Source organism: Lupinus angustifolius, chromosome LG05 (assembly GCF_001865875.1).
Source record: "Lupinus angustifolius cultivar Tanjil chromosome LG05, LupAngTanjil_v1.0, whole genome shotgun sequence".
Lineage (NCBI taxonomy): Eukaryota > Viridiplantae > Streptophyta > Magnoliopsida > Fabales > Fabaceae > Lupinus > Lupinus angustifolius.
In genome coordinates, this window is record NC_032013.1 from 19,377,089 (window position 1) to 19,449,177 (window position 72,089).

At 32.2% G+C, this 72,089-nt stretch overlaps 5 protein-coding genes across 7 annotated transcripts in view; all 5 read right to left on the minus strand.

Moving 5' to 3' along the window:
• On the minus strand, positions 9,426-11,555 carry LOC109347988 (extensin-like). Of its 3 annotated transcripts, none has more exons than XM_019588154.1 (3): positions 11,205-11,555; positions 10,150-11,013; positions 9,426-9,661 (listed from the first exon to the last, which is right to left on the minus strand). In XM_019588154.1, the coding sequence occupies exons 1-3, from the start codon at positions 11,284-11,286 to the stop codon at positions 9,618-9,620; spliced, it is 990 nt and encodes a 329-aa protein (XP_019443699.1). In that variant the 5' UTR covers positions 11,287-11,555; the 3' UTR covers positions 9,426-9,617. The 3 variants fall into 3 exon arrangements, with proteins under 3 accessions (XP_019443699.1, XP_019443696.1, XP_019443697.1); XM_019588151.1 differs by having other exon boundaries at positions 10,150-11,043; positions 11,205-11,551; XM_019588152.1 differs by having other exon boundaries at positions 9,426-9,649; positions 10,150-11,043; positions 11,205-11,546.
• On the minus strand, positions 22,614-25,159 carry LOC109347990 (zinc transporter 1-like). The gene is made up of 3 exons (XM_019588156.1): positions 24,446-25,159; positions 23,868-24,017; positions 22,614-22,984 (listed from the first exon to the last, which is right to left on the minus strand). Exons 1-3 carry the CDS (start codon positions 25,067-25,069, stop codon positions 22,679-22,681), a joined length of 1,080 nt encoding a protein of 359 aa, XP_019443701.1. The 5' UTR covers positions 25,070-25,159; the 3' UTR covers positions 22,614-22,678.
• LOC109347991 lies at positions 34,288-36,088 on the minus strand. The gene is made up of 2 exons (XM_019588157.1): positions 35,683-36,088; positions 34,288-35,046 (listed from the first exon to the last, which is right to left on the minus strand). The coding sequence occupies exons 1-2, from the start codon at positions 35,967-35,969 to the stop codon at positions 34,560-34,562; spliced, it is 774 nt and encodes a 257-aa protein (XP_019443702.1). The 5' UTR covers positions 35,970-36,088; the 3' UTR covers positions 34,288-34,559.
• LOC109347989 (metal tolerance protein 10-like) lies at positions 46,728-52,250 on the minus strand. Its single transcript, XM_019588155.1, has 6 exons — positions 51,963-52,250; positions 49,118-49,230; positions 48,765-49,010; positions 48,108-48,188; positions 47,779-48,009; positions 46,728-47,109 (listed from the first exon to the last, which is right to left on the minus strand). Exons 1-6 carry the CDS (start codon positions 52,117-52,119, stop codon positions 46,765-46,767), a joined length of 1,173 nt encoding a protein of 390 aa, XP_019443700.1. The 5' UTR covers positions 52,120-52,250; the 3' UTR covers positions 46,728-46,764.
• The window catches only part of LOC109347992 (nucleolar protein 14), an 11,051-nt gene continuing 2,788 nt past the window's right edge, over positions 63,827-72,089 (minus strand). Inside the window, exons 8-14 of the mRNA XM_019588158.1 lie at positions 71,108-71,794; positions 69,048-69,240; positions 68,734-68,927; positions 68,443-68,550; positions 65,137-65,276; positions 64,532-64,810; positions 63,827-64,426 (exon numbers count right to left, since the gene is read on the minus strand). Of these exons, the coding sequence (XP_019443703.1) occupies positions 64,162-64,426; positions 64,532-64,810; positions 65,137-65,276; positions 68,443-68,550; positions 68,734-68,927; positions 69,048-69,240; positions 71,108-71,794 (1,866 nt within the window). The 3' untranslated portion in view covers positions 63,827-64,161. The remainder of the gene's footprint in view (positions 64,427-64,531; positions 64,811-65,136; positions 65,277-68,442; positions 68,551-68,733; positions 68,928-69,047; positions 69,241-71,107; positions 71,795-72,089) is intronic.

The following is a 72,089-nucleotide window of genomic DNA, read 5'->3' on the forward strand; positions in this document are numbered from 1 at the left end:
TATCCTTCCTAGTTTATGGATTATGGTGATCCTTGCTTTCCTCCTGAGAACTTCATTTTCTATTTTGCTTTTGCATTTGGATTGTAATAGCTAAACTACTTCTCTTTTACTAAACTTGTGTTGGTATTATGCTTAAATTATACCTTGCTGTTTGCATTTGGAAGTAATGCGTTAATGTTTTCAAATTGTCTATTTCGTGCTTAATGGTTAATTATGTCGTATATAGTATGGATTTATATTTAATGGATATTGGTCATGTTTGGTGTATGTACCCATGTTGATTGATTAAGCCTACTATTTACTATTCATTTATATCACTACTTAATCATTACATGCCTAATTTGAATTAACATAGCCTTTCATGTCATTAAATCAGTTATGTTATTGTTTACTGTCAATTTAATCGATTATGCTATGGTTTTAATCGATTAAATCATGTAAAAATGAGCATTTGTGCAAATTTCTTACAGCTGGTTGATTAATTAAACGCCCAAAATTAATTGATTATTTACAGTCTGTCATAACCATAATAACTCTTCTGACTTTTGACTATAATTGAATATTTGTATCTTTTTTATAATGTGAAAATGGGGAGAAAGGTTGCTTGTTGTGTTTAATGTATTGCAGGTTGTATAATAGCTTCCGTAGTAATTATTGCTTACCTAAGGGGGAGAGCAAGCGCTTCAACTTTGAATTCACAACCGCTATGCAAATGTACAACATCGTCAAGCTAATTCATCAAATTTAATGTAGTATTTGACGTGGTGTTTGTCATCATCAAAAAGGGGGAGATTGAAAGTGCAAAGTGTCAAGGATTGCACTAGCAATGTTTTGCCTATGTTTTGATGAAGACAAAGAGTTAGTAAAAGCTTGAAGATGTCTCAACAATCAACATGCCTAGAACTCATTGGTCATATCTAGACTAGGTTATATCAATAGAGTAATATTTCTAAGTAGTATAGAATGTGTGCCTCAGTTAGTGAGTCTAGGTTAGGTAAACCAAGATGCAAGTCTCAAAGCCATTAATATTGACATATCATATTCATGAGGCATATCATCTAGTTTATTATATGGTCATGCATTAATCATACATGTTGTATGTGCATATTAGGCATAACATAATTGCTAAAACATGTATAGGAGTCAAGTATAACATATACGTAGTTTACCATTTAATCACGTATTGTAATATGTTGGTTAATCGATTAATGTGTTTGTTTTCTATTATAACTGTTTTCTGTTTTAACTGCATAACTGAAAATAACAGTTTGAAGGGTCAAATTTGTTTGTATAAGTTCTGGAAAATTGCAGAAACGTGTAGCATTGCATCTTATTGTTTAGGAATTATTAGAGAGCATAATCTTCGTGATTTACTGCATTATAGGCAGAAGAGAGATGCATGTGTGAGAAAGAGAAATTAATATGCTTAGTTCATATTGTTCATGATAAATTGCATGTTGTTTTCATGTTCTAAAACTCATTCATTCTTTCTTGCATGTTCGTGCATTCTGATTAGAGATCTTAGAGAAAGATTATGTATTATATGTTTTGTATTAACTCACATACTTTCATGATGACTCATGTTACTTGAGTGTGGGTTAATCTTTGAGTTTTTCATTGTTGCAATTTGAGCATTTTAGTGCTTAGTAAAACTCTGTTTTTGTTTAATGTTTTGTACTTTGGGTTTAGTCTCTTGGTGTCTTACCACCATTGAGATTGAGTGAATCTTCACCAACGCTTGTAGGTCTTGAATTTAGAGCGAGAATCTTGGTTGGGGCTGGATCGCGAGAAATGTTTTCTCAAGTGATAGGGATAGTCAAACCAAGGTTAGAGGTTCTTGAAATTCTAGAAAGAAGCGTCTAGAGTCTTGTAATTGAATTGGTGTATGTGACAATACAAAGTTTTTAACATAGTGAAGAGAAATCTCCCAAGATCAGAAGGGGAGACCTGGATGTAGTTTGCAAGTGGACCCGCAAATGAACCAGGATAAAAATCCATTTGTGCAAGTTGTTCTCTCTCAATCTCTTTTTTAATTCAAACTGTTTTTAATTCGTGTTTGAATATGATATTTTGCATAGTGATACTTTGTTATATCCTTGTTAATTGTGCATAAAAATATATGTTGTATCTCTACTTGTTTGTTGGTAAATAACTGTGCAAGAAGGTGATCTTGTAATTCTGTTTCTGTTTCGTGTTAATCGATTCAGCCCACTGGTTAATCGATTACCTGAGCTATTTTCCAGAACTGGGTTTTGGTGCGAGAAGTGGTAATTGATAACCGCTACACCTATTCAATCCCCCTTCTAAGTGTGTCTAGACCACTGATACCTAACATTCTCTTAGTTAGGATTTGGTTCCTTAAAGAGAGAAATCAGATTTTGGGGGAATCAGTCAATGGTTTTTCAAAAAGTAGTTTGTGTAAGAGATGTGTGAGTGATTTTAGGGATTTTGAGTGAGAGGATATGTTTTTTGCTAGTTTAATAAGCAATCCTCTTACATGAAAGTGATGTGAACTTTTCGGTGAAACATTCTCGATTAAACCATGTCCGAGTATTTTCGGCTAATACTCGATCGGATATTAAAAATCTTCAGATTTTGGTTTACGGTTAGAACTTCGAAACACGAAATTCGGAGTGGAAAATATTTTGAATTGTGTTATGGACGAACTTCATGTCTATCTTGACTCAAAATAATATTTAGAAGTCAATGGTGCAATCGGAATTCGATTCTGAGTTACGGAACTCAAAAACACGTTCTTGGGCCGAATTCGGACAAATTTAGGCCCGACAGCAGCTCAAAAATCTTTCGTCGCAGAAAATTACGAAAGTTTACCACATAATAGAAAATAACCAAACAAGACTAACACTCAACTATGTTTTAGCCTAAATCAATACTGATTAATTTCTAAAATTAATCGTTGATAAAATAAATAATTAATAAAACATACACAAAAAATTCACGATGTTACAACCACTCCCCTCCGTTGACTTCGTAACCATCCAATCACGTCATGAAACAAGTCCATACTACGTTGCACCATGCCACACCTGAACGCTGCACCACGCCAGACCTGAACGCTGCACCCACAGGAACACAGGTTCAACTACAGCCACGTGCACAGGTCCATCCATGCAGCCTCGCCTCTGCCCAACCGAAGCATCATGCCAGCGAGTGCGCTATGTGTCCCTGCACTCGCCCTCACCCAATTTGCGTCACTGACCATGGTTTGGATCCCCAACACATGGGATCATTTTAGGCACTCTACTTCCACCACCCACATCCTGACACGTGACCAAGAACGTTTAGCAATAGCGCCTCCCCAATCCATTGCTGCCACGAGTCCTCAAGCAGTATCAACGTCTCTCTTGGCTCTGCATAGTGTTTGTAGGCTTCTTTAAAGGTATATTTTTTACTAAAGTGTATGATTTGCCATAAATGTATTTTTATATCAATCCTACATAAATTATATCTCCAATTATAAATTTAAACCATAATTATATTGTTAATACTCACATATTATGACATTGATAATAGTTAGTAAACATTTTATGCATATAGTAATTAAATAATTTCCCTACAACTATTCTTACTGTTTATAAAAAGGGATTTAAAATCTTATTAAATACTGTGACCAACTAAAATTTATTTTCATTCCATAATTAATCAAAATGATTATTAAGGAACTTGTGAAATTTTTTAGTAAAATAAGAGACATCATACATAACTAAAAATGTTTTTTTGAAATGAAAGTAATTTTGAGAATCGATCAAAGATGGAGAGAAGGTCGCTCTAGATGCCTCTTTATTCTCAAATCATCTTCGAAAGGTCACGTTACGCCGCTTCTTTTCAACCGATTCAATCTCAAAATCGATTAAATTCTATTTTCTTAATTAAAAAATAAATAAAAAAGTAACCAAATAAAAAACTTTTTTCACCAATAAATAACATGCAAAATAAACATTTTTTATTAAAAAATATATTTTATTTAATTAAAATAAACTCAACCAACAAAAGTTTTTCTAATAAAGAACTATGTAAGCCTTAATTCCCTTAATAAGGATATGTAGGACCAATGTCAATTTTGTCAGACATAATAATAAAAATAAATAAATTGGTTCCTTTTAATAATTAATGAATTAACCAGATAATTCAATAATAAAATAATAATAATAAATTCGTATATTTTAGTGAAAGGTATCGCTTACGGCGGGCAAATATGGTGCTAATATTTTCTCTACCTTGTAACCGACTCTTGAGTCTAGATATCAAAATTTCGAAAACCCAAGGTAATTGGGCTTAAAATATTTTTCTACATTTTTAACTATAAAATGTAGTGACGACTCTAAATAAATTCGTGCAGCCGAAAATCGGTGCGCGACCTTACCCCAATTAAAAATCTGGAGTAACAACTCAGACAATTTCCCGAAAATTGTCAATGACCGTGTTGCCAGCCTTGGCTACGACTATCTATATTCGTCTCTATATCACCTTGAGTGTAATCAAACCTCATAGAAAGTTTTCTAAGAGTATAAGTTAATATTTTCCCAATACTATAATCATATTTACAATCATTTAATCTTACTCAAGCTATTTAGAGTGCAAACTCGTGTTCTAGTATTAGCAAAAATTCTCATTCCTTAGAAAGTCTATAACATTTTCGTTATGATAGTTTTTTGAGTGATTCTTAAGCCTAAACCCTATTCTCTTATAACCAATGCAATCCAATGGTGAAATTATTTTTACAGATTAAAATTTCTATCCAGAGATTTAATCCATCTCAAATCAGCAATACCAAGATTAGTCTAATTAGATAGGTTTTATCTAGTCTTGTTTCTTAGAGCTCAAGCTATCAATCTATGATGCATGGATTATCATTTATACTCATCTAGATAATATTTAGACTTGTCTTAGGGTGCCTTAGAATGCAAGAAACACATCCATGCAAAACACAAAAATTCAAAACAACATAACACATGTTAAATCACAAGGATTTAGGATGGCATGCATGGTTAGGCTTAGCACTTGACAAGTGTGCCTTAGGTGACACCATTAAGGATTAATCCAGCCTTAATGACCCACCTCACCACATCCTCCTTTCCTATATAAATCCTTAGGGGTTGGAACGTCTTCCAAACTTCCACCAACACCCACACAAAGTTCTTCTTCTTCTTCTTTCCTCCATTTCTAGCATATATGACCAACACAAATAGTGTTGGGGGCTTTTTTCCTTCATTCTTCTTGCGTGCAAGAGGTGTTCTAACATAATTAAGTTATGGAAAATCCAATTTTATTGTTAAATTATGTAAATATCTCATTAGAACCCTTAAAATTATATTCTATAAGTTCAGTCATAGTGGCATGTTGATCAAGCTAGTTTCTTTGTTGTTTGAGTTTCTCTTCATCCATTTGAGTGATTGTTGAACCATTGAACTTGATTTTCGCTTTTGAATGTCAAGTCCCTTCTATTTTAGGTGTTGAGATTCTGAAATTTGGGGTTAGAAGGTTGTCAAACCCTAACCCACATTCTTACCATGACAATAAGCTTAATATGGTGGGTTAGATGTTGTAGTGTGTGTGCGAGTCTTTGAAACTAAAAATATACTACGTGCATGTCATGTGATCATCCTTTAGAATCTGTTTTCATTGTGTTTTTTATCTCTATTATGAGTTTTGATTCATTTCTTGGTGATTGAAGTTCACGAACTCAACCACACATCTTGCTTGATATCCAAACACTCTATGTTCTATCATGTTTGTGCACAACTATTCTAGATCACTGAGGGTATGATTTAGAAATTTCAAGCCCATAGTGTGGTTACCCTTTCCATTAGCTTCATTTTGATATAAAATTTGTCATGTTTGGGTAAGTTGGGAGTAAGTTATTCCTAATTTACCCAAACTAGTTTCTATTGTCTCCAAAACTGTGATCAATCACAAAGATCACTTCTACATTGTGCTTTCCAATCTTAATATTAGAGCTTATAACTACTTTTAATTTTCCTTATCGCACCAGCTTTCCAAATTGATAAAGTTTTCTCCAATCCATTTAGCCATTTGAGAGTTATGTCTATTTTACCAAAATATATTTTGTCCTAGACTAGCCTAGAAGGAGGTTATGGTAATCTGTAAAGATGCCTTCCAAACCATCTTCTACCAGCCTAAAATTCGAGGCCTTAAAATACCAAAGTTTTTCCTTGTTTTCAATCAGCCACTTCCAAACCATGATAAAATGTGCTTGTTTTCAATCAGCCACTCAAGAATTATGCTCTCTACACTGATGTAGTGTATGGTTGCCTTATGGCTAAATATTATGGGTGTGCATTACATGATTTTTAGTCCATAAACCCTAGCCTGAATGCCCAATTCCATTTAAATTAATTTCATATGAAAACTATTGGACAAATCTTTAATTTTGAGATTCTTATGACAATTAGATGTCATTTTCCTCACCAAAAGCTCTAAACTGAAGTCAGCAAGTTCATAGAACCCTAAAGGTTCTTAAACTTCCTAGGATGAACTAAAATATGTCAAATATTATGTTCCACCCTAGTATTACTCATTTATATTTCAAGTTATCAAATTCTGGTACTCATTCAAGAGTGAATCGAAACATTTCAGATTAATTCTGAGCCCTTGAACCCAAACTGTCTGCGAGATTCTTATCGTGCCCAGTCAAGATTCTAATATATGACAAGAAGTTAGTAGGATCGGTAGAGCTAATGTATGGAGAGAAGTGCTTTCATATATGAGCTTAGAAATCATGTCAAAGATAGTCATGCATCTCTAAGCTAGGCCTAAGGCAGAGATAGTCGAATACTGTTTTTGTAGTCGCGAGTAACTGGGTATTGAGGCCCTTTAATTCGTAAATTGCTAATTTAAGATTGAATAGAGTTTATTTGATATATGATTTTATGTTGAATCTGTGATCTTGGTTGGATTGACATGATTATTTTTTTTATCTTAGTATTTAAAATGATTGGTATGATTAAGGTTGTTTTGTTAATTCCAAGTAATGTGAAATTGTTATATACTTGATATGACTATTTAATCATGATAATTGAATCTTAATTGATATGACTAATTGAGAAAACTATATTGATGTTGAATGAGTATTTCCTGATTGGATTGATTTTTTTATAATGTTGAATTAACTGTTACATCATGATAAAATTGTCATTATGCATTCTCATGGCATGACATACGAGTATCCCAGATGAAATCAATTTTTAAAAGACTGTGGTTCGAGAAGAATGGAAATGAAATTGTTTTACTAAGCTTTCACCATTTAAAGTCTTTTGAAAATTTAGATAGTGTTTTACGAGAAAGTTGGCGTAACATTGTTTTGGTAAAGCATATTAGCATGCGATTTTAAACAAATGTTTGGTTTTCAAGCGATTTAAGAAACTATAAGTCTAAGGTTGTTTTTTTTCAAAGTGCCAAATTAGCATACATTATCGTAACTTACATACAGTGATTCTTTTGGTCAAAATCCAATTTTTATAAAGTTCCCGTCCTTAACCCGAAAAGTTTCCCCTTCGTTCATCTTAAAGGAATCGTTGCCATGTCATGTGCGAATCATAAGATCCATATTACTGTGTCTACTATTAGTAGCATAGTCTACAGGAAGATACGACACTGCTATTGTTGTATCGAGAACCCAAAGGGGTACCTTGTCTGTGTGACTTGGTTGAGGGGACACTGTGAGTGAGGATTGATCTGTCAGGAATAGGGCAGCTCCCTTGTATCGACGGAACTCCTCGCATTAACTACGGTAACATCTGACACCCCCTTGAAGGTATCATGTTTAGGATGATATAGCAGCTACCCTTGCCGACCGGATGGTTTCCAATGCTACCGAGTGCACGATATTTTGCCAATGTATTACCAATGGTGGGCACGGCGCAGTATTTGTCATGTTCGCTTCCTAAGAACAGCATAGGACTGGTCGTGCTCGACCAGTGTCGGTACCATTGCTGTTAATGTTGAGTTTAGGGGCCCTACAGAAATCATTTCTCCATGCACTCATTAAGAGGCTAACAATTGTGTCAATATATACATAATAAATATTCACACATCATGGTATTGACACTCCACATTTTATTACATCCATGTGAAGTTGATTATATGATAAATGCTATCTGAATTTGATATTTTATGTGCCGTTTATATACTATATGTGGAAGTACTTACTCTCCTAACTTTTTAGGGAGTACGTGACTTCATGGAGATTGATCGTGCCATCGTCTGAAGGAAAGGAAAGACAATTCTTACGACTAGATAGTGTGTCCTTCTGTTGTAGGATGTAACACCTGAGTCAGTGTCTTAAATTTTATCCTTGACAAGTTGTGAAATTTTACATTGTTTTGAAGGATATGTCAAGGAAATTCCACCTATTTTTATATGAAAGATATTTGAAAAAAAATTATTTCACATTTTCAAAATGGTTTTGCTTCTGCAATATATAATTTCTTCAATTGTCTACTTATTTTAAATTCCACTGAGTCGGGGTGTTACACTGACTATCATTGCATCATCTATCATTCATGCTTAATCGTCATTAATTCTTTAAAAAATTAATGTAAATAAATAATGATAAATAATACAATGATTATGTATAAATCTTTACGATGATAACACATAAATATTACACTTATAATTATATTTATTATAATAAATAATTTATGACAATTATAAGACACATAAACATTAATAAACTTTAGTTTTTATAAAAAAAATTGGAAAATTGATATTATATCCTATTATAGGTTCATTTACAATCTTTGCTAAGAAAAGTTCAAACCCTCTCTATTTTTATATATTGCCAAGTGCCAACTAATGTTGGTTATCAACAAGAATACGGAGTCGTAAATTTTATCATAAACTATATGTTGTACAAATAAAAACATGCTATAATAATTAAAAATATTAAATATTCATTATTTTTTTATTTTCGCTTTAATATTATTGGTTCATGACATAATTTGGGACATCAAATCCTTAATAGTTGGTTATAATGTGGTAAGGACTCATGTAATTATAATGTGTCTAACTGATCTTATTGTATCTAATCTAATTAAAAAGTGTGACTTAGTTAAAAATAAAAGTCATAAAAATATAATCTGAAATTTTTATATTATGTAGTAGAATTTACTTAGTTAAAGACGGAAACATAATTTTTTTGGGACAAATTATTTGTGTGAGGCGTTTGTGATATCTATCTTATCCTCCTCATGGTGAGTCCAAAAAAAGTATATATAAAATGATCATGGATATGATGATCTCTCTATCATTTTCACTCTCTTAAAAATGCATGCTATCCTACTATTAGGCAAAGAAAAAGGTTTGATTAATATTTGCCAATGATGTTAATTTTGTCTCTTTTTTTTGGGATAGTACAATAACGAGAATTTAATTAAACCATGCAATAATCTACTAGTCACTTGTATTACTACATTACTTACAAAATCTTTGTGAGTAATTTAAGATGCTTAACTTATTTCAACAATGAAGAGAAATGTGAGAATATATGAAAGAAACAGTGTCTTCACTCTTCAAGACATGGTTGGTTCCAAAAGTGTATTTTCTCTAAAAATGGAGAAAAAAAGACCTTCTTTTAATCAGTTGTAGATGAAGCGGCATCCATCAAAACCTGTGGAAGAAGCTAAAAGTAATATTAGTATTATTAAAACTAAAAGTGACCAAAATAAAACATAGGTCACTAAGAAAGTTCTTTTGCATGAAGTATATATTTAATGAATTAAAGAACAAACATAGATGTTATTCTTTTGTAATGTTGTTCTTCAATATAAATGGTCTACATGCCACCAAACAAACATGTTGAGCAGAATAAAGTAATGAAAATTTGTTATTATCAAGAATTTGAACTTGACGCAAACCGTTTAAATTCTGGAAACAATCTCTTCATTTGTGTGCATAAGATTGCATACATTTACTCTTCCCAAACTTTACTAATTGGAAGCCTCATGTATTAGACATTTTTTTTATTTCCTCGCTTATGCAACAAAAGTCATATTTAGATAGTGTTCTTATTAAAAAATGCATACCAACCACATAAAGAAGCCCCTAAGGTTTTATCATTAAGTAAAATGGAGAATAGAAATCTATCTTTGTTTATATTGAAGCACTCACTAGGATCAATTGAAACCAATATGGCTGTTCCTCCAAACTCACAAGTGCCACCAGCAGCCTTAGTCTTTTGCCAATAACTATTGAAAGCATATGAAGCATGTGCATATACAGAATTGGGTTCAAAGCATTGCCCATTGGGCGATATGGAATCACATTCCGCTCCCGAATCACAAGCATAGTTCATGGCCTCTTGAATGATTGGGTCTGGGACCGACGGCTTAGCCACACACCACAAGGTGGTGCTAGGAGCGGCATTGCGTGGTGGCGGGACACTTGGTGGTGGGTAGACAATAGGTGGTTGAAATACTGTTGGACTTGGGACAATGCCACCTCCTGTGGGGGATGGAAAAGTAATGGGTGGGCCTGGAATGATGCCACCAGCAGGGGAAGGAATGTAGAATGGTGGGCTGGGCTCAAAATATGGCGGGCTTGTTGATGTATCGGGTGGGCCAGGCTCAATAATTGGAGGATTCGGTATCGGGTTGGGCGAGCCAGGTGTGATAGTACTTGGTGGGCTTACATCAACATCCGGTGTTGGTGTCGATAATCCGGGCGGGCCTGGTATTATGGTTATTGGGCTTGAAGGTGGGCTTTGGGTTGGAAAATTTGGTGATAGTGTAGATGGTTGAGAGCTTGTGGGTGTTGGGATTGTGGTAGGAGTATTTGGTGGTGGATTTTCACAATATGGAGGGTTGTTTTCTGGCAATGAATTTGGAGGTAGTGATTCATAAGGAGTCATACTTAATGGGGAGCTAATACTATAGGGTAGTTCATTTGATGAAAATAAAGATGGAAGATTAAAATGCTTGATAATTTTCAACTTCTTTGGGTTTTTGCTCATTATATTTCTTCCAAGTTTAGGGCCTCCCAATAGTTTCATTGATCTATCAGCATCTGCAAAGAGGAAAAGAGAAGATTCTTTTGAGCTATGAACTTATTGCTGTCCAAAATGTGCCTTGTATCAATAAAATGTAATATAAATACTAGAACTCTTCTCTAGGTTTAAAAAATGCAAACATAAAGAAATAATGAAACCTATGATAGAGTAGGCTTACCACAATGATTGAGAGAAATAACAGCTAAAGTGAAGTAGAGGAAAAATATCCCAACTCTCATTCTCACTCTGCTTGTTTCCATGTCACTCCAATGCTAAGAGATATGCCAAATTTCTTACTATGTGTTTTTCTTTTCTGTTGCACTCCAATTCCAAACTACAGAAAGACCCAAAGGTAGAACAGTGTGAGATTTTATAAATGCAAAACTAATTGCCCAGTGTAAAGAAGAGTGGACAAGTGGTTCTGTTTGGGATAAAGATTGATTCTTTTGGTGGCACAATTTTGTTGTACACTCATCTTTTCTTGTTGATGTGTGCATTAAGGAATGCTAAAAGTGCTTAAAAGTTGTCACAAATGTGTACATTTTGTAGGATTAGATTAATTCACCGACCCATTAATATCTTTTTTTGGGTGTTTTAATATAAGTTAATTAGATGAATAATATGGTGGTATATATGCTTGCTTCACACTTAGAAAAGATGGAATTAAAGTTTGGTCTTTTAAGCTCTTTTTGTTTTGCTTGCTTTCCAATCAATGCTATATCTCTATGTCTCATGAAAACTCTAGCACTTACTTGGTTGTGGCGTGAGGATGAGGGATTGGTTAGTCAATAACCATAAGCAAGATTATGTTAAATACTTCAAGTGGAATTTTATTAATTTATAACTAGAGTTGAACATGCATGCAACAGAAAAAATGTTTTGGGTTATACATCTCAATCATAGTTTTAAATTACAATACGATGATGAAGACTACAAAAAAACATAATATCATAAATGATTATAGAAAATATGGTTAATGAGTCTCGTAATTATGCTCACAATCTATAAGACCATAATTGTAAGAACCTTAATTTGAATTATCACTAGAAATCAGGACGATAAGTACCTTAATCTGAATTATCACTAAAAATTAGAATGATGAGTACCTTAATCTAAATTATCACTAGAAATCAGGGCAGACCCATGCTTAAGTGATATGGAGGAGTGACCCTCCTGCCTAAAAAAATGTTTACTATATATTTTTATGAGTATAATATCATGCACTATCAGTATAAAAATTTATACACAGTTATTATATCATACATCAAACCATCATTCAGTTAGTAGATGATGCAGTAACATTGTATAGAACTCATACGCACGAGTGTTTACATTTTTTTCTCAATTTTTATATGATATTTTTTTTACTCTTTAAAATTCAGGATTTAATATATATACACTGACAGTGTAATTATTTTTTACACTGTGAGTAAATCTCCATCATTCATATGTTAGTTATCATTGACTTTCAAATAAAAGTATTACAAATCAATGGTGAATGATATGCTGACAGTGTAAAATTTTTTACACTGTTTATTATATCACCTACTCCTGTGTTTAAAGTTAAATAGGCGATCAACCAATCAAGGTACAATTTTTGTATTATTTATATTATATATTTGTTCATCCTTCTAACTTTCTTAGTACAATTTCAATTGGTAGAATGAAGTGCATCATTTTTTGTATGATTTTTCTTTACATAAAAAATAGTCACATATATTATCATTAACTTAAACTTTAGATAATCATTTACATTAGAAATTAGTTATCGCTAATTTTAAGTGCATCTTGATTTTTCCAGTTTGTCAAACTTGAAGTTGAGGCCATGGTTCCTAATAGTGTCATTTTCTAATTCATTTATTTTACACTACTTGAGATGCTTCAGGAAAAGTATGCTTTAGGCTAACATTGTGAAAGCCTCATTTTTAAAGTGTATCGATCGTAAGGGTACTAATAACATTTTTGTTTTGCAAAACACTTTTGTACGAAGTTAGATTTTCTTACTTTAGTTAAAAATTACTTTGCAATGTAAACACATAAAAATTTAACATGTCATAGTTAAATATAATAAATGAGCTATCAAAGCAAGATTAGATTACTAGGTAAAAAATTAAAAGTTTTTTGTGTGGACTAAAACATAAAATGTTCTACAGTAAAAAAAACATTATGAATTGAAGCTGGAAGGCATAGCTCCTAACTCTTAAGTTCACCACATTCACACACATTCTTCCAATTTAGTAGTCAGAAATCATCAAATATTTAAGTTGCACAACAACAAAAAAATAAACTAATAATTATTAATATAAAGATTTATATACAGTCGTTGCATTACTCATTATTCATTTGAATCAATTTTTTTTTGAAGATTCAATGGTAATTAAATATAAATGGTGAATAATACAATAACAGTATATCAAACTCATTCATTGTCACTATATACATTTTTTTCTCAAAAATAAACAAGGGATATCATATCAACCAACCAAAGAATGCATAATGTCCTGTTCAAAGGAGAATCCAGGTGTTCTAATGCTAAGTTTTGAATCTCTACAGTTTTGGTCATGCTTCAGTGAGTGAAGCAAAGGAAGATGCCTTCAAATATGTATTGCTTTAATAAGTTTTTTAGTCTGGTAAATATGATAGATTTTGTGATTAGTCCTCTAAGTTTTTTTGGATTATTTTAGTCCGTCAAAAATTGAAGTTTGTGATCCCTTTATCTGAGATTCGCCTTTAAATGATGATGATGATGTAGTTAACATTGTGATATATTGGCGCTCTATGTGGTAGTTATTCATATTAATCGATGAGAAGTGTATTTTTTTTTTAAATATGGGGAATAGGAAAGAATACAGCAAAACCACTCTACTTGTTCTTAATAAAATAAGAAGATTTTTAATATATTTTCTATTGTGTCATTTTTGTTTTCTGATTTTTATTTTTAAATAAGAATAATTCTTTGTTGTTCTTAGTCAAGAGAAAGTAAGGAAAAAGTAAATGTTGTAGGAAAAGTGGATGTTATGAGATCCAAATAAGAATAAGAATGATGTTTGTTATTGTGTAAAAAATATGTTATTCTTATTCTTATTTCATAATAGTTGTAATAAATTATAAAATAATGTATGAGACCCAAATAAAAATGAAGATTTTATTTCCTGTTCGAGATAATCTTAATCCAATTTCTAGATATGGATGAGGAAGAAAAGTCATATACAATAAGATTGCATATAAAACAATGGGAACCCTAAGATACAATTTATTTTTCCAATTCAAAGCATTGCTCCACCTCCATGAACCCTCCTCAAACATAATGATTTGTATAGTAGAAAAATGAGAGAATAGAGAAGAGAGAGGGAAGAAAGTTATGAGAAGTAGAATAAATTTTTGTATGTTTAATATAAAAGAAAAGAAAGAAAAAGAAGAGAAATGTATAGATGTAAATTTTTGAATGATAAACTCAGATAGACTAACCAAGGTCGGCCTTGGGTCCAAAAACAGGGGTTGTATCCCGCCTCCAATTCACGAAATAAGTAAAATAACGTTAAAAGTAGTGGTATTTTACTTCCGTTGTTTCCAACTCCTACTTATCCTACACCTCTCAAGTCATTTCACAAAGTCGGACTAGAATCAAGCTCAACAATGTCTTCTTTTCCCGCTGATTCTGCCAAGCCCGTTCCCTTGATTGTGGTTTAGTTGGATAGTAGAAAAGAAAAAAAGTGTATAAATATAAATTTTTGAATGATAAAAATATGTATATCAAAGGAAAGAAATATGTAGATATAATAAAAAATGAAGAAATATTTTATTAACAATTAAAATTTAAAAAATTATATTGTAAATATTATATTACTGTAATTTCAAATTTTAATTTTAAAAAATAATTATGAAAGAGATTGTTTTATTAATTCTCCCACTTTCTTATGAGACGTGAAAAAAGAGTATTAGTGGGTCCTTTAAGTTGGTTGAAAATATCCTTAACTAACTTGATATGGACCTGCAAGTAGAATCCATGGCTGCTTCCATTGTGGTTTTGTATTCATGTGCTATGATTCCTTCTCTGTTTAATTGCTGCAATTCTCTTCCCCTTCTTATGGCGCTCTGTTCCTGGTCACATTCCCAAGCATATATACTCTGCTATTCCAACGGCCATACTAGAGTCACGAAATCTTCACAAAGCATAAATCTGGTATAAATTAACCAGCATCAAAAACATGTACGCACTTATACTTTTGTTACCTTTTAATCATTTTCATAAATAAAAACATTTACAAGCTTTTAATTAATATAAACAAATTGAATTTTACAAATGAACTGCAATAAATAAGGCTCTAACAGTCTAGTGATATAAGGTCAAAAGTTTAAAAGGTTGATAAATTTTAAATTTAATTTCCAAGAACTATAGTTGTTGAAAAGGACGACATTTATATATTTAAAAAATGAGTTACACTTATTATAATAATACAATTACTTATACAAAAAAAAAATGAATTTAACTCATTAGTATAGGAAGTTATTGTCGCCATCTATTTTGTTGAGGAAAGTCTTCCCATTATATGGTTATTGTCTTTATCTGCTTTAGATTAGAAATTGGATTTCCGAAAACTAGTAAACAAACTCAGATTTGAAAATGAATTTTTAAAATTTGGTAAAGAAAACCGGATTTGGAATTGGATTTCCAAAAATTGGTAAAAAGAATTCGATTTTGACATTAGATTTACGAAAATTGATAAAAGAAATCCAAAATTAAAACTTTTTTAAAACCGGTTAATTTGAATATGATATGGTTTAGATTGATTTTAATAAATAACCAATATATACATAACTTTAGGATGGATTCCGTGTTGTGCAAATCAGAAAACAGAGGGAAGAAGAAGAAGATTGAGTGAAGTAGGGAAGTTTATTATTTCAGCAAAGGCAAGGAACAAATCAATTAGTTAGATTACAAACTCCACTTGCAATATATAGTTGCTCATAACTAACTGTATTACTATATTTGAAAAGTAAACTAACTATCACAAAACTGAATTATGAATTAACATCCCTCCTTAGTTCAGTTTCCCTTTGCTGCCACTACTCCTATTTTGATTCTCAACATCTCAAACCTATCCTTCTTTAAACCTCTCCTCCATTTGCTTACTTCACTTCTTAAGAAATGAAATCTAGTCTCAATGTGTTTACTCCTGCCATGTGAAACTGGATTTTTAGCAAGGTTTATTGCTGATTTGTTATCCATAAACAACACCATACTCTTTTCATTTCTTATCTTCAGTTCTTCAAGTAAAGTTTCAAGCCATAACACCTGACAAGCAACTATACAAGTAGCAATGTATTCTGCTTCACAAGAAGATAAGGCAACCACATCTTGCTTCTTTGAGCACCAAGAGATTGGAGCATTTCCAAGCAAAAACAAATACCCTATTGTGCTCTTCCTATCAGCTTTATCTCCACACCAGTCAGCATCACTAAATCCAAACATATCGTGATTGAGATTGTTGGTTTTGCAGGGAAGTAGTAAGCCAAGCTCAACTGTTCTCTTTAGATACCTAAGCAACCTTTTTGCTGCTAGTAGATGAGTCTTCTTATGTGTCTCCATATGCCTACTAACCACTCATACACCATATGCCATGTCTGGTCTTGTATTGCAGACATATCTCAAGCATCCAATCATCTGCCTATAGAGAGTTTTATCTGCAAGTTGATTTTCTTCTTCAAGAGTTTGTGAGATGTTCCCTGATTCAATAGGAGTTGAAGCAGAGTTGCAAGTTTGCATCTGAAACCTCTCTAGTATATCAGTGGAGTACTTTTTCTGGTGCATGAAGATCCCATCCTTAGTTCTTATGAACTCAATTCCTAGGAAGTAGGTAAGGTTCCCTAGGTCACTCATCTCAAATTATGCCTTCATGCTCTCTTTAAATGCCTCGATTTCATTTATCTTGCTTCCTGTCACCAACATATCATCAACATACAAGCAAATTATGAGCAAACCATTCAAGCTTGACCCTTTTGTGTACACTCCATACTCAGTTGTGCACTTTACAAACCCAAGCTGCAATAGGTATCCATCTATTCTTTTATTCCAAGCTCTTGGAGCTTGTTTGAGCCCATAGAGTGCCTTATGCAACTTGTACACATAGTTTTCCTTGCCTGCAACTTCAAAACCTGGTGGCTGAGAGACAAACACTTCTTCTTCTAGAGGTCCATTAAGAAAAGTTGACTTGACATCCATCTGTTGGATTGTCCAGACATGATAACTTGCCAATGCCACTACCAATCTTATGATTTCCATTCTTGCAACAAGTGCAAAGACTTCATCATAGTCTAAGCCTTGTTTTTGTAAGAATCCCTTTGCAACAAGCCTAGCTTTAAACTTTGTTACTTCTCCTTTTGGATTTACTTTTGCCTTGTAAACCCATCTTAGTGTAATAGCTTTCTTGTCACTTGGTAATTGAGTGAGTTCCCAAGTATGATTCTTCTCAATGGACTTGAGTTCTTCCTTCATTGCCTCCAACCAATGGTTGTTTTTTATTGCATCATCAAAACTCACAGGTTCCATTTCTGCCAATAATGCCATGTGAACTAGCTCCCCCTCTGCAGTGATTTCTGAATCTGGAAAGATCTCATAATCACTCAATCTTGGTGGAGCTTGTCTATTCCGATGAGGTCTTCTCTGATTCTGATCCTCAATTGCAGATGGTTGCTCAACAATCACTGGTGATTCTTCTGCTACTGCTTCATCAAGGTGCATTAGATGTATTTTTTGGAGTTGTCAATGTTGTTGTCCCAATTCCAGCCTTGTGACTCATCAAACTTCACATCTCTGCTTAACATGATCCTATGAGTAAGTGGATTGAAGATTCTATAGGCTCCAGTGGAGTGATAGCCAAGCAAGATCAACTTCTCAGCCCTATCATCTAGCTTCTTCCTTTGCATCTCAGGTACATGTTTATAGCAAACAGAACCAAAGATTCTATGGTGACCAACACTTGGTTTTTGACCTGACCAAGCTTCCTCAGGTGTGACTTCACCAAGTCTTTTTGTAGGACACCTATTCAAGATGTATACTGCTGTTGAAACAGCTTCTCCCCAAAACTTCTTAGGCATTCTCTTGGTTCTTAGCATGCTCTTGGCCATGTTGAGGATGTATCTGTTTTTCCTTTCTGCAGTGCCATTGTGCTGTGGAGTGTAAGGTGCAATCACCTCATGAATCAAGCCTTCTCTAGCACAAAATGCCTTCCAATCACTTGACATATATTCTCCTCCACCATCAGTTCTCAGAGCCTTCATTTTTAGACTGCTCTGTCTCTCAACTTGAGCTTTGAAACTAAGAAAAGTATTAAAGACATCACTCTTCCTTTTGATCAAGTACACCCAAGTTTTCCTTGTGAGATCATCTATGAAAGTCACAAAGTACATGTTGCCTCCTATTGAATTCTCCTCAAAGGATCCACACACATCTGAGAATACCAACTCAAGTGGTCTTGCTGATTTGGTTGGAACATAGGTAGAGAATGAGTTCTTTGCCTGCTTGCTTGCAAGACAATCATCACACAACTCACTAGGAGTTCTAATTGATGGTAGACCTGTTACAGCTCCAATTTTACATAGGAAATCTAGACTTTTGAACTTCAAATTACCATACCTTTGGTGCCAAACCCAACTTTCTTTAGTTGTCTTGGACATCAAGCATCTGTGGTTGTTCACTTGAATCCCAATCTTGAATGTTCTATTGCTAGACAGTGGAACCTTCAAGATTAGATTCCTTTCACAATCAAATATCTTCAAATCTTGTCTACCATCATCATTGTGTACCCTCTTTCGAGCAACTGTCCAAGGCTCAACAGATTGCTCCTCATTTTTCGTACATACAGAACATTGTGAATGTATGTTGGTTTGCCATCCTTCCTTTAGATTGAAATATCACCAATCCCCTATGCCTCAATAGAGCTATGATCTGCAAATTTCACTCTACTTTTAGCAGTGCCATCAAGACTCACAAACCAATCTTTGTGACCTGTCATATGGTTGGAGCAACCTGTGTCAAGATACCAGCAATCTGTTTTGGCTTGTTCCTTCTCTGTAGTGACCATGAGCAATACTTGCTCTTCATCAGAATCGTCACCTTGAGCCATTTTTGCCTCAATTTATAATCCACCATTGCCCTGTTTGAATCTGCACTCAGTTGTATAATGGCCAAAGTTCTTACAATTGAAGCATTGTACCTTCCTCTTATCAAATCTCTTTTTATTTCTTCTAAGAGTTTGATCCTGCATACTGAATTTATGGGCTGCTGAACCATATTTTTGTCTGGTTCTTTCTTGATTCTTTACTTTGTCACTTTTCCATTTGCCTTTGAGTTTCTTTTGGAGACATCTTTGACCAGAAGATTTCTTGGAGAACTTGGCTTGGAGGGCTTGCTTAGAATCATTTTCGTGATTCCTCTCCATAATTCTCTGTTCATGTGCTTCTAATGAGCTTTGCAATTCATCAATCTTGAACACTTTAAGATCCTTTGACTCTCCTCTATAGCTACCACTATATGATCAAACCTAGGTGTTAGTGTTCTTAACACTTTTTCAACCACCAATTGATCTCTCATCACTTCACCACATCCTTTCATCAGATTTGTTATGGATCTAATTTTGGTGAAGTAGTCTGAGATTGAGTCACCTTCTTTCATTTGCACAAGCTCATACTCCCTTCTCAAGGTCTGCAACTTTACCTTCTGCACCTTCTCTGCCCCTGCATAACTTCTTTCAAGATTCTCCTAGGCTTCTTTAGTTGTCTTAGCATTGGAGATTTTTTCAAAATTAGCTTCATCTACACATTGGTGTATTAAAAACAAAGCCTTACAGTCCCTTTTCTTGCATTCTCTGAAGGTGGATATCTGGATTTCAGTATCTTCTTCACCAAGTGATTGATATCCATTCTGCACTATATCAAGAATTTCTTGATATCCAAAGAGGACCTTCATCTGCACTCTCCATCGTTCATAGTTCTTACCAACCAATGTGGGCAATGTCATTGTGAAGCCATTATTATTTGTCATGGCAATCTTGTGATTGTCCCTGGATTGAAAAAAAAGAAGCTCTAGATACCATTGTTGTGCAAATCAGAAAACAGAGGGAAGAAGAAGAAGATTGAGTGAAGTAGGGAAGTATATTATTTCAGCAAAGGCAAGGAACAAATCAATTAGTTAGATTACAAACTACACTTGCTATATATAGTTGCTCATAATTAACTGCATTATTATATTTGGAAAGTAAACTAACTATCAAAAAACTGAATTATGAATTAACATTCCGGACTGATAATGAATTGAATCAACTTAATATTTTTTTAAAACTTGGCTTGTTATTTAGCTCGACAAATTTTGTTCATGAACTAAATATGTCGAACTTGACTTGAAAAATTAAGCTCGTTAAATAAACGAGTCAAACTTGAGCTGTATACAATACTATTCATTAGGTTCATGATTGATTTATTATAAATCCTTATCGAGTTAAACTAAGCTGAGATCTAGTTCGACTCAATTCTAGTCATAGATTATTTGATACTTTGATATGCAAAGCAAAGTTTTGGAATGAGAGAAATGAGCATTTTCAATAATAAAACATACCTAGAGAAAAGATGGACTGATAAGTAGAAAATAAAAGCCCTTAATCTATTTATGCTGATTCGATCTGCTAATCATGAATGGTCAATTTCACAGGAAATGTGATCTACATTGAGAAAATCCATTTATGCTAGTCATTATCGTTTATATTCATCCTCCTTTATCATAATGCGAAAAAAATGTATTCACCAACAATGTATGAATTTTATACATTATTAATGTATTATCTATTATTTATAAAAATCATCACTAGCATTTTAAATAAATAATGAATAATATATTAATTATGTATAAATCATTACATTAATAGTACATAGATGATGTACTCTATCCTAATTTATTTCTTTTGATAAAAGCCTTCCACAATACAAACTCATAACTCAGACGAATCAATTTTATTAAGTCGTAATTGAATGAAATTGGTTAACTATATTTTTGAGGTCAATAATTTTAGTCACTGAGGGACTCTCGTCAAAGGAATATATCACAACAGAGGATAACAAAACTTTAATTTATAGACCACAAAGTCATAGTTCAAGATTTAGATGTTAGATCAATAATATACTTTCAACTTGGTTTTAGTATCATCTAAGTTAAGGGAAGTCAAAATGACATCAAATTGCAATGTAGGGAGCTTGTAAGAAGAAGATATTCTGCTGTCTGGGTGACCATTCACCAACCACAAGCTATGGAATCCTAGTTTTTAACTTTTTATCCCACTTGTACTTTTTTTTCTCTTTGCATTTTCAAAATATTTCACTAATGTGTTAGGATCATCTCCATTAATTGAGAGGCAAATGCTTCAAAAAATAAAGGAAAATATAATTTTCAATGACACTTTTATCTTTTTTGTTACGATCATATTACTAATGGGCACTTTTTATAGGCAATTAAATCCTATTGAGTACTTTTTTATTTCGATATACTTGGACTTTGCTTCACAGTCATTAATATAACTATGTTAAGACTTTCTATTATTGAGAAGCTGGGTAGAAGAGGGGTGGGATCCGTTACTAAAATGATGATGAATATCTTAGCTTAAATGATTTATTAGTATGTATTTTCCACATTCATCTGGCAATGAAATTTAGTTTGGTGATGCAAACCCTGCTTATGATATATTTGGTAAGATGAGAGGTGTTAGGAATCAAGTTTGAGTGACTTAAATCTCACACAAACAAGAGATAATGTATTAATTTTGAAATTTATAAAGTGAATAAATTCATAAACCTTATACCTTAAAGGTTTCTATCAAAATATGGTTTTAGGTTCACTTATTATGATTCATTTATAAATGATCATGTGATCAAATGTTCTCCACGGTGTTAATAAGTGGTATCATATCCCAATGTTTTTTTTGTTTGTTTGAGAGAGTATTGAAAAGGATAAATCTTGAAAAGTTATTGAAAATGAGTTTTAGTGGCCCAATGTCAGGTGAGTTAAACAGGGTTGAGCTCTTATGAGGCTGGTAGAACACTCGAAATACTTCTGCTGTTGTAAAAGCTTATATGTGCAAGCCGATTCAACCAGAAAACTAGTATAGTATAATAATTAGAACAGTAAATCTGGCCAAAACCTATTATATCAGACGTGACCGACAATTAAATTGTACTCATTATATTGGTAGATTTTCATTTAAAATTAATTTTTCTAATGAAAATAAAAGTATTTATTGTCTTCTTTAGTGAATTTAAACATTAATATTAGTATAATATATATATATATATATATATTTAATTTCACTGATATACGATTTAATAAGAGAATAAATAGTTAAATTATTATATACTGATTGGTTTGATGACCGATACAATATTGATAATAATTACTCTAACACAAATATAGGAGAGATTATTAGGAATTAAGTGAGTGTTGAGCATGATGCCATATTGAGTGGTGCATATTTTGGTATAGCACTAGCACTATTAAAAAGAATACATATATAAGGAAAAATTAATTGAGAAAGGGATACAAAAATTAAGCAAAAGCTGGTATAAAGCTCTATTATGCGGAGTAATGACAAGAGATAAACCCAAAAAAACTTAAGCCCATTTGGCCAATAGAGACATGCAACCTGCACCTAAAAGAAGTGAGATATTTGCTCCAAGTTGAAGCTTCAAATTATTCTGCAGAGTAGGGCTCATAAAATCTGCTGCTAGCAGGTCCACTAATGCCATGTAAATCAAAATTCCAGCAGAAGAAGAATTAAAAACACCTTCAACAATTAGAGCGGTTGGGCTATTCTCTTTATACACACTTGATATTCCCATTCCAATTGCGATCCCTATTGGTGTTGTTAGTGAAAAAAATGTGCCCATAATTGCTGTGGACCTGGACTCGAACTTTGCCTGCACAACAGAAAGTGTTCAATTTAGCATAAGAAGCACCTCGATACATGTAGCTATATATTGAGAATTTTGTGTTTTTTTGTATAACTAAGATATCCTCACAATTAATTCTACATGATTCTCCTTCCTAGACATGTCACTTTCAAATCTAATATTTAACCTTTGGCCTAATATGATACATGGAGATGTAGTAGGTTACACCACTAAACCAATCTTTGGCCTAGTACTATATAGGGAGATCTAGTAGGGTTTTAAACATGATATATTACCATCTAGTAGAGTTTTATACAACTAAACTAAAAGTTTGGTGGTACAAAGAGATTTTTGTCTTGTTTTGGTTTTAATGGGATTATGTCTAGTGAATTTGGTCAAATTATTAAATTTAAGTTATTGGATGAAAGATGGAATGACTTAAATGAAAAACATATTTAAAAAAAATCTAATTTATCCAAAGCCACTCATTATAAAACTGTAACTGCTATGTGAGTCATGTAATTAACATGCATAAAGCCAGAAACCAAAAAGTAAGTCTTTATTCACTAATATTACTAATTGGTGTTTTTGTCTTTCTTTCTTCATGGCGAAAAAGTTAGTTATTTTTGTTTTTTATTTATAATGATGAGGATGTTATCATCATGACGACATTTTACAAACCAATCCCAATTTTCAAAACTACAAAATATATTCACACGCAACTTCCTTTTTTCTCCTATTAGATAAATTTTGGATAATAGCAAAATACATTTAACTTTTATTTACACTAATAGAGAAACAAGTACCAAACCGATTATCATTATAGTTATGCAAGACAAGGCTACTTTAAGAGGCTTTATGGTGTCAATGAATACATGCATACAAAAAAATTGACTACAAATTACAATACCTGAGATATGCAACCACCAAGACCCAATCCTTCAAAAAATTGATGGAAAGACAAGGCCACCAGGAGAGGCTTTATGGTATCAATGCTAGTTGCAGTACCCAAAGATATTCCAATGATAACCGAATGAACCACAATTCCTATCTCCAACACCTAAACATAAACTAGTGAAGATTATCTTCAGTACTAGATAAACAAGTATATCAAAAAAATAATATGAAAAAACATAAAAGAAGTGACATTTTTATCCATTAAAAATAATGATAATTAAGATACTTTACCATTCAATGTAAATATAAAAACAACAATTTGCCTATTCATTACTGGACCAGATTCTTTTCCAACACAAACCAATCCAAACTGAACATTAATTAATAAGGCAAACAGTTCTAGACTTAACGAATAATGTTAATACATCATGCTTCCGTCAGCTTTATTCTCGTAAGCAGAAAGACTATTTCAATAACTCATACTTATGAATTATGATCTATAGGACATTAAATATCAATCTTACTGCTGCGTCAAACAAAATTCAATAAATAATGTCATGAGAAAAAACACCAACAATTCATTGATCTTACCTGTGAAATGATACGTTTCCTAATTAATTCAGATGAAATTGAATCCTCAGAAGAATTAACTGATCCATGAGAATGTCCATGAGTTGCATGTGTATGAACATGCATATGACCAACATGTTCTTCTCCAATTTCTTCATCAATAGGAAATTGCTTTGAATTTTTAAAATGTTGCCTTTGGTAATACCCAGTTGCTAATGAATCAACCATCAATGTTACTATAGATGACAACATAGCAACAAAACCAGTAAATGGAAATTTCCCCCATGGATTTTCCTTCAAGCAAGGTGAAGTTAAGCTTTCAAATGCTTCAGGTAATATATGAATGAACCCTGTTGCTAGAATCACACCAGCTGCAAAAGCCTTAACCATGAAAAATATATCATTTTGAGGGTCTAAAGTTGGTATTTTTTTGCTCAATAGAGGAAGACTCACACCAAGAGCGCCAGCAACAAGAACAGAAGCAATTGAAGCAATTTTGTAATGAAGAGCTTCATTTGGGTCACTTAATTTAGCTTCTTCTATGTCACATAATAAGGAGTTACCTGAAACCCTAGTTGAGAAGAGAAAGACATAGATAAAGACCATGTTTAAGATAGTAAAGGGACATGTTTGAAAGTTCATCATTTTCTTGGGAATTGGAACAAAGAAAGACTGGGAAAGAGGAACTATTAGTACTTGGTTTCAATGAGTCATTTAGAATTGTTTTTAAGGCTGTTTGTTATATACTAAGGGAAAAAGTTGGCGTATTAAATATGTTGATAGGATCAAAGATTGGTCTTATATAAAAGATTAAATAATAGAAAATAGAAGTCACTATTAGAGGCTGAAAATTTGAGCATCTTAAACAGTGAACAACACCATACAAAATGTAATTGTGGTCAATCACCTCACGTACTTGATTCACTTTCAAGGACAAAGCATGTGATTTGTTGTAAGAGGTAGGAATTGCTCATTCTTCATATTGTTTCAGGAAAAATGTAAGAATTTTATTTTTACATAGCTATAGTTGGGTTTCTATATTATTTTAATGAGTATGAAAATCTCTATTTGAAAGTCTTGGATTCAAATATTATAATAGATAAGGTTTGATAAGTAACAGATATATAATTTTTTTTTTCTCCCCTAACTATAAAAAACTTTACTTACAAAAATATATTTGAAATGCTTGCTACATTTGAGGCGTCCTTAAGAGTATTAGATTAATGGATGGGTAGATTAATCTATGAATTCGACATACATAAATGTTGCTATTGAACTACATATTAAAATATGAAATCAGAAATTTGGTCTATATAAAATATCTTAATTGAATTAATTTATATTCTAAAAAACTTAAGAAAGTAGGAAAACCAGTCATCAGAAACATAATAGTAAGCCTCCAATAGATTAAATAAACATAACACTACTTAGTTTCTTAACAGTTTTTTCCTTACAAATTAACGTTGACTTAAATCTATTAGGGACTTATGGTAAAAATATATATTTAAGAGCATATTATTTCTATAGCCTAACTTCTTTGATGGGGAGGAGAGAAAGATATAGTTGTCTAAGTTTGAATTCAAGTGTATATACTTCATGTTTTGAAATCTTGAAGTAGCTCATGGGGACATATTAAGACATTAGAATCATTGAAATAATAAAATTATAATGGAAATTAGATAGTGGAATAAGATATATATTCTTACTTTATTCAAGTAATTCACATGGTCATAGGAGACAATATTTTTCATCCACATTTAGGCTCTTAGCGCATCCAATATTTACAACAATTCAACCATCACTAATTTAGTCTTTATTTTCTACACCTACACATATTTCTAAGAAAAAAATATTACTTCCTACATTCTATATCTTTTGTTGTTTTACATTTTTCTTTTAGGACTATTGTTGTTTTACAAATTTAAGGCTTCGTGAATTGTTTTTTTCCAATTTTATCCTCATTTAATTATTATATTTGTCATCCTTTTATTAATTAATTTTACTCTCTAATCTTTATTCTATCTTAAGAAGTGATATGTGTATTTTAGTATAAAAAAATAAGATATTTCTTGTTGACTTTTTCATTCGTGTACATTAACCTCATACAACAACAAGAAATGAATGAAGTGTCATTTAGTGTTATAAATGTATCGGTGTGTGAGTGAGAGACTTATGTTCTTATCCTTGATATCTTAATTGTGTCAGGATATGGTAATATGGTAGACCTAATATCATGGAGATTAATATTGGTTAGAGATATTAATATGTACTACAAAAAAATATTTTTAAGGGTTTAAATCTTTTTTTATTCTTAAATTATAAAATTATAAAAACTTAAAAATATCATTTTCTTCTTACACTTCGATACTAGATAATCTAGTACTAAAAAGAATCATAAACTACATCTTAGACCACCAAAAGACCATATTACAACTAATAAACTCTATTGTCCGTCTATATATCAAAGTCAAACTATTATTTTATATTATAGTCATGATATTGTGATTTTTTAAGTCCCCCAACAACATCGTAACCATGATGTATATATATCAGTATTTTTTTTTTGCAATTACAATAAATATAACTGTAACAATAATTTAAAATACAATTGCAGCCATCACCCAAATTACGGACTCTATCCAGCAACCATTGCATTTCCTCAATATCAATACTAGACTAAATTGTCATACTAAATGTTTCAATTTTTTCTTTAATATTTTTAATTCAATAAAAGAATTACAACACTTGTTGAAACTCGAATGAAAAAGCAAAACCATTCTATGGCACTAGAGTCCTGTTGAAATTATGAAATGAAGTGAAAAGATAGAGTCGTAAAAGCAAAAATGAGGTAATGGAATAGAAGGACGTGTACCCATAATTGGAAAAGATGTCTCAGCTATGAAAAAGTATGAAGACTAATTTACATGCAATTGTGTGAACATTATGTTGTCATGCAAATCTCTTAACCGATTCAATTTGGATTTAATATGTATACACTGACAGTATAAGTGTTTTTTACACTGTCAGTAAATCATCCATTATTGATTTGTTAACCATCATTGATTCTTAAATAAAAGTAATACAAATCAATGATGAATAATGTACTGTGTAAAAAACTTTACACTGTCAATATACAAATTTTAAACTCATTCTATTTACCAAAGATTGATTCATTATGTGTCTTAGTTTGGTTAATATGTCGATATTATGTCTTAACTTCTCCAACATCTTACACCTTACACCCATTTTATAAAGCCTCTTCAATTGATTTTAATAACTTAACTGAAAGATAAAGCATGTCTTTTTTTGGGTAGCTACATAAAAAGTTATCATAGCCATGCTTTTTTCCATTTTTATAATCACACTAAATTGATGTCTTTCTCTTGCAATTTCTTTAGTGGAGTCCATTAAGTTCACTCTTTTTGTGGTTTGATTTTTTTGTTTTTTAACAAATTATTAGTTTTGAGAAGTGACATGTTTAATTGTGACATGACATTTAAATTATTCAAGTTTAAAGTTTATTTTTCATAAAAAAAATGTACACACTTGATAATGTAAGAATTTTTTATATTGTTATTAAATTATTCAACATTTATATTAAAACATTATTAATTTTTAAATATAAGTAATACAAATAAATATCGTAGATAATGTATTACTCTTGTATAACTCTTTATTTTTTAGTTCTTTAATGATGTTGATATTTATTAGCAATATTGTTGATATTTATTAGCAATATTGTTGATATTTAATAGTGACATAAGGGCGTTAATTTATTTAGTACTCTACTTCGAAACTTTGGAGTAATTATTTGTAAATATTCTGTTTATTCTTGCATTTTTATCCTCTAATGCAGGGATGGAACTCAAGTTGAAGAACATAAATGAGATGAAAATGGTGGATTTGCTCTCTCTTAAATTGGAGTACCACTCTTCCTCTCTTCTGCAAAAATGATTGATTCACAACTTCCCCAACCTGAAAAAAGTATTATGAAATGGGCCGTCAGTTTTTTAATTGAATTATTCAAACAAGTTTAGTGTCACTTATAATTTATAATTTTTTTGACATTACAATTTAGTCCCTGAGAATTATAAATACTAGAAATTGGTCTCTGAGGCATTCAATCCCCAAACATGAATAAAATTCCCAATCAGAAACTAATATGTACTCTTTTTTTATATATTACTAAAAGTATATCCTCTTTATATTACTAAAAGTATATCCCCACATTAATATGTACCTCTGCTCTTAATCTTGGAGGGCAATTTATATTCATCAGAAAATTTTGATGGACCTAAATTGTTGCTCAGATTTATATCAAGAGTAAAATTCATTCTGATCTCTCAATTTTGTTTAACTGAAAAATTAGAAATTTCAAAATATTCTAAAAGATCTCAAGTGTCGATTAAAATTGTCTATGGATCAAAGTAAATATTCAACCTTATGGGCAAGAATTAGATTTGGGTGGAGCAGAGATATAGTGTCGACATATTAACCTGGCAACAAGTTTATGGGCAAAGTTCATTGGTTAAAGGGTTTGCATGACAACATAAATAATTAAATATCATGTTCATCAAAAGTTAAAGTAGCATATTACTTTAGTATTTTTATTTTTTAAGGTTTTGCATATATTAAAAAGTAATTAATAAAGATACAGAAATTAAGTAAAAAAAAGACAATATAATAATTAAAAACACGATATAGTTGAAAGTTTGCAGAGCTCCCTCTAGGCATGTTGAAAAACAAAAACATATTGCTAAAATTGAATAATCATCCTTTGAATAATATAAAAAGATAAGAACATCAAAAGAAGTATATAGTGTAAGTTTGTTAATTTTAAATAAATAGGTTTTTTATTATCAATTAGTAGCATGTGTATGTTGTCAATACACACCCTTTTACCAATGCACTCTTCCCCAGACTAGTTATTTTTTATCTTACTTTGGTTAATATGCGGACATTCACATCATATTATGTATTGAATTGAGATACTAACATGTTGCACAAACAAATGTTTAAGGATTTAGATTTTTATTTATTTTAAAATTCAAAAATTAAAAGTAATCACAAAATCATATTGTTTCCGAGTTTCCATTATTTAAGAGGAGTTAATTTGGTAGATATTATGTCTTTGTTTCTCCTACGTCTCTTATATTCCTAAATAATATTTTCCAATATAAATTATAAAGCTTGTTATGTTGTTTTGGAGAAATTAATATATGATCCTAATGAATGTTTCAAGGTCCATAATTATTATTGATGTTAGATAATATAAGTTATTTAAAGTAATTGATGTTTTTTTGCCCATAACGGTGTAGATCAGGATTTGGTATACGGTTTGAAAGGTTGGCAAGTAGCAACATCATGGACAGGTTTGACGCATTTGTCCCTGATGGTTTTCAAATTGTGTCACAGTTGGATCAGCAAGAATGACATTATCTTCACTAAAACAATGGACCTTAGATGAAGTTCTTAGGAGAGTTATGTTGGAGCATCGATTGTACTTAGATGTTGTTAGATTGTAATTTCATCAATTGGACTTTATCTTATTTTTATGATTTTTTAGCTAGTACTTTTCTATTTTAATGGATTATATTTAGGCTAAATTTACTCAATTAGGGTATGATTTGTTGATATTTCACTTTTATATTAGAAACTATTCTAGTTAGAGTTATGTGAGCAACTTTGTAACACCTTATTTGTAGGGGCGGTGCTATGTGTTAGTGAGGGTGTACACCCTCAATTTTTTTAAAGTATTCATATTACTTATAAATTTTATAAGTTTTAACCAGTGTTATTAAACTCTGATGAGTAAATGATTTAGTCAAGATACTGGGTCAATGAGTCATTGGTCTAATCAGTAAGTCAATAGTTGGATCGTTTACATTAAAATTCTAAAAATTAATGATATTATATAATAATATTTAATAATTGTATATTCAAAATTTAAAACAGTAGTATACCTAATTAAACAAGTTGACAACATCATCAAATAACATATAAACTATGTTTTAAATACAACAAAAAACGTACAATAAATTTAAAATTTATTTAAAAAACAAAGATTTAGTTATAATGTAAGATAACAAGTGACAAACATAATTACATATAAATTAAAGATGCTACTTTTTCAGCTAAAAATGATATCGATATGGTTGTTTTTTTATTTTAATTGACTAGGTCGGTTCGACCGGGTCCGACCATCTGAGTCATCACTTTCAGGCTTAAACTAAGTGAGTTAACCTAATTTTGATACAAAACCGGTTAGATGAAAGGCTCGGACCGACTAGATTGCCGGTTCACAGTTGAACCGATCAGACTGGCCGGTTCGAGCCGAGTATTATAACACTGGTTCCAACTTTATTACTTTTGTAAACAATATGACATGCCTCGTGAAAAAGAAATATTCCTTATCGTGCTGAATTATTTTATAATAGTATGAATATGCAATTTAAGAAACTTTATGATAATTTTCCAAAGTAATACTCAACTGCTTCTTTGTATGTCTTGTTTGAGTCTAGCTGATTTTTTTCTCTGGTTTTGATATCACAAAGCTGATTAAATTTGCAAAATTTTATCCACATGTTTTTTGTTCATTTGATTTGGTGATGTTTAATAATCAACTTAAGACTTACATCATTGATTTGCATAACAATGTTGAATTTAATTCTTTAAAATGAGTCAATAATCTTTTAGATAAGTTTTTTAAAAATAGATTGTTTACACATTAGTTTAGCTTATTTTGAAGTTAACAATACACTTATAGAAATAGTTTTTTCAACTGTGAAGTTTTAAAAAATAGATTTTATAATCAAATGAGAGATACATTGATGACTGATTGTCTAGTGACTTATATTTAGTGAAAAGTATTCAACAACATTCTTAATGAATTAATTATTCAACAATTTCAAAATGTAAAGTCATATAAAGATTAATTATCAAATATACAATTTATGCGATTAAATATATTTAAATTTTGTAATTTTACCATTAATATTTTTATCTTGATAATATTTATTATTTAATTTTTGTCATATCTTACGCATCATGTCTCTAGGTTGTAGATGGAATAAATTTTGATATATGTTTTAAATTATCTAGAACGATATGAACTGATAAATCAGAAATATTATGAATTAATGGTTTAAGTTGTATTATTATTTTATGTTCAATTGAACGTGAGGTCCTTTTTTTCCGCATTCATATTGTGATAAGGCTATGCATTGTCTATTATATTTCCTAATATCCTTAAAATTCTTAACTTTACACTAATGAAAGAAAATAAATTATATTTCTTCTTTCCCAAAGATTGTTAAAAAATGTAGGAAAAAAATAATTTGAGGACACAACAGATATGCAATATTTACAAGGCACTAATCAATATGTTGTAGATAAAAGTGGCGAGAAATAATAAGATATAGTTTTAAATTAGATCAAGATAAGCCATTGAAAGTTTCAAACTAAAAATGAGTGGTCCGCAAAATGAGCATAAACTTTTTAAAATAGATGAAGAATAATCCATTGAAAATAAAATAAAAAGGTGGAAAGAAATCCAACCACTCCTAAATGGGTATTTTTTATCACAACTTTTGTCCCAATTTGTATCATTTCATGTTATCCCTTGTGATTAGTAGAAAAAATAATTAATTATTAAATTTTTAATTTAAATATATTTTTCTTAATTAATCATATTAAGTGTCATATGGAGTAACACACTTTTAGCACTTTTTGGGATAAAAGATATACTCATTTTTCATAGGAGTGAGTAGAATTCGATCATACTCGTCCATCATGTTAGCCCATTGTGGTCAAGTCCAAATATGATTAGGATTCATATGGTATTTAAGATTGAATTAACTTTGGATCTAGGCTTAGATTCGAGTTCAGAAAAATAATTCGACCAACATTTAGGGTCTTAAGCGACAAAGCTTAACCACCCATGCTCATCCCAAGTTTTTCATATCTATACAAAAACAATAATCATAAAATAATCATTACAACTAGATTTAAATAAATCTAGCCATCAAATTTGCTATTTGGATAAACATCTACATATTCAGCATAGTTTATCAAATAGGAAATCTAGGTTCTATATTTACTGTTTTTCCCCCTTATATAAGTATATTAAACACTTAGAATTGAAATAATATATTGAATAATTGGAATAAAAAATTCTGAATGTTGAATAAAGATCTTCTCTATTAATGGAGAGACAAATACTTGATTTTGCATGTGTTTTTAGTGACAAGAGTATTATTTTATTATATATAAAAGGATAAAAATATCTTATATATTATTATTTTCTTTGTTTTTTATAGTACTTATCTCTCCATTAATGGAGAGGTACTCCTCCTGAATATATGCTTTGAAGTCATCTCACCAATGTATTTCATAACTCTCAAGTATTCTATTTCCCTTCACGATTAAAACTCAACTGCAAACAGACCTCAAAGTCTTAATTTTTGGGAAGGAAATGAAAGACTTCATATTTATCTCACCAATGTAATTCATGGCTCTGAAACCTTCTATTTCACTTCTTTTTTCTTCAAAACTTAACCCACAAACAAACCCTTTGACACCAACCAGCAATTTTTTAATGACAAAAACAAGTTATGCCACTTATCAACATCTTCATGCCAATTATTTTCTGCATTAGTTGTGTGCCCAGCATTTATTTGGGAAGCAATATAGCTGCTCTTTCTGTTGCTCACAGCATTTATCCCATGGGCAAATAGTTAATAGTGAAATAAGAGAAAACAAAAGAAAGATGGGCAATTTCCAAATATTCATATGAAAATTATCTCAAGGGAATTCCATGAACCATTTTCAGAGGAATGTTCAATGAAGCTTCCATGAAACCCAAAAAGAAATGTAGTGAAGTTCATGCAATGCATATAAGGAAGTTTGAAAAGTTATCATGAAAAGACTTTAAAAAAAAGCAATGTTCTTAAGTCATAAAAGTGAGTATAAATCATAATTCAAAGATCACTTGCACTCCATTTTCCATTATAAAGTGCTGCCACAATTACATTTTACTTCTTGGTAAAGATGAGTTTCTGCTTTTTCTATGTTCTATCAGAAACTCACATGCTCACTCAGCTATGTGTTGCAAAGTAAAAAGTTTAAACCTTTTTGGATGTAAATCAACCGATCAATCTATGTTCTTAGAATATCTCAAGTGATACAGGAACAAACTATAACACATATTGCAGAAAAGTGGATACATTATAGATTATATAGTTTCTGTATAACTTATGTCTAATTCATTGGCTGTCAAATCATAACAGCAAATATGAAGAGTTCTTATTCAACAAGTTCATATTATTAACTAGAGCAAGGGCACATATCATGTGAAAATGAAACCAGGACTACATGTATCTGACCAACAATAATCCAAAAGAAATGGGAAATGGGTATAGATTTCTACAAGACAAGTATGGTGTATTATCATTTCTCGGTCAACTTCTCTAAGGGTCCGTTTACAAGTTGAGTTTTGGAGGGGAAATAAGGGAAATGGAAGGCTTTAGAGCCATGAAATACACTTGCGAGATGGCTCTAAAGCCTCCTCTTTCCCTTCTTTCCCCTCCAAAGTCCAACTCGCAAACAGGCCTTAAAGAATAAATTATTACTCGAGGAAATCATCACCAAGTCATATAAGCTGAGTTTCAAACATTTGAATTCAAATTGGCTATAGAAAACCAATATAAAGAATAGAAATTACTATGTTCAGACTACAGAACAAGTCTTGAAAACAATATAGAATGATCCCTTTAAATTTAAACAAGTTTGTATCTGGTACAGTAATTTCATCACAATTTTTTTTTTGGCAAGATTCAATTCTATCAGAGTGAACAAAATCTAAATTATTAAATAAAAACTTACTTTAGAAGATTATTGCAACTTGGACACAGATATATCATATATGGTTATATGTATAAGCTCACCAAACATAGAAATCTTCATTTCCTCAACATAAGAGTGAGCAAGTTGGACTCTTCTGCATCTGTGCCTATCTATATACACTCTGTCTTTGAAGTAAAACCAATGTATGCCATGGAGCAAATTCATATTACCTAAACTATTACACTATTGTACACATGAGTGTCGACGTATGAAACAGTTCAATAAGTGATCGCTATGAACATGTAGCTAGACCTTCTTGCAGTAGCGTACTCCCTTCTTGATCCAATGTCTCCCGAACTGCCTTGTAAAAAGCTATCCATGAAGAAGAAGAGTAAGCATCGATGGGACCCCACAAAAATGTCGGGTTTGGACTTGCGGGGCATGCGGTAACCAAATCCAAAACAGAAACTTGTTTGATATTCTGTGGAAAATTGAATGCCAAGTTATCAACTTTGTGTTCATAAATTTTGCCATTTCTGTCCAATTTATACCTTGAGGTGCCCTGAAATTCTCCTTTAGCCTCCCAAGGAACACGCGGTATGCCCCTAAGGTTCCACCTTATCAATATAACATTCTCTGAAGGCTGCCACACCCTATACACATCAAGAGCAACCTCACGGAACAAGATTTTCCCATGAAATCTCAATGCCCAGAAGATCAATTTGTACTTTTCAATCCCAGTAAATGTGTTCAAAGGATCCTTAAATGTTATATCATCCCTGCAAATAATCAAATTCTAATTAAAAAAATATTTAACGGTAATCTGTTTTATAAACCAAGACTCAATTGTAGCACAACCAAAAATTTACAGGGTCAACCTCTCATACATCAACCACAGTTTTAAAGCGCAATTTAAGGTTCCATCTCAAAACCAATTGGCTATGAGAGGAATAATCCAACATGTAATTAAATTATTGCCGAGACAATGAGGTAGGCGATGTGAGACTTACTTCTCAACCAACTCCCATATGCCCCCTTTATGGAAGCCTGCTGGAGCAGGCAATGGGTTACCATTGACCCAATAGGAAAGGGCATCTTTTAGTCCATGACAACCACAGGAAAGTTGAACTATGGGTTGAGCAATTGCGGTTCTATCTCGTGCATTTTCCTACAATTGTGATTTTTCCACAATTCGACCCTATCGGCTGCATTTTCTCCACAATTGCATTAAACACGACATAATCACAATTGAGTTGATGGTGTTACACTTAAGGTAATTCATACATTTTAAATGATGGGTATCAAAACTAATCTCTTAAGAAATCCTTAAGACTTCAAAAAGAAAAACTAAAAACATATAAAACAATTCATAGAAGTGAATTTGCAGACATGACTAGATAAAGTGATAGAATTACCTATAAATGTCATAATTGAGGTCCTTAATGAAGATCAAAGGCATGTCCTCACGAAGTGTTCTAACAGCAAGACCAAGATTAACATAGAACTCATCCTTTGGCTGCTTTTGCATATCTTGAGTACTTAGTGGTGTGTTAACTTGTGCAATGGAAGAAGTGAAAGATATAGGAAACTGAGAAATGGGTTTTGAAAGTGAGAGATTTTGGTGAAGGTATTGTTGTTTGTCTTTGTTGGATTTGGATTGAGATAAGAGAGAAGGTTGAATCTTTGGTAGAAGAAAAGCCATAATCTTTAATGCTCTCAAATGGTTTCTTTCTAAAGATATTACCTTTTCATTCCAGAGAGAGAAAGATATGTGTTATGTTTTGTGTTGTGAGGAAAATTGAGGTTGTTGTTAACTTTTGTTATTCATGTTTGAGTGGCTTTGAACATGGCCATGGAATAGGATCTATGGACACAAATATTTTCAATTTTGCAAGTTGCCCCTTGCATTCTTATCATATATTTTTTCTTCTTGGCTAGGGGAAAGGAATTTTGTGGAATCTAAATGGAATATAAAATAAAAAAGATAATTATTCAAACTATGGAATAGGTTTGCACATTAAAATTACAAAGATTATTATACACGTTTTAATATATTTTTAGATTAGTTAAGATTTTGATATATTTTATTAGCCAAACTTCATTGATAATTTAATATAGGTGTACTATAAATAATTTTGATAGAGTTATACAGATCATTTATGTGTATTATTTTTTAAAAAGTTAATAATAATTAAATATAAATGATGAATAATATAATAATGATAATAACAATGCATAAAACTCATATATTGTTACTGCATACATTTTTGCTCTCATATTATGACGTAGTTATTCTACCACGTTCAAAAAAAATGTAACTATTATGGTAAGTGAAAAAAAAAATGTAACTATTATGACGATGCAGGGATAAATCACAATGTAAAAGTTTTGAAAAAATATTAGTTTTCAATTTTCATGGTGGCTAATAGATTTACTTGTTTTTAAGGTTAATTAAATCTACACATGATAAACATAGAATAGTATCTACTATTAAATTTCTTAAGTGTGGGCTATATAACAAGAGAAGAAAGGTATCATTTCTTTGTCCAAAATCTTTCCATCAACTTCTGTGAGATTTCATCTCAAGTTTTTATATTCACGTCCAAAGTACTTTCTAGGATATAAGATATGTTTTCGATGATTACATCATCACCTTGTGCGTATAAAAACTATGGTTATGCAGTTTATTTAAGTTAGTCATCACTTTTTATATTATTATTTACATAATCTTATTTAAGATGAATCTGACATTTAACAAGTGATAAGAAATGGGTAAAGGAAAGAATCTACTATATATTAAGTCAACTCTTGTTTCTTCATAAATAATTTGCTTTAGAATCCAAACTCTGATTAAAGCTTGGCCTAAAATGTTAATTTCATTCTTAAAGCTTGAAACTTAGGTAGTAGGTTCTTATTCTTATTTGAAGAATTAAGAATTAGTTTTTCCACCTATTTAATAGAAGGTGGAAAATTTCTTCTTCTTCCCATTAATTTTGATGATAACTTTGTGCTTAGAAACTTGAATAATCTTCTATGTTCAATGTCATAAAGATCAACAACTCACCAACAAATGATGCTTGTAGTGTTTGAAGCACAAATTTCTCTTCAAGTAGTGTTCACATGAGTGAATGTTTATCCTAACAACATAATATTCTGCCTCTAGCTAGTTTCCTCTATCTTTTTTGCTTGAAAAGTAAATATTGAGCTCAATATTTCAAGAAAAACGTGATTATGAGAAGGGTCAAATGCAAACACTAACAATAACTACTTATTCTTAAAGAGAGAAAAAAAAGCAAATATTATTCAAAGAGTAAGAGACTAAGAGTTTCAATTAGTCCGGACTCTAGTTGGGAGTAATGAAAGGGGCAAAATTCTCTATCAAATATTTAATGCAACTAAATTAAGACTCAAATATAGTATAAATAAACATACATTTGATGACTTTTTGCCTTTTCCTAGTCTAAAACTCCAACTTAGGCTACAGGAAAAAGATTGATGCTAATATCTTGAGGTAAAGACAAAATTATGAAAAATTTTAGGAATGTAAGTTTGGCAAAATAGAAAGGTTGTTACTTAGTAACCATGAGTTCACAAATTCAAATCATGAAAATAAATTATTTGTTTGTGAAGTAAAACTGTGTACATCTATCCTTCTCAAAACTTCACTAAATAAGAATATTGTGCAGTCTCTTTTTTTATATGTGATATAATTGACATCATGGGTGGACTGACTCCGGTTTCATGGTGTTATGGATACAATGATTGGTGCATAATTTGCAAATGCTTGTTTGGATAAGGTTCATAGAAATGAAAATGAAATGCACTGCAGCCTCGAAGAGAGAAAATAATACAAGGATGGTCCTCCCAAAAATGAATTCTAAAGTGGATATTCTTCTAAGGTTCGGACATAGCCAAGATCCAATACTAAGAGTAAGAGGGCATATTCATTTTTTGGATACCATTTAGTTATAATCTTTTTTCCACCTATAGGTGTAAGGGCAAATTTAATGACGGCCAAGGGAGATTGTATGAACTAAGAAATATAATTTATGATTACAAGTGTAACATGACTTTTATGTGTCTATTAAATCAAGAAGATATTGATTTTGGTAAGTGAATTCGAGTTTATCAATTTATTGCAACAAACAAAATAATGTGATTACATTATAAAAATTTGATGAAAAATTCAACACAATGATAAAGAAATCTCTAACAGATTATATGCGGCGGATAATAATTTCTTCAACTTCCAAAAATTTATGAGGAGTAATAACAAATAATGCAATAACTAAGAACACACAAGGGACACCAGAATTTTAACGTGGAAAACATTCTCAATGTGAGAAGTAAAAACCATGGGCGCAAGTCAGTCAATCAAGTTCCACTATGATCAAAATAGGAATACAAGAGTGTCTCTAAAATACAGCAAAAATATGCTCAACAATACAACATACAATAGAACAAAAAGATTGAAAATGAGAACACAAAGTTCCAGAAAAAATAGATATTGTTTAGCTTGTTTTCTACCACATCAGATGACTTCTCACCAATCTAACAGTTTGGAATGAAGTACCAGAAGCTATGAACCCACTGTCCAAATTTCAGTCCGATCTAACGGTGAACGAAGACGCAGTCGCAAATCTCCTACAACTGCTATGAGTTCCTGCGGGTTGAGTTCTTTCAACTTCTCTGTCACTTTTCTATTGTCTCTTTTTGCCTACTCTAACTTCACACCCTTGTCTCATTTGACCCTTATCAATTAGATTAAGTGGGACAAGTGGACTTTGCTCAATTGGGTCTTTCTCTACATAGGAAGGGAGCCCAAACCCAACAAATCTCACCCTCACAACTATGTCGAGAGAATCGTCAAACTGACGATCTCACAATAAGTTTCAAAGTTTCACCTTGTTAAGGCCTTAGTCATCATATAAACATCATTATCATCTGTATGAACCTTAGCCAATTCCAACAACCTAGCATCCAAAGCATCACATATGCAATGATACCTCACATCAATGTGCTTGGACCTAGAATGAAAAGTTGAACTCTTCCCAAGATGAATTGCACTTTGCCTATCGCAAAATAACAAATATTTGTCTTGGACAAAACAAGCTTCTGCAAGAATTTCTTCACTCAAAGCAACTCCTTGCATGCTTCTGTAATGGCAACAAACTCTGCCTCAGTAGTAGACAATGCAACACACTTTTGCAACCTAGATTGTCATGCTACAGCTCCCCCTGCAAACTTAATCAAGTAACTTGAAGTGGACTTACTCAAATCAATGTCTCCAGCCATATTAGCATCAGTATAGCCCACAAGAGTAGGATTATCACCTCCGAAATAAAGCCTCAAACTAGTAGTACCACAATGATACCTTAAAAACCATTTTTTACAACATTTCAATGCTCTCTACCTGAATTTTAGAGAAATCTACAAATTATACCAACAACATGTGTAATATCTGGTCTTGTATACATCATTGCATACATCAAACTTCCCACAATAGATGCATAAGGAATCTGTGACATATCTGATTTTTTAGCTTCATTTGAAGGATATTGTTTAGTACTCAACTTAAAATGAGTAGCAAGAGGAGTGCTTATTGCCTTAGCATTTTCCATCTAAAACTTCTGTAACACTCTCTTAATATAGTGTTCCTATGATAACCAAAGTTTCTTCTCTTGCCTATATCGTATGATTCTTATACCAAGAATCTACTTAGCAGCTCCCAGGTCTTTCATGGCAAATGACATGCCTAATTGCTTCTCTAACCTGTCAATCATGGTAATATTTTTCTCAACAATAAGCATGCCATCAACATACAATAATAGGATGATGAAATCACCATCAATAAGCTTTCTAAAGAAGACACAATGATCAGAAGTAGTCTTCTTGTAGCCTTGCTCACACATAACAGACTCAAACTTCTTGTACCATTGTCGTGGAGCCTGCTTCAAAACCATATAGACTTTTTCTCAGCCTACACATAGTCTTCTTTCTCTTTAACAAGAAAACCATCAGGTTGTTTCATATAAATCTTTTCCTTCAAATCACCATGAAGGAAATCAGTTTTTACATCCATTTGTTCTACCTCCAAATCAAGAGTAACATCCAAACTTAGTATTATTCTAATGGATGACATCTTCACCACACGAGAAAAATCTCACTGAAATCAATACATTTTCTCTGTCTGAAACCTTTAACCACCAACCTTGCTTTATACCTTGGAGATGTACAATTACTTTCTTACTTCTCCCTGTAAATCCATCTTTTTTCGAAAACCTTCTTCCCTTTTGGCAATTTCACCAAATCAAAAGTGTGATTATCATGTAAGAACTTCATTTCCTCTTGCATTGCATCCAACCACTTCTTCTTTTCTTCATTCTCTATAGCCTTATGATAATATTCAGGTTCTCCTCAATCTGTCACAATAACATAGTCATGAGAAGGGTGGTGATAGATGGTTTCCTCTGCCTATTAGACATCTGAAGTTGAACTTGAGGTAGTTCAAGAGCATCACCAAGATTCTCATCTTGTGATATCTCATGTTCATCTTCACCAATATCAATTAGAAAATCTAACTCATCTCCAAGTTGTTGATCACCAACATAACACCATTTTGAATGTTATTCTCAACTGTATCCAAATCATGTATAGGCGTCCAAAATGGACCAATATCAGACAATCTACTATCTTCCTCGATTGTAGTCTTCTTCATCTTATCAATGTCTTCAATGGTTTGATCTTCCATGAACTTCACATCACGACTTATAACAACTTTTTTCTCAACAAGATCATACAACTTGTAGCCAAATTCATCTTCACCATAACCGATAAAGATGAATTGTCTTGTCTTCGCATCCAACTTGGACCTTTCATCATTTGGAACATGCACAAATGTCTTGCAAAAAAGACTCACAAATGATCATACCTGACATTCTTGCCAAACCAAATCTTGTCTGGCACCTCAGCGTTCAGAGCAACTGCAGGACTAAGATTAATAACATGCACTGTCGTATACAAAGACTCACCCAGAAATGTTTAGGTAATTTTGCTTCAGAAAGCATGCACCTAACTCTTTCAACCAAAGTTTTGTTCATCCTCTACGCTAAACCATTAAGCTGAGGAGTCTGAGGAAGAGTCTTTTCATGTATGATATTTTGCTGCTTGCAGTAAATATCAAAAGGTCCATAATACTCACCATCGTTGTCAGTACGAATGCATTTCAGCTTCTTGCCAGATGTCTCAACCAAAACATGGAATTGTTTGAACTTTTCAAGCACTTGGTCCTTTGTCTTCAAAGCATAGACTTAAAGCTTCCTTGAACAATCATCAATAAAAGTAACAAAGTAAAGTGCACCACCAAATGACTTTACCTTCAATGGACCACAAACATCAGAATGTACCAATTCAAACAACTCTGACTTCCTTGAGGGGGCTGCTTCTTAAAGGATATTCTAGTCTCCTTACCAGCCATGCAATGAGAACATTTTTCCAACTCTACATTTTTCAATCCTAAAAGTACATCTTTTTTTGCTAAACAATTCAACTCTTTTTCACTGATATGACTGAGTCTGCGGTGCCACAAAGAAGCTTCCATATTCATGACATTGACACTTTCTTTAGCAACCAAAGCTTTTGTCTAATACAGTTTAGAAATTTTCTCCCATCAGGCCACAACCAAGTTACCTATGGTGAGTTTCCATTTTCCAGAACCAAAGTGATTATCATAACCAACATCATCAAGCATCAGCACAGAGATCAAATTGAAACGAACATCTGAAACATGCTTAACTAATCTCAGCAACAACTACACTCACATGTTGGTATGCAAAAAACTATCACCAATACCAACTACCTTTGACACACCATCACTACCCATCTTCAACACGTCAAAATCACCATAAGTGTAAGATGTGAAGAACTTCTTCCTTGGTGTAACATGCAGTGTATCAACACTATCAATTATACACATACTCTCATTTGATAAAAGATTAACCGAATCACAGTCACAAATAATAATAAGATCGTCACAAATGGCAGTAGTAACACGATCATCATTACTATGATTCTTCTCGTTTTGCTTGCCCTTCTTGTCTTTGTTCTATCTTTTCCACTGAAAACAACTCTTCTGTATGTGACTTACAATAATGACATTCCACATTCTTGTATCTGAACTTGGACTTACTTCTTCCATTTTCTCTATCATTTGGTTCCTTTCTATGACTTCTCCACCAATTTTCAGTAACAAACACCTCAGAATGAGATGAAGTATCGCCTTCTTTCTCATATCCTCAATACTTCCCTTTGTACTCTCCAAATAGGCAATATCATCAGGGGCTGAATTTGTAATTGAAACTCAAAATGTTGCCCAAGAATCAGGAAGAGTATTCAATAGTCATAGTCTCAACACTTCATCATCAAACTTAATACTCATTCCCGATAATTGATCAAGGACCCATTGAAAATCATTCTAAGTGATCTGAAATAGAAGCTCTCTCCTTGTACCTCAAATTCATCAAGGAATTCAACAAGTATAATTTATTATTCCCAAATTTTGAAGTATACAATGATTCAATTTTCTTCCATAAAGATTTTGCATTTTCCTCATTAACAATGTAATTGTAGACATTGTCTTCTACATATTGCCAAATGAAACCACAAACTTTTTGATGTTGAATCTTTCATTTTTCCTTTCTAAAGTGATAGTTAGTGTTATTCAAACAAGAAAATCTCTAACAAAGTTTATTGCAGCAGATAATAATTTCTTCAACTTACGAGAATCTATGAGGAGCAATAACAAATAATGCAGTAACTAAGAACACACACAGGACACCAGAATTTTAACGTGGAAAACATTCTCTATGTGAGAAGTAAAAATCACGGGCATAATCCAGTCAATCAAGCTCCACTATGTTCAAAATAGGAATACAAGAATGTCTCCAAAATACAGCACAAAACAGCTCAACAATCCAACATATAATAGAGCAACAAGCTTGAAAATGAGAACACAATTGCAGCAAAACCAGAAAAAACAACCACTATTTTGGCTCGTTTTCTACCGCTCGGATGACTTCTCACCGAACCAACCACTCAGCTATGATTTCTTGCAGGTTGAATTCTTTCAACTTCTCTCTCACTTAGATGAGATTAAATGGGACATACGAGTTTTACCAAATTCAGTCTTTCTTTACATAGGATGGGAGTCCAAACCCAACAAAATTAGTTTGATCAGAGATCAATGATTTCTCTAAATAGAGAATATACCAGATAACGAGTAAGGTTATCGTCACGGAACATTGTCTCTCATAGCCCTTGTGGCTTAAAATTAACATACTTCATGAAGACAGAGTTGTTACTTAATTAAAAGTTCTTAGAAATAACTTAGTCTAAGTACCTAAGTCCTTCTTGTAAATACTTTGAGGATATCAATTATTATCCATAATCATCTATTATATGTCTCAGATGATTTTAGAGCATCTTCTAATCCAAGAAACACATTAATGCTAAGTGGTCAAAATAGTTAATTCTGATAACCATTAATATATATTTATCTTCCTAAGTGTCTAAGTCCAATACAATTTCGGTCAGGGCTTAAAGATCCGAGTTGCATCTCTGATTGGTAAAAAAATATTGATTATAGGATTGAATATATTTGTAATCACGTTAGAATTATATTAAATATGACACTTTTATCGAGAAATATTGTTGAGCTTTTATCACATCTATCCAAAGAAAGATTTTGCTTTTGATGTTATGCTGAAATTAAGCTTATCATGTGGATACAAATAAATACTATACGATTTTCAAAATTGGAGAAAATACACTACAACCACTCATCAAAAATTTCCGTGTTTCAACATATATTTCAATAAAATTATTTAGATGTTCTTTATCAAAGGATTCATGAAAAACATCTTAACTTTATTGACAACTAGAGCCTAGTTATAGTTGAATTTCTTACATAACGTACCAAACCAATTTTAACGATATCAGCGTGCAAATGAATTAAATCCAAACACCCTAACCTATTTTCAAAGGAACAAAATGAAATAATAATCAGATTAAAACAACGATAAAAACGTTTCAATTTTAACCCTAAATATAAAAAAATAAAAGATTGAAGAAAAGAATAATAAAAAATATAGGAACATCTGAATGCATAAGCCTGAGTAAAATCAAGAGCAATGCCAGAATCTCAGATCCAAATTATTATCGGCAACGTACAGCACTGAATGCACCATCGATTAGGTGAATCAGAGACTCTAATTTGTTGCCTTTTCTTCAAATCCAACACAGAAATAATCCAATAAATCATCATAAACAAATATTAAATAAATACAGGCTCAGATTATAGATGGCATCAACAAGCTCTGTTATATAAGCTTTCATAGTTTGATGGTATATAAATTCATCGTCACGGCCTTAAAATTCAAACACTAACAAATCAAAACAAGAGAAATAGAAAGGATTTAGAAGGGAATCATGAAAAGAACAAATGGATAGATGAGGTGATATAAAAACAAAAGATGAGTGGATTCAGAAGAGAAAAAGAGGATTTAAATACTACACAGAGAAACCCTAATTTGTTATAGCGGCTGAACGAATCAACGGTTATTAGATTTGTTGGTAGAACCCATGTGGATAGGAGATACGGATTTTGGGCCTTTCTTATTTCTGTTGCAGCCCATTGATATGGGTAATATAAATTGAAGAGCAAAAGAAAATAAAATTTGTTTTTGTGGTAAATTCATAAATTTAAGATTGATTATTAAATTACAGTTTTATTATTTATGAAAGGTGTTAGTCAGGCTATCTAATCACTAGTGTTGTTGATGAGCATTCTTGGATGTCAAGCAAATCAATATGAGTAAGAAATTAATCATGTCAAAGTGTATGGTTGCTTTATTAAATTTTGTTCGTAAGTGTTCAAGTGATCTTTGGTATTGTATGCTAATTGGGATCAATCAATACTTTACATTATAAGATGAATTCTTTGTTTCTTGTTAACAATTTGTATCTTCAAACTTATGGGTAAGGAATTATTAATCACCTTCATAATGAGTAATTATCTATTCTAATGAGCGTTACTCTTAGATATTGAACATTGGTTTTGTAAAATATACATTAAGATCTAATGCAGCTCAATACAAGTAGAGGATTTATGTCACTAACTCCTTGTTTATTTTTGAGTGGGCATTGTAGTGTGGGAAAAGGAAACGATTTTGATGTAAAAGTTCAACGGGGCATTGTAGTGAGCATTGTAATGTGGAACAACAATATTTTGATAACCATTAATATGACTTATACACATTTCACTTCACGGATAACAATATTTAACTATAATTTATAATAAAGATTAATTGAGTAAAAAATAAAGAAATATATATATTAATTTTAAATATTAATATTAGCCATTAAAAACGTTAAAAGAAAATGTACATTCATCTAAAGTGTAGTCATTTGTTCTTTTTAATATAAATAATCATGTTTTCTATAAAAAAATTCAATATAATCTTTTTATAGTAGCCACACCAAAATAGTTAAGATAAGATGATAACTCGATAAAGCAAATAATATGCAATCACTTTTCTCGTATTGTTAATGGTGTACTTAATTCTGAGATAATAGAGAATTTTTCAAACGTAAATGACTAACAACATTAACAATAAAACATTGAAATTTGCATCTCAGTTTAATCTTCTCATATTGATTGACATTGACATGGTAGAATTTTTTCACAACAATACATGTTATAGTATTAAATGATTTCTAAAAATTCATAGATCTTTGGACTTTTAATATAAAGTTTATACATATATACGAGAGAACTTTGATCATTATCTATAGTTTTTAGAGAACAACCATACAATTAACATAAGGTGAAAATACATATTCGAAAAAAAGGCCCACAAAAAAATGTGAAAACTGAACAAAATCCATGGGCAACAAGCCCCCACCTGTCTGCACTATGTTGTGCTTATACATGTCTTCTTTCAATTGGGATGTATATGAAAGCTGTGTCTACTAGATTAATATTTTGCTGAGATCTACTCATATTAATCTATGATGACAAATATAAAAACTTCAAATATGTTTTTCATCCATCAACTTTCACCCCCTTACTCTTTTTTCCCAAACAATTTATCCTCTAATTTTTTCAATTATATAATGTTAGTCAAGGCATTCCAAACACACCATCATTATAACCATTATCTTTATGATCACTAACCATGGATGTGTTCCTAAGAAATTTATCCATTTTCAGGGTCTCCAGAGGGTATGGAAACACATAAAAACTCTTTAATTGAAATGGAAAAATAGATGTAACTCTAATTACTTCGGAAATGGTAAGATTTTTGGTGCAAACATCATAAAGCGAAAAAATGTCTGATACTTGGTTTAAATGAAACAAAATAAACAATAGAATCACCAGAAATAAATAGAAACACCACAGTGCCACCATTATTCTCCTTCAGCTTTTTCATGCAGCATTATCATACCATAGTCTTATGTTCAGGCCTGTGAGTGAATTCAAAATCTATATGCACAAAGGCCCTTTCAACTTCTGGTAGTTGTTCTAGCTTCTCTTGAAGGGTCTCACCAATATTGTGTGCTTCATTGAGACGCATGTCCTCTGGTAAGACAATATCAACTTCCACAAAGTAATATGCACCAAAAGTGTATGCTCTAACTGTATCTATGTGCTTAATCTGTTCATGATGATTCCATATAAGGTAAGTTAACTTAGCCAGAAAATCAGGTGGTGCTGTTCTTCCAATGAGAGACCAAACATTTTCTATCACTGTCTTTGCCCATGTATTAATTGTATACAATGCAATCTGCATTACATTACACATTTAAGATAGAGTCATTAGTAGATCAATCAAAGCACGAAAGTTAAAAGAACAGAATAGGTTCTAGCATGTGCTTTGTCTTGTCATGTAACACTGAAGAGAAGGAGGAAAGAGATAAATACAAAGATTTATTCATATAGGTAAAATCTGAGTGAGGATGTACAGAGTGTTGTTTTTCCTTTTAGATTTAAAGAGTAAAATTGTCTTCTTACTGTAAATAAATGGACACGAGTAGTTATTCAAATTGCAGACTACATCACTTGATGCGGCCGCAATATTGTGGTGGCTGCCGCCTATCGCAACCGCATCACATTGCTATTGCAGTGTGACAACGAATCACAATGATGTGGCTGCATTAGACTGCAACGCAATCATATTGGATCGCATTTGGGCCGCATCAAGCTACAACGACATCGTATCTGGCCGCATCAAACCACATTGTTTTCAAAAATATTTTTTACTCACAAAATAATTCACACTGCAGCGACTGCAATTCGCATCGCAACCGCGACCATAACCTCATTTTAAAACAATGGATATAAGTGTGATTGCATGCTGATTTTCCTTTATTTTTTATAATACTTTTGTTGGAACATCTGAGCCTAATCCGAAAATCAAGTGAAATGGGAAGAAAATAAGTAATAATGAACTTACAATAATAGCTCCTGTTGGATCAATCCACCAAGCAAACTTAACAGCTAGAACAGCAGCAGCTAATCCAACTGAATTAGTAATGACATCAAAAAAGTGATCTTGTGCATAAGCTCTGACAATTTCATTCTTAAATCTTCTACAATAAACCATAAGAACGAACTTCACTATTGTCACAAACACCATAATCCCAATCATCCAGTTCACTTTTACTGGATCCACTTCAGGCTTGGACTACAAGAAACGTGATATGTTAGAGATTAAAAATAAGTATCAAAAAATCTTTGGGATCTTTTAACAAGTAAGAGCAATAGAAAGTTTATATCAAATACTTTGGAAATAATTTCTCTGCCGGACTCAATCAAAATCTGCAGCCCCAAGGTTGCCATCACTGATGCGAAAACTATGATACCCTGCATATGAAGTTGGGTTAGTATGTATCCAAATTAAGTATCCATGTAATGGTTATTTTGAAAATATCTGAAGTAACCAACTAGGAAAATACTACCATTTTCACTCTAAGTTTAAGGACATACAAAAAATAATATTAAATGTTATAAATTCATGTGCAAAACAAAGTAAAGTAATAAAGTATGAGCATAATTCAATATTTTGACCCCATCTATTATATGATTGACACACACTATTCTGTAGCTACATAAAATTATATTACAAATTCAACCTAACTATCCAAGAACACACCAAAAAAATTATATTTTGAAGCCATATCAATGTATAAATATATGCTCTTAAAATAGTAGACCTATGAATTAACCTAAGATTGTAAGCTTGTAAGAGTTTAAGAATCAAATTTAGCAGTGAATTACCATGTAATTGATAGAGCATCAATGCTTTGTTAATGAACCTCATTCACGATGAAGCATTATAATATCGTTCGATTCATGTAGTCGACCCATCATTGATAAATACTAGCATATTACTAAATGTATTTAGGAATTCGTCACCATAGAGTTTAAATTAAATCTTACCACTGGTTGCATGCGTTTCTTTCCAATTGGATAGTGATATAGGTTTGGTGTTTTCATTGCATTTGCAGTAAACCACAATATGAACCCAGACAAGAGATCCAAGAGAGAATCAAGGGTTGATGCAATAACTGCTAATGATCTGCTTTCAATTGAGGCATAAACTTTTGCTCCAAACAGCACCAAGTTACATGCATTTGACACATATACTGCCATTCTTTCACTTTTTGCTAGTTGCTTCATTTCATCCTGAGAAACATAACATAATGCACATTTATTTAGTACTATAATGTCTTTTTTGTGAATAATGGTCTTTGAGAAAATATAAGTAAAATCAAGATGATAGAACAATGAACCTCAGTGAGACTTCCTGGGAATAAACCAGTTTCAGCCATAGTCTCCATCTCAGTAAAACCTTCAAGGAGCCTCTCTTGTTTCTTGTAATATTCTGCTACTTTTCGTTGCTTCTCTAAAATAAAATTTTGGGCATATATAAATATGCACCAAATAGTGAGTAAATAGTAATATAAGGTAATGTCACATGCCAAAACATGATTACAAACTTCCTAAGAACAAACCAAACCACTTCAGAAAATATGCATAAAGTTTGATGAGGTGAAAAGCATAAAAAAATATCTTGGCACATGTGTTATATGGTAGTGTAATATCTATGCCGTGTAAAGATTTATATTTAAGTTAATGTATCATTCACTATTCATTTGTATTACTTTTATCTAAAAGTCAATTATGATTGAAAATAAACGGTAGATGACGCAATGACAATATAAAAAACTCTTATATTCTCGGTGCATACATCTTTTACTCTATATGCTAGAGTGTAATATCTATACACTGATAATATAAAGATGCATACGTGTACACAGTTGATACATCATATGCAATTCATTTATATTACTTGAATGATAATTGAAAATCAATCACAATGAAGAATTTAGTAGTTATGACTTATGACTAATCCAACATTTCTTAAAAACACATATTTTCATTATTTTTGGGAAAATATAGATTCTTTAACCCTTTATAAATAAAAAATATGGTTTTTCTTTAGCCCATCCAAAGAAAATCTTCTGTGTCCTTATTACATGTATGCCATTAAACAAGAACATGCTCAAGATAGATTTCAATGCTGAATTTTTGTAATTGTTCTTATCTTTCCTGAATACTTCTAGCTAATAACCAGCAATGTAAAATTTTCAAATAACCAATAGGATGAGAATAGTTCAAATGTATACATAATTTGACAAATAACTAAACACCATCAACTTTTGTTAAGCACTAAAAGCTAATGATCTTTCTTAACTTGTAACAAAAGAAATTAAAAGGTCTAAAAGACTGATACTAAAAGCAATTATGCTCCACTTTTGTACCTTATCAAGAACAAGGTATCAAAAAAGAGGCATTTATTATATGAATATGATGAGTGGTGGAGGATATTCAAGAATAGAAACTACATTAAAAATAGAAAAAAGCATGATCCTTGGCAATATGTATCAATCATCACCTACTTTTGATAAGTAAAAAAATCAAATTACTAATTGTCAAAAAGTTTATAAAAATAAGCACTAGCATGACAGCAACAACCATGATAAAAATTGAAAACCACTTCCATCACACAAAATTACAAAGTTCACAACATCACAGAAATATAAAAAACAAAATAGACTAATTTAACTACTGCACTGACTTCTAATAATGCATAGTTTAATGGATCACCGCCCAAACAGACCCATTATACAAGGTTGATAATTTAAACTTACTAACTCCTATAACTCCTATGTTATTTTATAAAATCATTTTGTGTAGTTTTATCAGAAGTAAGAAAATTAGTTAAATTTAGAGTAAATACTTATTTCATTCCATATGTTTTTTGACCTTACAAGTTTAGTCCCTTAGAAATTGAAAAACCTCAAATGGTGCCAAATTTTTTTAAATATGAGTCAAATTTGTCTTTTTATGATCAAATTTGTTCTCAACAGGTATTGTAAAACATGACAAAAAACAAATTTTGACCTATTTGAAATTTTTGGGAACCATTTTGAGGTTTTCAATTTTTTGAAGAACAAGAATAGTAAGGTCGAAAAACATATTTACTCTTAAATGTACTAACCAGTTCTATACTTTTTCCAAAATTGAGATGAGTTAATTATACTTGTTTATATTTCCTTCTTAATCAATTAATTATCATAAAAATATTTTAGTAACAAAATAAATATAATTTGAAAAGAATGATGAAAATTACCTGACAAGTTCTTGTAAAAAGATATAGCAAAACAGACCCATCATACAAAAGCTTAAACTTCAGAGATTAAAGAATAGGCTACTTGATTGGTTTAGGCAATTCAACACGTTAAACCAAACTAAAAATGTTGTTATGTAGTTTATTAAATATGGGAAGTGACACAGATTCGAGTGGGTCCAAAAAACATAAATGGTTGATTAAAAGTTGATGGACATTTATCACATTCAAATAAGATCACTCTTTTTAATCATCCTTATTTCTTAAAATAATAATTAGTATGATCTTGTATATACTTATATACTTTCATTAAAGAACAATAATATTTTGAACCCATTTTAGAGTGAAAACTGAAAAGGCATGCAAGTATTTAAATTGTGGTTACAATTATAGTTAGGTTGCTTTAAACTTTAAAGCAATACCACAGAAATTTGTGTAAAATGGATCAAAAAAATAAGAATGATTGTTAAATAATTCCACAGAAAATTGCATAAAATGGATCAAGAAATAAGAATGATGTGAAATTCATGGAATTGAATATTATAACAACAGTTTAAATTCATGCTTTATTTACCCCATGAACCATACTATCATAGAAGAACCATGAATCGGTAAGTAAGAACGGGTTTAAATTCATGCTTTATTTATCAGTTTAAATTCATGCTTTATTTAAACCATGAACCATTCTCTACCGATTCACAGAAGAACCATGAATCGGTAAGTAAGAACGGGTTTGCGATTTTCTTTTAAAATAAGAGAATTGTGTTTCGGATATGCACAGAACATTGTCAGTGAAATAATGGCATATACCGAAGGTTTTGCACATTAACGCTAAAAAAGAAAGAGACAAGAGACCCATTACACAAAAACAGAAACTTTAGACTCAGAAGAGAACAAAATTAAAACAAAAAAAAAAAAAAAAGAGTGAAGAATGACAGTCTCACTGTGCTTTCGAAGACGAAAAGGGGAAGAACGATGATGATTATGATCATGCTGAGTTTGACGTGGCAGTTGAAACTCTTTCACGTCTAGTTTCCACTCTTCCCTTCCTCCGCCGTTTTCCACGGTGGCGCCGCCTCCTCCTCGGGTGCCAGAGTCCATGTTCTGGTTTTTTTTATGAAAATAGTAATAATGATGGGTTTTGGTTTTTGGTTGGATTTATTTCAAAGTAGTAACAACCTTTTCCTAGTTCCTAGTTATAGGGAATCCAAACAGAAGGAAAAGGGGAAAATGTGAATTGCATTGGTGAGGTGTCACTTAAGGGAATATATCATTATCACATGTGATCATTTTCTATAAAAATAATTTTAAAAATAAACAAAATAGTACACATGTCACATTTTTATTGGCTAGAAGAGATAAGTTATCTCCTGATACAATGAGACAATGAGATACATTATTCTTTTATCACAATGGTATTATCAAGTATATCATTAGTTTGAGCTTATCTTTTCTAACCAATGTCGTTTTTTAGATTTGAATTACTTATTTTTTAAGTTTTTCAAGAGATTTAGTGTACATTTACACGATTAGACCAATACTTTATTGATTATGAAAAAATTTGGGTTTTGTAGAATTAGTTTTTTTGGTTTGGCTATCCATGTAGAGTTATTATCTCATAAATATATAATATATATGAGATTTTTTAGCATGGTACGGAGGAAAACAATCATATAGGAGATATAGAAGAATATAAGTTATTGAATTTATTTTTATATTTAAGAATAAAAGTATATTTATAGTATATCTTTATAATATTTTTATATTTAAATTTATTCATCATTTTAGCTACAAATTCTACGGAAATTTAATTGTTTGAATTAGTAGGTAGATCTAAATTATTGAATTTCCCTAAAATTAATGGCTATGATGAAGAATAAATGGATCCTCACTTATCTAAAAGATAAAAGTGTTATATTGTAAACTTTTTTTTTTCCTTTTTTGCATGCGCATTGTTCTCAACTACTGAAAAGAAACATTGCCAAGTATATGTTTGGGAATCATTAAAAGCAAAAATTCTTATAAAAAATAACTATCCCACATTTAATGCATTGTGGTACGCATTTGTTCTCCGACAATACTTATAAGAAATTACAAGAGAAATTGTGTGTGAGGCATGTACACGTAGGTGAATGAATGTTGAGCAAATTGACTAAGTTTTTGGGGTGGTGAGTTTGATTATATTATTGGTGTAAAAATCTTGATAGAGAGTAATTTATAAATACATATTTCTCTAATCATTCATTGAACCCATTAATGATCAAGTTATCGTTTTGTAATCATCAATTTCATTTCAATAATGTTACATAAATATTATTTGTGGCATTCTTCAACTATAGTTTACTTTTATTAGAAGAATGAAGGTTTTGTTAACAAGGAAATCTTCAAAATGACATTAATGTTTCGTTAAGATGGATATTTATGACAAGTATTAGGGGGAAAACAAGTCATATTAGGTTTTGCATTAAATAAATTTGGCATATATAACATTTAGTAGTATGTGTGTGCAATATATTTAACTAATAAATATAATCAATTATAAAAAAATGAAAATATTAATATCAAAATTACAAAATTTTAATAAATATTTTATAATTGATCTTTATGTAATTTAACATTTTGAAATCGTTATTCATTGTCAATATTGTTGAATATTTTTCGTTAAATATAAGTTATTATACAGTCATTCATCTGTGTGTATCTCATTTGATTATATAATATATTTTTCACAATTTTCATAGTTGAAATATTTTTCTATAGTTGTATTGCTAACTTTAAAAGAAGATAAATTAATAGATAAACAATGTGTCTTCCAATTTCAACTAACTTATCTAAAAGATTATTAATTCCTTTCAAAGAGGAAAATGTAATATTATTATGTATATCAGTGCTGTAAGTCTGAAGTTAATTATCAAACATCAATAAGTCAGTTGAACAAATCACGTAAATAAAACTTTGCAAATTCAATAAGTTTTGTTATATCAAAACTAGAGAAGAAATGAGTTAGATTCAAATAAAACATACAAAGAAATAGTTGAGTATTTATCTCAAAGTAATGATTATGGACTTCCTTAAATTGCATATCTCAATATTATAAAATAAGTCAACATGATAATGCTTATTTATTTTTCATGAACTATATCATTTTGTATACAAAAAAATTTGAGGCTTATAAAATTATAAATGCTATTGACATTTTTTTCATAAAAATCTCGTGTGTGCATTTGCACACCCTCACACAAGTATCATCGTCCCTGTATTATAAGGAATGTGTGTGGCCTATCTAAGTATCGTATGACATATATGCTCATTTAATAATGTATTTTCTTATAAGGATCTCTAAATAGGATAACAAATTATCTTTAAATTGACTAACAAAATTTATTTTAGATATGTTATCTCTTTTATAAGTTGACATTTTTGAAAATTTAAAAAAACAATTGTCTCCCCTTCCTCGAACTCCAAACCTTCAACACATTATATTCTATGAGTGTTTTGAAGTGTCTCCCACTGCCATTAACCGTAACATGTCGTTCACAAAAGTACACTCTTAACCATAACATGTCATAACATAATAAAAGTACACCCTTAACTTGAAGAACTAAAATTGTCAACTAGAGAAGAATGAAGGATCAACCTGGTTGAATCAATAAAGAATAAAATAAATTTCTGAAGAAGTGATTTGAATAAAAATCAGAAAGAATTATCTAGTTGATAAAACTCATATATTACATGCACTTCTCTTGTGGGGATAAAACTCAGAAGGTTTATATTATAGGGGAGCAAACTCTTATGTGAAGAAGTTGTTAAAGAAAATTAGGCTTTGAACAATGTGTATATTTCTTTAGGAGCAAGATAATTGTCCATTTCAATCAAGATGGAGATTGTTAGGAACGTTTTAAATATGTTATTATATGAAGTTTCATGTTGTCTCGTATTATAATAGAGTAGAATATCAATGTTATATATTGGACTCAAGTCTCTTGTTGTAATGTGCATCAGATATAAACACCAAATAGAAACACCTCATGTGTAATTGGACTCATGGATGTGTTAGGGTTTGTAATCTTTATTCTCTAATAATATATTGTTAGCCGTTCAACGCTTCCAGGGACGTAGGCATAACCGATCATCCTCGTTACCAAATTCTCTTGTTTCTCTTCTTCTATTTATTCTATGCAATTGATTTGATTGCTTGTGACCAACGCTGCACAATGACTGCTTCTGTTGCACCAACACAAACGTTATGTTCATGTTTTATTTAATAGCACCAAACTTATTGAAAAATTGTAATTATTTGTTATTAAATTCAAAGTATTTTCTGTTCATATTTATTCCATTCTTGGAGTGGCATTGAATTACTTGCAAAGTCCTAAAACTTGTTTTTAGCACAAACTATTATTTAGTATTAAGACTAAAGATACTAAGTGTGTAAACAATAATTGAATTGTTGAACGTAGAGAGACTATATACACAAATAATACCAACTATTATAATCGATGTTGGATTATAGTGAAATTTTTGTACTCCCAATAAACTAGAAGTTGCCTACGATTTTAGGTGAATAAGTATAAATACATTTTCCAATTCTCTATCTTCAAACTCCTTTCTATTTAACTTTATATAAATCGATTTTAATGTAGGGGTTTCGATTCTATACTATCATCAAGTTATTTTCTCAAACTTGATTTAAATATCTTTATTATCTCGCGAAATAATCCTTCAAAAATTCTTATAAAAAATGTACGTGTCAATTATATAAACTGTTTATGATCAAAGTTTTTTATCTCAATCAAAAATATTTTAAAGTTTATTTTAAACTTGTCAAAACACAATCCAATATCTATTCTTTTGTTGCTTTCGTTTATTTATATCATTATATGCACTTTCCTCCCTAGTCCTCAAATTTGGTCAATCCAATATCTTTGCCCATCATTTACTATATACAAATTTGGTATGCCATGCTATGCTCTAGATTATTTAAATGAGTTTTCCTTGATATTCTAATAGAAAACTTTCATAGCAAGATCTCTTTGTTTTCAATTTGGTGTAGTAGTGGTCCCAAGCCAATACTTTAGAAATGAAAACCATTTCTTAAATGCAATGTCTTCTTCCTTGACTAGACACTTACAATTATTCACATAGCAGTTAAAGAACAAAAATATAAGACAAATCATAAATAACGAATTAGAGAACTGTAGCAAAATAAATTAGGAATGGTGGACCAACTTTGTTAATTAAGAAATCAATTAAAGTTGGTCATTATCAGCTCTTTTTCTAGCATGAATACTTAGTGGTTTGTTCCCATGCAAACTTATTGATAAATTTCATTTTTATATGGAACTTTACTATTACCAGGTCAATGTGTGTTGTATACCATAGCTATCTAAAAATCATTTTATTTCAACTATATGGAAATCATTTATTGTTATTCATTCTATTTCACGCATTTCCTTTATTGCAAATTGCTTGATATCATCTAATGTTATTGGTGGTAATCGGACTATAGAGTTTCTTAGAGATTGTGATTCAATATGTGATGCTACAATGTTAATATATTTGTCTCAAGCCTAAAAGACTAAAACATCACTACAAAGGGCAAATATTTAATTGTGATCAAATTGAAGTTTGCATTCACCACAACTTCTGGGAAGGGGATCTGCTGTCCCCAACCATGTCCCCAATCACGTCCCTGGCCTATCACAATGAAGCAAAACTGATAAAGTTATGAATATTTAATTTTTTTTGACTGATGTGGCATAATATAATTGGTCTAGGACAAGGTTTGGGACAAAGTTTGGGATAGCAGATCATTATCTCAACTTTTGATCACTAAAAAAACTCAAATAAAAAAAAAGAGAAAATGAAAATTTGATATGAATAGTATAGTTATGAAACTCGCTCGGATTGGTGTTATATTGAACTGAGCATCAAATAGGTCTAAATCACCTTTTTAACTAGTTATACACTAAAACTGATATGAACCGATTTGACTTGGTCAATTTGAACAAAAATCAATGATTTGGCCGGTTAGACCGGTTTGATTGAATGAGTTCAATTAGTTTTAAAAAAAATATAAAAAACGTCATCATTTTGAGAGTAAAATAATTTAGGTTTTTAAACTCAGTTGTAGTTATGTATATTGTCATTATATAAATGAATGAATGATACATTGATTGTATATAAATCTTTATAGTGTACATATGTTATATTATAGTTATTATTTATTAAGATATATTTGAATAAAATTTGTTTTTTAATTGAGTTATAGAGAGTGGTGGTGGTTGTGTAATTGGTTAATCTTCAAGCTCAATTTTGTAACTATCCCCAAGACAAAACATATTCCTCCTTATTTTGCTCTCTTTTCCTTTCTTCATGGAGTGGTGGGATTTGTGTTAAACAATGATAAATGGTCTATCCTAACAAAATATTGTATTATTTTTTTTCCAAATCTTTTGGTAAGCAAGACTAATATAACCTAACTAAAAAAGATGTTCATCATGTTAATAAATAATAATTTCCTTTATGTATTAACTTCAATTTATAGAATTGCAGTAAAAAATCTTTAAATTGAAAGTATGAAAAAAAAAGAATCAGTCATTTAAACTTTTTAACATATATTTAGCTGTGATAACAGAACCTTATACCAAGACTCTATTTATAAGTAATTATAAAGTTTAAGAAGTGATGTAAACAAATGAAAAATCCAGGGTTCAACTGTAAATAAATTTAAAATTGAAGGATTCAATTACAATTGTTTTGAGAATGTAATAACCCAACTTTCACACAGTTCGATAACCCATCAATTGTCACTGTCACTTGTGCAGCAGCCATAAACAACTGATCATCCACTGTATGATACAAGAAGGGAATCAATATTTTTACTTTTATTTTTATGGATAAAAATGTCATTATAAATAAAAAAATCATTACAAAAATATAAATAAAAGTATATAATATCATTATATCTTGTTTTTTTGCTTTCTTTTAACAATCACTTTTCTGGAGAGGAGTCACTCAAGCAGATATCAAATTATATATATTCACTTGTGTTATCTACTTCATCCATTGTCACTGGTCCCATTCATTTATGTTATCTACTTCTCTTTGCTTGTCTTTATTTAAATTGGTAGGTTCTCTTTTTAGTTTATTGTGAAATATTTCTACGTATTCAATATATTATTTTATATTTATGCATATCATTTTTATTTAAGATTTAATGATTATTAATATATAAATATATAAATGATACTCTAATAATATAAAAAACTATTATATTTTCAGTGTATATATTATTTTCTCAGTTTTATAAACGCCAAGAAAAATGTAAGAAAAAACCATACATTGAACAAATCCCACTGAGGATTGATCGGATATTTTATATATGGTGTTATATATATATATATATATGTGTGGTGGAGGTTGATGCTTCAACTACCAACACATATATATTTTTCCTTTTTTTTGTATTATGACGACAGTCAATACTGACTGCATATACATTAATCCCAGCCACTTATCATATATTTTATATATGGTGGAGGATGATGGTGTACGAGTCAACATGTAATTGTTGTAATCACTTATTGTTGTTTAGGAATGGGGGTTGGTGGGCTGGAAAATTGGGATCCGGACAAAGGATCGTTTGAATGTTGGCTGGTTGATAGGAGCCCATGGATGAATACCTGAAAGGACATTCTCACATTTAAGTTAGCATTTGAAGGTTGTGTGTAGAGAGGGTGTGCAAGAATATAAGAAAGAATATTAGGTGTTAACTTTATAGAGGTGTAGATTTTTTTTTATAAGGAAAATTGCATTAAAATGAGCACAATGGGTGCACACCTAATACAAGAGAAAGATCAAAGAGAAATCTTTTTACTAGCTAAATTGATACAATTTTTGGGGTCAATGTACCAATTAGCAAACAAAATAGAAGAAGAATTTACATATGATGAAAACCAAACCCACGATCTATTCTGGACCAAATCCATAATATGAACATAGCTCGGGTCCTTTCCTGAGAAAACTGCTTCATTCCTCATTAACCAAATTGACCACACCACCGCAAACCACAACATTCTCCAAAGATTTAATCCTTTACCAGACACAAAAGAATCATGAAGAATGAACAAATCTACTATTGATGCAGGAATATTAACCGGAGTTTGGAGCCAAGAGTAGAAGCCATGCCAAACACTCATAGTGAAGTCACAAGAGATAAATAAATGATCCTCAGATTCTACTTGATTCTTGCATAAAACACAAATCATGTCACCAATCCCACAAATGATGTTCCTTTTAAACAACTCATCCTTGGTTGGAATCCTTTGTCTAACAAGTTTCCAAGCAAAACAACAAATAGAAGAAGGCACACAACTAATCCAACACTTTTTAAATACATTATCTAAAGTAGAGTTGTTATGAATCACCTGAGCTAAGTATGTGGTTTTAACCACATAGGATCCTGATGTGTCTAACCCCCATCTCCAAGAATCTGAAACATCCTTCCTACAAGCATGATGATGAATCAATTCAAGCAGATTTCTTGCCAAGGACTCTTGTCTGCCAAATAAATTCCTTCTCCACTGAATCATCTCCCAAGACCAAACCTCATTCGACCAGAAACCATTCTGAGCCACCAATGGCCTTTTATCCACAGCAAGAGAAAAAAGTCGCGGAAAAACTTCATTGAGACTCTGCTGACCCACCCAAGTATCAAGCCAAAACAATGTTTGGTTACCATCACGGATTTCCTTCCACACATTCTCATTAAACCAGCCACCATTAACCCCGTTAAGAGAGCCCACTTTTCCGAGATTCTTCCACCATCTGGACGTGAAATTAGGAGTACAACAAAACAAATCAGTACCATACTTGGAATTAATTACCTTCACCCAAAACGCCTCATTGTCAATAATTCTCCGCCATTTCCATTTCCCCAACAAGGAATCATTAAACACCAAGAGATTTCACACACCTAAACCTCCTAACTCCTTAGGCTTACAAACATCATCCCAAGCAACCCAAGCAATACCTCTATTACCATCCTTGTTACCCCAAAGGAAATTTCTCTGCAAAGAAACAATTTTTGCCAAGACCTTCTTAGGAGCTTTGTAAAGGGACAACATGTATGTAGGAATGTTTGACAACACCGAATTGATGAGAATAAGCCTTCCTCGAAAGGAAATATGCTTGCACTTCCATGAGGCAAGCCTCTTTGACACCACCTCAATCAAATTCTGCCAAGTAGAAAGCCTCATTGGATTAGCCCCAACTGGAAATCCCAAGTACAGAAATGGAAAGGACCCAAGGTTACACAATAGGAAATTAGTTGCACCAGTAAGAAAAGAATCTGAAACCGAAATGCCAAACAAAGAACTCTTGTGAGAGTTCACTTTTAATCCAGAAATTAGTTCAAAGCACCTGAGAATGGATTTGATACACCAAAGATTTTTGACATTAGGCTTACAAACAAGAATAGTGTCATCAACAAACTGAAGATCACACACCTCCACTCCACAACTACCAATTTTGTAACCCTCAAATAACCCAGCACTTCTAGCATTGCACATCAAACATGTGAGACCTTCCTCCACCATAAGGAATAAGAAGGGTGCCACAGGATCCCCTTGACGAATGCCTCTCGAAACAGAGAAAAACTCTGTTGGGCTCCCATTTACCAACACAGACATCGAAGTCGAAGAGAGACAACCTTTTATCCACTTCCTCCACTTATAGGAGAAACCAAACCTAGAAATCATATAATCTAGGAAACTCCAGTCAACAGAATCATAAGCCTTCTCAAAATAAATCTTGAACAACAAACAACCATCCTTATCCTTCTTAGCCGAATGAATGATTTCGTTAATCACAACCGTAGCATCCAGAATACTCCTATCATGGATAAAAGCTGACTGAGTAAGGGAGATTAGAGAACTGATAACTCCCTTAAGCCTTCCTACCAAGATTTTTGCAAGAATCTTATACAAAGACCCCACAAGAGATATCGGTCTAAAATCTTGAATCTTATTAGGGTTTTTATTCTTCGGAATCCTACCACTCAACTGGAATTCCTGAACAAAAAGGATGATATCCTTTTTAATCAAACCCCAAAACTCCTGGAAGAATTTGAAATTAAATCCATCAGGCCCCGAACTCTTGTCACTAGCACAACTCCAAACCGCTTCTCTAATATCCTCCTCCAAAATTCCGGAATCCAGATACATCACTTGAGAAGAATTCAACTGGTTAAAATGCACTCCATCCAGTCTCGGCCTCACAAATTGGTTGCAGGAAAATAACCTTTTAAAGTAGGAGGTTATCCCTTTTTCTAATAATAGGATCTTGTTCACACCAAACCCCATCTATCCACACACCATGAATTTGGTTTCTTCTTCTCTTATTGTTGATACAAGCATGAAAATAACTAGTATTTGCATTCCCTTCCTTCAACCATCTACACCTGGACTTTTGCCACAAAAGATTATCCCTCCAATTAGCCATTTTCTACCAATCCGCAGTCAGATTCTTCTTCAATGCAATTTGATTTGAGTCCAAAACAGAGCTCTCTCCTAGGAGGTCTAAGTGCTGAATTTCCTTAACCAAGTTGCCAAATTTGGATTCAAGGCACCCGAAAGTCTCCTTATTCCAAACCTTTATAACTTCTTTCAAAGACTTTAATTTTTCCTTCACAATAAAAGCCTTCGTTCCTGCATATTCATCCTTAAGCCAACAATTTGAAACTAACTTCTGAAACATATGATGCTTGAGCCAACAATTATTAAATCTGAAAGGAATTGGACCCTTATCAACCTTCTTTTGTTTAAGAATGATAGGACAATGATCAGAAAAATCTTTGTTCAAAGCCCATTGAGTAGTATCTTTCCATAGAGACATCCAACCAGCTGAAACAAGGAATCTGTCCAACCTGCTCATTACACTATTTCCGGGTTGTTACCAAGTAAAATTTCTACCAATTAATGGCAAATCAACCAACTCCAGCTCCCTTAACCAATCATTAAACAATTGCATTTCTTTTTTACAACTTCCCCCTATACCACCTTTCCTTTCAGAATCACTTTTGATGCATTAAAATCACCAAAACAACACCAAATAACATCTCCTAAGCTCCTTTTCAAATTCACAACTTCCTCCCAAAGTTGTTTTTTATGGGTGAGTAAACAAGGAGAATAGATGTTTACCAAGCAGCAAGAAACCTGACCGCTCAGCCAAACTCCAAGTGTTGCTAGGAAGCCAGTACCGCGAAAAGTGTTGATCCTTTGAAATTTTCTACTATCCCATATGCTAAGGATCCCTCCTGATCTACCAGTTGAAGGATTAAAGTCCCAATCATAGTCGTTATTTCCCCAAAGAGAAAAACAGAGATTAGCATCACAATCCTCCACATTAGTTTCTTGGATGCCAATGAAATCCACATTATTATTTTTGATTAAGTTTGTCACACCTCTTTTCTTCAACCTGCTCCCTAACCCCCTCACATTAATAGAGATACAAATCATTGATTACCATCTTGTTCCCCAAGGTTGGATTCAGCAAATCCAATTCTATCTTTGTCCTCCAATTCTGCGATCTTCTTAATCAAAACTGAATCATCCCCTTCATTTGAGACACCCATATACTTCCCCAGTTCCCAAATCTTCCTTGCTTTCTGATCATCGTTCGTCGAATGAAGCATGTTGGCCATCCTAACATTAGGATCTAAAATTGAATTACTAATTGAAGAATCTGAACGGGCTTGAGGCCCCTCTTCTTCACGAGGTAGACCAAGGCTACCCCCTGAAGATACACCAAAACGTTTCTCGCCCCTTCCATTTCCATTAATTCTTCCCTTTTTAATAGGTGATTTCCTTCTATGCTTCCTTGAAGAATTTAGCCTAAGGGAGGCTAAAACATGGGAATGGGAATTAAGGGAGAGATTTTGGGGCCTTTTGTTTTTTAGACTCCTCCCTTTGAATTTAGCAGCTCGGGCCATACATTTCTATTTATCAATCCATACCCCAAGAGTATCTTCAGGTTCAAAAATAGAAGAATAAAATTTTATAATACTGGAATCCTTGGTGAGCAAAAAGCTTTTTGAAGATGGAGGTTGGCATGACCGATCATCTCCTCCTGTCAAACCTGTCCTAGACAAGTAATGATTGTTTTATCTGTATCAAACTGTTCTGACATGTCCAAAATTTGAAGGTAGTTGACTTATAGTTTGTCCTAGCTCTCAATAGCCATATACTAGATATGCTCTTGTCGCATGGAAGAAGGTGATACATGATATAGGTGACACGCACAATCATAGCATAGGTTTATACTATTCAGGCAACATGTCTGTCTATATAGGCAGCATAACAGTCAAATAGTCCGGCAATGACATGTTTTATTTGGGATGATCGGTTATTCGGTCATAATCAACACTCGTTCAAGACCAGATCTTCTATGTCAGGTGAATGACCCAATTCGGTTTAGTCCGGCAATGACATGTTTTGAACCGGATGGAACACTTATAAAATAAGTATGAACATAAATTATTTACTTTATTTGGCACAAAGTGTGTAAATGTTATTTCGATACAAGTTTCATATCACAAATTACTGTAATCTTATCCCCCACTAAAATAGAAATTTACGTGTATGTAACAAATTCAAATAAAGACTAGGTCAGCTCAGTTTACACTCCAACACGCCGCTTTGGGAAGTTACAAACAAAAGCATAAGAAATTGGACCAAAACATAATAAAGCATCAACATAATCACACTAAATAATAAATCATTTGGTATTAATCACATAACCAACTCTGATACAAAATGTAAGAAGAAAATTTTATAAGATAATATGAAAGTATAACATTGATTACACTTGTTGAAGACACAAATCCTTGGAATTCTTGGCATGAATTTCAAGATCCTGAAAAAATCAAAAGACTAAGGCTTCCATGGCAAAATTCACATACTCCAAAGCCACAACTTCCATCGCGCAAGTATGCATCAATGCTTCTCCAAATGAATCATGTGTTAGCCCATTTTAAGAAAAGCAAAATATCACAAGTAGATAATTCTATGAGGCAAAACTGCATATGTTTTAACAGAAAACATGGAAATAAATAATATGAAAGAACAAGGGCGAAAAGCCAATTTAATTCTTTCTCTTCCTCCCTTTTCCGAGTTGTCCAGATTTGAAAGCATGTTCTTGCTCTTGAAGGAATGCTTTAGCTCTTCCATACTTCTCTGCTCTTTCTTTTTCCAGTAAAGACCTTTCTTTATCCTTGACCTCGAGCAAGAAGTAGTTGTCTTTGCGCAATTCACGAGCAGCCCCTTTAGCTTCACGCTTCAATTCTCTCTTCAATTTTCTCATTTCAGCGCGTTCACGGTCCGGATCGTAATCTCTACCCTTGACATAGCTGTAGACAAAGATGATATTAAGTGCTTGGTTTTTTGGGTTCCATTTTTCATTTACATTGCTAGGAAATCATATTATCAAATTTAAGAATGGGAAGGGAACTCACTTTTCTTCAAACTTAGGATTGAGTAATCTGATTGGCACTGGCTTTCGTTTTCGCATTTGAAGTGGTCGCCTCAAGGTGTGATGTTCATCCACCTTCAACCTAACGAGCTCAGCCACGTCTTTAATTTTATCTCGTAATGCATTTGGTATATTTTCATTTCCTGCTATCTCAAGTAATAATCTCAAAATTGGTGAGAATATTTCGGGAAATGAACTCAAGCCTTCATAGACAGTGATATATCCTTGTAGAGTTTCAACAACAGTAACTAATACACTAGCCCTGTAATTGAATAATCTTAATCAGCCAAGAAACATAAACCATGAAAAAGAAATCAATGATCAACACTCGGTTAGATACAAGTCGTCAACATAGCTGTGTAGCCAGTATCAATTGTTGACAAGATAATAGCTTTGATATGAAATCTAAATGACCAGCTATTACCAATGCAACTCAAGCATATAAACATGATCATGGAACTATAGTTGCAGGCTTCTTGGAGAAGGGGTATAATTGCATTATCTTGACACACAAACCCCAACCTCTGCCCATTTCTTCAAAAAATATTTGCCCTTTCAAAACCAAAACAGTTATGGCATGCTGGTTACCTGAAATTATCGGAAGCGAAGAAAGAAGAGTCTTCGGGCATGTCTATTATCTTAAAAAAATTTAGAGGACTAATTTCATGTACTGCTTCATGTATGCACAGGAGAGGCTTGAGAGCTTTCAGTTCCACAAGATGATACAACTGACAGAAAACAAAATAGTCACTTGAGTCCAAACATGAAAATGAAGCACATTCAATTTTTTATAGATTCAACTTTTTATTAAATTCTCATTGGATCAAAAGTTCATAATCATGTAGATTATGCTAAACACATGTTGATTAGAAATTAGAATATACTTATGAAGTCTTCCACATGATTTTAGGTACACAATTAAGCGGCTCGATACACAAGGCTCCCACCAAGTGGGGTGTAGAAGGGTAAATGTATGCAGCTTCACCCCGTAAGAAGAGCGAAAGCTGTTTCTAGGAGTTGAACTCATGACCACAAGGTCACAAAGCATGCAACCTTACCGGTGTACAGAGGCTCACCCTCTTCATTGTACCAATAGAATAAAGAAATATTTATTACTGGATTTTCATTTTCCTCAAATCAACACCAATTTGTTTGATATTCAGCAACCAAATTGAAGAGGAAATCTTTTCCAAAATCAGATCGTTCACATTTTCTCATTCCGTGCTTCTAAAAAGAATGTTTCTCTTTCTATGGGTTGTGTAAGGTGTTCAATATTATATTTGTAATAAAAATTGCAACACGGACTTTTCTTATTTATTGTTTTTATCTGAGGATAATAAAGCTACCTAATCCCGCCTCAGGATAGAAGAAGGGATTACACTCGGGAAAAATATATAAAGTTATGGGAATCAATATAAATTGCAAGAAAATTATGGGCAGCAGAAGCTTGAATCTGTGGTTCAAATTCCTCAACTGGTTTAGCAGAGAACGCAAATATGTTTACAAGGAAAGGAGGGTGTAGCCTAAATGGAAAGGGTAAATATAAGACAAAACTTAGTGCTAGTTTAAATGTTTTTTTTTTTATGAAAGACATTAAATATCCAAAAAAAGCTTATCAACACAATGAAAATTTGTTTTGTATACCAAATAGTAGTAGAAGAAGCACCTCCATATAAGATGAGGATATTACTATACTGTCTCCAAAAATTCAATCTGTATGATAAATAAAGAATTCATACCGGGGAATCTTCATGTGAAATATGTTTACTACTTTCAATAGCTGCCATCAGTGAAGTTTGAAGGAACATTATTGCTTCAGGGCAGAATTTTCGTGACTGTCGAAATATCTGCATTTTATAATGAGTGCATTAGCAAACTGAAAATGACTAGATTTGTAGAAACAGGTGCCTGAAAGGGTTTTCTGTTATAATTCAACATAGTTCATTAGATCTCCTCATTAAACATACTGTATGAGAAGTGTACAAGAAAAAACAAACTCAACAAAGTATCTTGCCTAAGAAAGTACTTACTGAGAGAAGCATAGAGCATAAGATAGAGCCAATGGCAATATCCCGGCCTGATACTATTGGGCAACGCATCAGATATTCACACATCAATAATATCACTGGAGTCATAACTGGGTGCCGGAAGTCGGAGCATGGATATATCATGGACCACAAACGCAGGAGAAACAAGGTCTTTGAAGAAGGCCAACTGCTACTTTCTGTGACAGGACATAAACAAAGACTTCAGGCCATGAGTTACATAGACATCTACCAATTCATAGTTCTTCGATAATAGGTAATGCAGGGCATGCAACTTTTTAACCACATTTCAATCTGACCTGAGTTTTTTATACTCTCGACAAACTGCTTTCTAGTAGTTTCTATTCTGCGTCGAGCACATATCGCAGAGAAGTATGGAATCTCCGTACTAATCTCTATCAATGGCTTCACCAGCACATTGAGTAACTCAACATTCAATGGTTTCTTATTTGCCAAAACAGCAAAATACTGCAATAATACTCCATAAAACACCTGAGAAGAGAAGACATTTTACAAATGTGTTCCATACAGTTAGATATATAATAATCACAGACTAAAATTTTCAGACAAATCTTTAGGAACATAGTGTCAAACTCGGTCATTGTCTAAAGATAAAATCTAAGTCAAAACTAACATTAAAAAGTAGAGCAACTAGACTACAGAAGAACAAGAACAATCACCAGGCATGTGTTTTACATGATAGTTCACATTCCATCATACATGTATACACAAAACTTCTCAATTCTTCATTGACAGCATAAACTACTTTAATTAACAATCATTGATCCAGGAATACTTAATGAAAAAAAATTAAGTACTATTACTGCTAATGCTAATGTACCTTACGGTTAATGTAGTCACTTGAGTCCAAACATGAAAATGAAGCACATTCAATTTTTTATAGATTCAACTTTTTATTAAATTCTCATTGGATCAAAAGTTCATAATCATGTAGATTATGCTAAACACATGTTGATTAGAAATTAGAATATACTTATGAAGTCTTCCACATGATTTTAGGTACACAATTAAGCGGCTCGATACACAAGGCTCCCACCAAGTGGGGTGTAGAAGGGTAAATGTATGCAGCTTCACCCCGTAAGAAGAGCGAAAGCTGTTTCTAGGAGTTGAACTCATGACCACAAGGTCACAAAGCATGCAACCTTACCGGTGTACAGAGGCTCACCCTCTTCATTGTACCAATAGAATAAAGAAATATTTATTACTGGATTTTCATTTTCCTCAAATCAACACCAATTTGTTTGATATTCAGCAACCAAATTGAAGAGGAAATCTTTTCCAAAATCAGATCGTTCACATTTTCTCATTCCGTGCTTCTAAAAAGAATGTTTCTCTTTCTATGGGTTGTGTAAGGTGTTCAATATTATATTTGTAATAAAAATTGCAACACGGACTTTTCTTATTTATTGTTTTTATCTGAGGATAATAAAGCTACCTAATCCCGCCTCAGGATAGAAGAAGGGATTACACTCGGGAAAAATATATAAAGTTATGGGAATCAATATAAATTGCAAGAAAATTATGGGCAGCAGAAGCTTGAATCTGTGGTTCAAATTCCTCAACTGGTTTAGCAGAGAACGCAAATATGTTTACAAGGAAAGGAGGGTGTAGCCTAAATGGAAAGGGTAAATATAAGACAAAACTTAGTGCTAGTTTAAATGTTTTTTTTTTTATGAAAGACATTAAATATCCAAAAAAAGCTTATCAACACAATGAAAATTTGTTTTGTATACCAAATAGTAGTAGAAGAAGCACCTCCATATAAGATGAGGATATTACTATACTGTCTCCAAAAATTCAATCTGTATGATAAATAAAGAATTCATACCGGGGAATCTTCATGTGAAATATGTTTACTACTTTCAATAGCTGCCATCAGTGAAGTTTGAAGGAACATTATTGCTTCAGGGCAGAATTTTCGTGACTGTCGAAATATCTGCATTTTATAATGAGTGCATTAGCAAACTGAAAATGACTAGATTTGTAGAAACAGGTGCCTGAAAGGGTTTTCTGTTATAATTCAACATAGTTCATTAGATCTCCTCATTAAACATACTGTATGAGAAGTGTACAAGAAAAAACAAACTCAACAAAGTATCTTGCCTAAGAAAGTACTTACTGAGAGAAGCATAGAGCATAAGATAGAGCCAATGGCAATATCCCGGCCTGATACTATTGGGCAACGCATCAGATATTCACACATCAATAATATCACTGGAGTCATAACTGGGTGCCGGAAGTCGGAGCATGGATATATCATGGACCACAAACGCAGGAGAAACAAGGTCTTTGAAGAAGGCCAACTGCTACTTTCTGTGACAGGACATAAACAAAGACTTCAGGCCATGAGTTACATAGACATCTACCAATTCATAGTTCTTCGATAATAGGTAATGCAGGGCATGCAACTTTTTAACCACATTTCAATCTGACCTGAGTTTTTTATACTCTCGACAAACTGCTTTCTAGTAGTTTCTATTCTGCGTCGAGCACATATCGCAGAGAAGTATGGAATCTCCGTACTAATCTCTATCAATGGCTTCACCAGCACATTGAGTAACTCAACATTCAATGGTTTCTTATTTGCCAAAACAGCAAAATACTGCAATAATACTCCATAAAACACCTGAGAAGAGAAGACATTTTACAAATGTGTTCCATACAGTTAGATATATAATAATCACAGACTAAAATTTTCAGACAAATCTTTAGGAACATAGTGTCAAACTCGGTCATTGTCTAAAGATAAAATCTAAGTCAAAACTAACATTAAAAAGTAGAGCAACTAGACTACAGAAGAACAAGAACAATCACCAGGCATGTGTTTTACATGATAGTTCACATTCCATCATACATGTATACACAAAACTTCTCAATTCTTCATTGACAGCATAAACTACTTTAATTAACAATCATTGATCCAGGAATACTTAATGAAAAAAAATTAAGTACTATTACTGCTAATGCTAATGTACCTTACGGTTAATGTTTTTGTAGCTTACAGTAGCTCACTGTTGATGCTTTTGTAGCTTACAGTAGCTCACTGTTGATGCTTTTGTAGCTTACAGTAGCTCACTGTTGATGCTTTTGTAGCTTACAGTAGCTCACTGTTGATGCTTTTGTAGCTTACAGTAGCTCACTGTTGATGCTTTTGTAGCTTACAGTAGCTCACTGTTGATGCTTTTGTAGCTTACAGTAGCTCACTGTTGATGCTTTTGTAGCTTACAGTAGCTCACTGTTGATGCTTTTGTAGCTTACAATCCATTCTTCCGTATCAAATTACAATAGCATCCTTTAAATTTTTATATCAATATTCTGCTTTCTTTTTATTCAAGTTACTCTCTACAAAGAAATTAGTTAAATTTGAAGGCATCAGATTTGTTCTAAACGACTAGATATTTAGATTTCAATTCTGCATAAAGGGAATTGTCCAGATTTTCTTAATCATGGGAGACTTTTACACGGACTGTTAACAATGAAAACTCCCATTTTTGGTTGTTTTACGATATCCATGTGTTCTATTCTCCCAATTTTCCTCGAGTGATACAGATTTATCCTAGGGCCTTCATGCTACACAAATTTCAAATCGAGAATGGGCTACACAAATTTCAAATAGAGAATGGGCTACACATATTCACACGACTCCAATCCATCACACACACCCAATGGAATCTGAACCTTGCTCTTCATGTTGAACTGCCTAATGTTCAACCATTGGGTACCCCCTAGGGGAACAAAGGAATGAATTTCAGGGGGCATATGATAGAGCTTATTTGGGTTTATGAGAACAGCTTATGAAAATAACATACAACCTTCCAATAAGCTCTTCATAGCTTATGGTTAACCAAAAAAATTATTGAATGAGCTGTTTACCCTAGCACACCATTGTTAGAAGTTATAGTAAACATGTATATGCAACCACATGCATATACAGACATAAAATATGCACCAAATACATCAGCAGGTTAATAGCATGTTTGTTTTGATAAATTATGATTATAAGTTGTTTTGAACACAAAATAAGCTTAATCCAAACACAAAGTAGTCTTATTAAATCACTTTTGACCAAACTCATGATACAGGTTTCTTCAATAAAGCATGAACAATCTGTATCAAATCAGTTCAGGGAAAATAATCAACACACTGTATGCAGTTGCTGCCAGCACCCGCAAATGCATAAATATAATATAGTTTAAAATATTAGTTAGATTTCACTCAGAAAATGGAGCATGAAACCAGTAGTAACACATTGAGACAGTTGAGAGAAGTAATTTTAGTAATTACAAAATAATATTTTCATTAATTGTCAACACTACATCGAAGTTCAAAACAAAGTAAAAGCTCTACTCTTGACGAATAAGTACAAGATACTGTACTTAAGCAGATAATAGTTCACAGATAACACAATCAATGGATTCATAACACATTTCAACAAGCATTAAGAGATCTGGATTTAAACAAATAGTAAATAAAAAGGCAAGAGAGTTACATACTTGTATTTTCTTGCGGTTTTCCACAGCAAGCGTGATCGGATTGCTTTTCCGAATCCGGTTGATGATCAATATTGTATCAGAATTCGAACAATTATCCAGCAGTGAACATAATTCTTCAAAGGTCTTGGGAGCTTCAATTATATAAGGAATGTCCAACTCTTTTGACTGTGTTCCTCCAACACTTGTCTTCTTGGCATCCAAGGAATCCTTATCTCCTTTTCTACTTTCAACATTATCATTTTTCTTTGCCTTTTTTTGAATCCCATCATCTGATCTTTTTTTCTCATCAAGTTCTTCTGCAGCTCTTTCTTTGCCTTCATCATTATCTTCTTCATCTTCTGACTCTGTACGAATATAATCATCATCACTCTGTTCCCAATCTTTCAAAGAAAGATCCTTCTCAGGTTCATTAAGATCCTCATCTGATCCTTCATCAGCATCTTCAGAACTTTCCAAATCATCACCTTCATCATCTTCACCATCTTCACTAGAAGACTCTTCCTCATCTTTTCTTTCAAGGATCTTGTCAATCCAACCCTTCTTAGTCATAGTTTCTTCATTGACAGAGAAGGAATCGCCAAGGTCATCACCAGAGAGAGACATTGGTTTCTGTTTAGATGTTTTTTCTAAATCTTCATCTTCATCACTTGAATCTTCAGCAGCAGTCATTCTCTTCTGTCGCTCTTCCTGGAATTATTGATAAACGGATAATTAGTTGACCTGATATACAGAACTTTGACCCCATAACTGGAGAGCTTGATTTGGTGAAACCATGACCACTAGGTCAAAAGGCGGCAACCTTACAATAGAGAATAGAACCAAGTCTTTCTCACCCTCTACCACAATATACAATATTAATATATGAACATCAACCATGAATTTAGTATGTTAGTCTTGGGTTCATCTCCACCCCCTCCACTTGGTCCATAATAAGTAACCTGAACACAGATTGGTTGTACAGCAAAGAACAAAGCTCAACTGG

Coding starts and splice junctions, on each gene's coding strand:
- LOC109347988 (XM_019588151.1), bottom strand. CDS start 11,286: ATGGAAACAAGCAGAGTGAGAATGAGAGTTGGGATATTTTTCCTCTAC. Junction 11,044..11,204: donor TATTTCTCTCAATCATTGTG/GTAAGCCTACTC, acceptor TCCTCTTTGCAG/ATGCTGATAGATCAATGAAA. Junction 9,662..10,149: donor ATTGGTTTCAATTGATCCTA/GTGAGTGCTTCA, acceptor TATTACTTTTAG/CTTCTTCCACAGGTTTTGAT.
- LOC109347990 (XM_019588156.1), bottom strand. CDS start 25,069: ATGATGAACTTTCAAACATGTCCCTTTACTATCTTAAACATGGTCTTT. Junction 24,018..24,445: donor GGAAACGTATCATTTCACAG/GTAAGATCAATG, acceptor GTTTATGTTTAG/GTGTTGGAGATAGGAATTGT. Junction 22,985..23,867: donor TTGGTGGTTGCATATCTCAG/GTATTGTAATTT, acceptor TCTGTTGTGCAG/GCAAAGTTCGAGTCCAGGTC.
- LOC109347991 (XM_019588157.1), bottom strand. CDS start 35,969: ATGGCTTTTCTTCTACCAAAGATTCAACCTTCTCTCTTATCTCAATCC. Junction 35,047..35,682: donor CTCAATTATGACATTTATAG/GTAATTCTATCA, acceptor GATTATTTGCAG/GGATGATATAACATTTAAGG.
- LOC109347989 (XM_019588155.1), bottom strand. CDS start 52,119: ATGGACTCTGGCACCCGAGGAGGAGGCGGCGCCACCGTGGAAAACGGC. Junction 49,231..51,962: donor TTTTCGTCTTCGAAAGCACA/GTGAGACTGTCA, acceptor ATTTTATTTTAG/AGAAGCAACGAAAAGTAGCA. Junction 47,110..47,778: donor ATCCAACAGGAGCTATTATT/GTAAGTTCATTA, acceptor AATGTAATGCAG/ATTGCATTGTATACAATTAA.